We start from the raw sequence: 70,525 nt of genomic DNA, 5'->3' as shown, positions 1-70,525 counted from the left end.
CCGAAACCACTCCAGCACCCGAAACCACAAAAGCACCCGAACCTACACCAACACCCGAAACAACCCACCCCGAATCTACCCATATTCCTACACCACCACCTTCTCCTGGTCATGCTTCAGAGGGAGAAGAACCATTCCTTGGCGGGGAAGATATGACGTTTGACTCGGTCTACTATAGTCTGTTTCAAGTACAGAGTGATGACGATGACGACGCTCCTGTCACAAAAAGACATCTCAAGGAGCTCCATGACAAGATTGACTTGCTCATCGCCTCCTCTTCCACTTCTCAGTCATCCCTTTCTGAAGATGCAGTTCAGAAGATTGTTGACACCTTCTCTAAAGCTCAACAAAATTCCATTGCTTCTGCAACCTCCGCCATAGATGCCTCCACAAAAGCCTGTCAGGCAGCGACCGAAAAAGTCGATAAACCATTTTCTGATGCCTCTTCTCTGTTAAAGTCTTTCCAGGAGAGTGCAAATGCCGCCAAGACTACGTTGGAACCCATTGTTCACTAGCTAGCAACGTCAGTCTCCACTGAGTTGAAGTCCTTCGCTTCTTTTCGTCAAATGCTTTCAGACGACAACTCAGCCTTTCACACTACCATTGATGAGTGTCTCTCGAAGTTACAAGAAGATTTGGCTGCTGAGAACTCTCTTATGGATGTTCTTGCCAAGAAGACCACTGCTCTGAAGGTCAAGAGTGTTCAACTCTCCAACTCTCAACAAGAGATTGACTCTCTTCGGTCCGAAAGGGAGGTGATAAAGTCGTGTGTTTCGGATGTCCACTCTGCCATCTCCAACATCCTCGAAGCACATGATCCTATTCTTAACTATACTGTGAGGCGTGACCTTGCAGAGAAGCTCGCTCCCGCCCTTGCTCTGCTCAGCAAACTCTAAGGGCTCATTGATTTCGTGTCCATTCCGAAACAAGCGGGAGAGAAGGAAACAATGTCTCAACCACCTCCTACTTCCACAGCTACTCATACTACCGAACCTCCTCCAGTAGGCCAAGCCTCCGGTTCTAGTGTGAAAGACAAAGGCAAAAATATTGTTGAGGAAGAAGAAGAAGAAGACAAAGAAACAATCGCCGACTTGTTGAAGCATAAAAGTCGACGCAATGAGGCTGATATCAGTGCTCGTGTGGCAAGAGAGGCTGAAGAAGTCGAACGTAAACAGAAGGAAGCCCACGACCTTCTTGAGAGTAGGAAAACTCTTTTTCCTGCCTGGACTCTCGAGAGGATGATAAAAGAAGCCATTGACACACCGAGTATCCTGTGGCTGGAACCCGTAATCTCTCTTGATTGTTCCAACACTGTCGACTCACAGTTCGACATGCCACTAACCCGAAAGGCGTTCATCTTTCATGCCTTCTCTAATGTTGCAGAGTTTCCTCATCCTCATCCACAGGTTGATCGGGACTTAATCAATTTTTATCTGAAGGCTGCTCAACCTCAGTATCAGACTTGGAGCGCTCAGAAAATTGTCAACGTTCGGGTCTTGAAGCCGTATAGTGAAGGGAACTTCATCAACATTCGGTTCAAGGTACTTCGGGGATCTGCCAAAACCGAACATGCTATTTCCCTTGCAGATCTTCCCAACCTTAATCCCCATGATTGGATTATCGTGCACAACATCCTTCTCACCAACGAAGCTGAATACGGTCCGATCATCGACCATTTCAAGAGGATGCTAGTGTGCTACATCATGGAAGTTGCACTGATGGATCAGGAGATTGCAAGCGTATTTAAGAAGAAACCAACAATATCTCCTGTTGGCGCTACCAGTGATCTCAACCAAATGCAGATGGGTAAAATTGACTCGAGAAGGAATTCGGTCATGTTCACAAGGAACGAAGGACATAAATGTCTTTTTGCCTTGGCTGACAAACACCTCTACACCACTGCTTGTTTAGAGCACGTTTTGGGGATCATCCACAAATGCAAGCAAAACAGCGGATGATGTCAAGTACTTCGATGACATGATTCAATGGTACATTCGGTTCAGACAGACTATTCTCGCTCTTATCACACGTCTGTTTGATACTGTAAAGAAGGCTCCCGCTGCTGGCCCGAAGAAGAAGTAGTCTCGCTCCAATTTGACGCAAAGGGGGAGATTGTTGGGTCGTGTTTTGTATAATATGTTGCGTCCATTGGGCTCGTTAGCTAGTCCATTTTTGTATCTCCGGTATGGGCCTGTCTATCCGTGAGTTTAGTAGGGTTGAATATAAATATAGGTGCTTGCATGCATCTTAGGTTGACGATAGAATAGAACGATCAGAGCATTATTCAGAAGTTTATTATTATCGTTCTTGTAACCCTAAATCGTCTATAGCGGAAGTTGTTAGTCGAGCTCTGCTGAGGATTGTTTGATCTAATCATTCGACATATTTTGAGCCACTGTTGTCTTATTTATTATTTTGTGTTCATCGCAATACCTGTTACAAAGATCTAATCGATCTTCACGTTTGTTATTATAACTTAACAGTGTGTGTGTTTGTGTTGTGTTCGGCCGAGAAAAGAAAAGAGAGGAGAGAAGAGAGAGTAGATGAAGTGATGTGTGCATGGGGACATGAGTTTTGCATGGAGATCCAAGGGATAATAAAGAGGTGGCAATGGAAGTCAACCCTCTTCCATTTTGGTGTAGTTAGGCTGAGAAAGGAGAGGGGAAAAGGAAGAAAATTGGGCTTTTTGCCCTTAGGCCCATCTTGTGCTTTACTTTGATGATTTTTGGCCCAATTAAATCAATGCATGATTTTTATGACCCATTAGGACTAATTTAAATTGGTTGTGACCCAACGAGGTCCATTAAAATTATCCTAGTTTAGTTTAGGCTTATAAGACCCAAAATATTAAGTTTCATGTATATGGGTCCAATTAGGGCCCACTTGAGAGTTCTAGGTTCAAGATAGTTAAATTGGAAACTTATTGGCCTATTAGGCCCAATAAGGAAATCCTAGTCCAAAATGGACTTAAAACGGGATTTCAAGGGTTTCCAACTCTTTGTGGACTATTTGAAGTGCCTGAATGAAGTATTTGATGAAGTTTTTGTTGCTATTGGATAAGCATCATACATGCTTTCACATTTTTGGTTTATAGTTAACATAATTGTTGTAGTTACAAGGCATCAAAATTTTCTAGTTGTGACATCATCCCCCCGTTAGAGGGAATTTCGTCCCGAAATTCTTTTGAAAGCTAGATTTGAGAATGCGAGAATAGGTGAGGGTACTTCTGTTTCATTTGATCTTCGCATTCCCATGTGAATTCCGGTCCGCGTCTTGTGTTCCATCGAACTTTCACAATCGGAATGCGGCTCTGCTTAGTACGCTTCACCTCTCTGTCCATGATTTCAACTGGTTCATCGATGAACAGAAGATTCTCATTGATTTGAATTTCTTCTAATGGGATGACGAGAGTCTTGTCGGATAAGAACTTTTTCAAATTGGAAACGTGGAACACAGGGTGTACACTACGGGCTCAGTGGGTAGTTGCAGTTTATAAGCCACTGGACCGATTCGGGCAAGAATCTCGAAGGGTCCAATGTATCGAGGGTTCGGTTTGCCCCGCTTCCCAAAACGAATCACTCCTTTCCAAGGAAAGACTTTTAGTAACACCTTATCTCCGACTCCGAATTCAAAGGGCTTTCGTCGTTTATCGGCGTAGCTCTTTTGTCTGTCTCGTGATGATTGCAGTCGGGCCCTGATCTGAATTATCTTCTCGGTCATCTCGCGCATGAGTTCTGGTCCCGTTAAGGCATTGTTTGGCGTTTTCCCTCTTGCTAGCTGGGTGTCTCTTACCTCCTCTCAACACAGTGGTGATCTACATTTACGCCCGTATAATGCTTCGAAAGGAGAAACTTTGATACTCGAGTGATAACTGTTGTTGTATGAGAACTCGATCAAAGGAAAGTGGGTATCCCACGATTTTCCAAAGTCTATTACACATGCGCAAAGCATATCTTCTAGCGTTTGGATGGTTCGCTCACTTTGACCATCCGTTTGTGGGTAGTAGACAATGCTCATGTCAAGTTGTGTTCCCATAGCTTTCTGAAGCGATTGCCAAAAGCGTGAAGTAAATCTACTATCTTTGTCTTATATGATAGATACGGGTACTCCGTGGAGTCTCACGATTTCCTTGATATAGATTCTTGTCAGGCGCTCCATCTTGTATGATTCCTTTATTGGTAGGAAATGGGCGGATTTCGTTAATCTATCAACTATTACCCATATCGTGTCCAAACCATCCGTCGACTTGGGTAGTTTGGTTAAAAAATCCATGGTAATCATTTCCCATTTCCACTCTGGAATTACTGGTTGTTGTAGTAATCCTGAGGGCTTCTGATATTCCACCTTTACTTTAGCGTAAGTAAGGCATTTGCTAATAAAGGTGGCAATCTCTGCCTTCATGTTAGGCACCAACAGTGTTGCTTAATATCCAAGTACATTTTGTCTGAACCTGGATGGATGAAGTATCGCGTCTTGTGGGCTTCATTCATGACTACCTCTCTGAATCCCCCAAGTTTAGGGACCCAAACACGGTTCATGAAATAATATGCTCTGTCCTCTTTCACTTCGAGATTCTTTTCCATTCCACGTAACGCTTCGCTTGTTCTGTTTTCCGCCTTCATGGCATCTGACTGGGCTGTTCTGATTTACGAGGTCAAATGGGATTGGATGGTTATCGAGAGAGTTTTCACACGACGATTTGAGTATTCCTTTCGACTCAAGGCATCAGCTACCACATTAGCCTTGCCTGGGTGGTACTTGATTTCGCACTCGTAGTCGTTTAGCAGCTCGACCCATCTTCGTTGCCTCATGTTTAGTTCTTTTTGATTCAAGATGTGTTGGAGACTCTTGTGGTCGGTGAAGATGGTGCACTTAGTACCGTAAAGGTAGTGCCTCCAAATCTTCAGGGCGAAGACCACTGCTCCCAGTTCCAGATCATGAGTGGTGTAATTCACCTTGTGCGTCTTTAGTTGTCGGGACGCGTAAGCTATCACCTTTCCATGCTGCATGAGTACACAACCTAAACCTTGATTTGACGCATCGTAGTAGACTATAAAGTCTTTCGTTCCTTCGGGTAGCGATAGCACCAGCGCACTGCAGAGTGCTTACTTTAGATATCGAAATGCGGCTTCCTGCTTGTCCGTCCATACGAAGGGTATGCCCTTTTGTGTAAGCATGGTAAGCGGTTTGGCCATCTTAGAGAAGTTCTGGATGAATCTCCTGTAATAGCCTGCGAGACCCATAAATTGGTGAATTTCCGTGGGTGTTGTTGGAATTGCCCATCCTTCGATGGCTTGTATTTTAGAAGGATCCACATGAATTCCTTCCTGGCTAACATCATGTCCCAAAAAGTTCATGCTTCGGAGCCATAACTCACACTTAGAGAGTTTCGCGTATATCTTTTCGGCTCGCAGGGTTTCCAGGATTTGTCGAAGATGTTGGTCGTGTTCTTCTTCGTTTCAGGAATAGACGAGGATATCTTCGATGAAAACGATAACAAAGTTATCAAGAAATGGTCGGCAGATTCGATTCATTAAGTCTATGAATGTGGCAGGAGCATTCGTTAGACCGAAGGGCATTACAACAAATTCATAATGTCCGTAACGAGTTCGGAAGGCGGTTTTTAGAATATCCTCCTCACGGACCTTGAGTTAGTGGTATCCAGATCGTATATCTATCTTTGAGAAGTGACCAGCTCCTTGGAGCTGGTCAAATAGATCGTCGGTTCGTGGAAGTGGATATCGATTTTTGACAGTGAGCTTGTTAAGTTTTCTGTAGTCGATACACATCCTGAAGGTACCGTTTTTCTTCTTGACAAAGAGAACTGGAGCTCCCCATGGTGAGAAGCTGGGTCGGATAAATCCTTTATCCAAAAGCTCGCCGAGTTGACTGGACAACTCTTGCATCTCCCCAGGAGCCAATCTGTAGGGTGATTTGGCGATGGGAGTAGCTCCTGACACTAGATCTATCTGGAACTCGACCTGTCTTTCTAGGGGTATCCCCGGAAGATCATCAGGGAAGACATCTGGGAACTCACAAGCTACTGGAATGTCTTGAATGTTGACCTCGTTCTTGGATTTGTCTACTATATGAGCCGGGAACGTCAAGTCCTTCTTTTGTAGGTACTTTTGCGCCTTAATGCACGAGATAAGGCGAAGGTTTGTGCTGGGTTTTTTCTCGTATATAATTAAGGTTTCGCGATTTAGAAGGTGAAGGCGAACGGCCTTCTCGTGACACATAATTTCAGCATGGTGGGGGCTTAACCAATCCATGCCGATAACCACATCAAAACTCCTAATGGAAACATGCATTAAGTTTATTTGAAAGACGTGATGATTTAAGGCTAGGGTACATCTGATATAGATTTCCCCAGTGGATTCTATCTTCCCATTAACCATTTCCACCGTGAAGGTTTCATTAAGCTTCTGGGGTTGTTGTCTTAACAAGTGTTTGAATTTATTGCTCACAAAACTTCGTTCTGCTCCGGTATCAAATAGGATGCATGTATAAGTGTGGTTTAGGAGAAACGTATCGGTAACAACAGTGGGATCCTGAACCGCTTCTCCCTGACCCATAGCTAACACCCTTCCTACTCCTTCGTTCCCAGGGTTGTTGGTGTTAGGGCAGTTTCGACGGATATGCCCAGTCTTTCCACATCCATAGTAGGTGGGGCTTGATCCTGTGTTGTTGCCGCTATTGATGGTGTTGTTGTTGTTGCGATTGTTGTTGTTGTTTCATTGTGGTTGGTTCTGGGGAGGATAGGTCCTGCAGTACCTTGCCGTGTGACCCTTCTGATTGCAACTAGTGCATTGCATTTCCTTGTATTCTCCATTATGATGGTAATTGCACTTGTTGCACTTTGGGAGATTCCCAGAATATTGCTTGGGAGTGCTTGGATTAGCTGAGGCTGGAGCATGTGGTGTGAAGAGTATTTGGGTGGTTGCAGCGTTGACTGTCATTGTTTGTTGCTTCTTGGACGATTCCGAGCCTTAACGTCCCTTCCTCTTGTTGTTCTTTCCTTTCTTGTTGTCACTCTCTTTCTTTCCTTCAATTTCTGTTGGCTTCTCGCCCTTCTTGTTGTTGTGGTCGCTCAGTTTCTTGGCCAATCTCTTGGCACTGTCGAAGGTTTCAGGTTTTGCAGCGATCACATTTCCTTGAATTGGGGAGGTCAATCCCCAGATGAATCGTTCGATTTTCTTTCCTTCAGACGTAATCATGCCAGGGCACAGTAATGACAACTCGCTAAACCTTGATATGTATGCATCTATATCAGAGTTTCGGATAGTGAGATCTCACAGCTCTTGCTCCATCTTCTGGATTTCGCCACGAGGGCAGTACTCAGCCATCAACATTTCTTTCAGCTCCTTCCATGGCATAGCGTTGGCTACACGGAGAGTCATGGCCTCTATGTGTCCATTCCACTGGGTGAGAGCATGGTCGACGAACGTGCATGCGGCAAACTTAACTTTCACCTCCTCGGGGCATTCACATATTTCGAACACCGATTCCACCTTCTCAATCCATCTTTTCAGGGTTATCACTCCACCCGTGCCATTAAAGGTTCGTGACTTGGCATTGGTGAAATCTTTGTAGGAGCATGTTTTGGTAGGTCCTTGATTGATCCCGTTGTTCGAACTTCCAGCCCCTTGTCCGTTGACTCCTCCATTGTTCCCTTGGTGGATCCGTGTCATTGCTGCGGTGACCGCAACAGACACAGCTGCTTAGAATGCAGCTGAGTCGACTTCTAGTGGGGTTGGCCCAGGGTTACCGCGAGTTGGTCGTTGAGGCATTTTTCTGTCATGGAACGGAAAGATGTTGAGTGCCTATGGTTTTGTGAGATTGTGATCCTATAAACTAGGTGTGTGGCACGAACTTAAGAAATTTCACAAATTAGCATACAATCATGGATATATAACACATAGCAGATTACAACTTCATAGTAGAACACATAAAATTTTCCATTAATATTATCCGTACTTTGATACATGAAAAATTTGCTCGAAAGAGCATACATAAGTGGTGTAATTTTGGCAGCATAACGACTTTATGAGTAGTGTAATCACTTAAACATAGAGTCGATGGTACATAACATAGATAATAGTAACATAATATTAAAGACGGATACTGTTGGGTTTTAGCCATAAGATCTTTCCTATGTGCGCATGCAAAACCCTAATGCTTGGATCTAGGCTTTCTAATAAACATGCATTGAATCCAAGTCTTCTAATGACTAATTAGGTTAAATAACAACATTGAAACAGATCTAGAATCATACCTTTGAGTTCCTTGTTGATCTTGAGGTCTTGGAGCTTCTAGAGTCACAAGTGTCACTCCTCTAATGGCTTACAAACACCAATAGCAATAAGAATGATTTAGGAGAGAGGAGAGGGGAGGAATTCGACCAGAGGTTCCTTGCTTTTGGAGAAGTGTCGAATTCCCTATGCCTGAGGGTCTATTTATACTTGTAGACTCCTTAAGGGTTACAACCTAAACCCTAATTGGATAATCTTCTCTTAAGGCTATCCAAATCCATTCCATAGATAAGTATATGGACGATTTTAGCTTTCCCAAAGCTCTTAGAATCCGTCCATACCATATCCAAATGGATTTACAGTCTAAAGCTTAACTATCAAACAATTGACAGTTTATACCCCTTTATTTAATTAATCTCTTTAAGTCACCAAATTAATTCTAATTAATTCTATGACTTATATTAATCAAATAACAATATATTATTCATTATATTATTCACATAATATATTAATAATATTTACTCTCTCTTAATAAATCATCCTATCAAGTTGCTATGGTGAAGGCAACCCAAAAGGACCATGCACAACCGGATCAAATACTTGCCTAATATAGTTGCAGCCTTAGACACTATTCCAACAGTCTCCCACTTGGATAAGTCTAGCAACTATACAAGTACAATTCGGTTTGCAATCATAGCTCTCAAAGACGCTGTCAACTCTGATCTAATCAATCTTGTCCTTTAGATAAGGGAACGTACAGTCCTCTGTTAGATATCATGCTGACAATCCTATGGAATGGTTAGTCAAGCACTTAGGTTTCTCGATCTCTGATTTATTCGACATAGAACTTAATCGAACACATCAATTCAGTTCTGACCGGGCCCGGCACATAAGTCAAATCAAATCATCGAGCGGCCGAGATATCGCTTTTACCTTCTTAGATAAAAGTTACAGATAAACTTCGACTTATATGCATTTACTTATTCATTAACCAACTATACACAACAATACGTTTTATAACACCAAGTTACTGATGCGTTTTCGCATTATCAATGTACAATCAATTAACAAATAATAAACCATATATCTAGGTTTTAAGACTATATGATATTATCGTCTTGCGATCACCTTTTATATCGTATTCCATAAGGTCATTCCAGCAAGCGCGGGTTTATTCCAATGCTCAAAACTAGTTCATAAGCACTCATGAACGTTGCAGCAATCCTTTGCTATGTCTAACACCATTTAGACACTCTACAAACCAATTCATGACAATCTTCTTTCATATCTACTCCCAACATATGAACGATTGTGGATCATTTGAATAATTCGATTATTCCTAATAAACTCAATTATTCTGGAAGTCAAAACATGCAAAGTGAAACAATAGCTAAACAATCAACATAAGATAGTATCATTACTCATAAATAAAACTCCTTTATTTAATCATCAAATGTCAATTTACATTTATCTATTACATGTTTCTAATACTATCTAATCTATGCTAATATCATCCTTCAGCCCAATACTCCTAGCATGTTGTAAGTGCTTAACCCTACTCAGTCCCTTCGTAAGCGGATCTGCTGGGTTATCTTCTGATGATATCCTCTTTACTACGAGTTGTCCTTCTTCTACACGATGTCTGATGAAGTGATATTTTCTGTCGATATGTCTTGATCTACCATGATCCCTCGGTTCCTTGGTTAAGGCAACCGCACCTTCGTTATCACAGAAAATCTCCATTGGCTCCTTTATGGCAGGTACGACTCCAAGATCACCGATGAAGTTCTTTAGCCATATTGCCTCCTTCGACGCTTCGCTCGCTGCAATGTACTCTGATTCGCACGTTGAATCAGCTACGGTCTCTTGCTTGGAACTCTTCCAGGTCACTGCTCCTCCATTTAGGGTAAAGACCCAGCCCGACTGCGAACGGTAGTTGTCCATGTCGGTCTGAAAACTGGCGTCACTATACCCTCGCACCTTCAAGTCATCACTCCCTCCGAGGACTAAGAACCATTCCTTTGTCCTCCGAAGGTACTTAAGGATATTCTTCACCGCAATCCAATGTGCTTTGCCAGGATTCCCTTGATATCTGCTAACCATGCTCAAAGCGAAGGCTACATCAGGGCGAGTACAAGTCATAGCGTACATGATTGAGCCAACTGCGGAATCGTATGGTACTCGGCTCATTTCTGCTATCTCAGCTTCGGTACTCGGACTTTGAGTCTTACTCAATTTGGCATTACTTTGTATTGGTAATTCTCCCTTCTTTGAGTTTTCCATACTAAAACGTTTCAGTACCTTCTCCAAGTAAGTGTTCTGACTAAGTCCAATTAGTCTCTTACTTCTTTCTCTTACTATCCTTATTCCCAAAATGTAAGAAGCTTCTCCGAGGTCCTTCATAGCGAAGCACTTCCCGAGCCAGGACTTAACTTCCTGCAGAGTCGGGATGTCGTTTCCTATGAGCAATATGTCATCAACATATAGGACGAGAAAGCTTACTATACTCCCACTGGCTTTGACATATACACAAGACTCGTCTTCGCTTCGTACAAATCCAAACTCTTTGACTTTCTCATCGAAGCAAAGATTCCATCTGCGAGACGCTTGCTTAAGTCCATAAATGGACTTCTCAAGCTTACACACTCTATTCGGATGCTTCGGATCCACAAACCCCTCGGGCTGAGCCATGTAAACATCCTCAGCCAACTTCCCATTAAGAAAAGCGGTCTTGACATCCATTTGCCAAATCTCATAATCATGAAATGCGGCAATAGCTAGCATCACTCTAATAGATTTAATCTTCGCAACTGGTGAGAAGGTCTCATCATAGTCAACTCCAGGAGTTTGAGTAAAGCCCTTCGCAACCAATCGTGCTTTATATGTGTGTACGTTTCCATCCACGTCGGTCTTCTTCTTGAAGATCCATTTGCACCCAACGGTCTTACGTCCGGGCACATAATCAACCAAATTCCAAACTTGGTTATCGTACATGGATTGGATCTCGCTATCCATTGCCTCTTTCCATTTCGCAGACTCCGGGCCTGCCATGGCTTCCTTATAGCTATTAGGTTCATCAAGGTTTACTAGTGTACCATCACTAATATACGTGTCCCCTTCGGTAGTTATATGAAAACCATAAAACTGGGGTAGAACTCTAACTCTATCGGAACGTCTAAGAGGTAAGGATTCGTCAATCGGTTCAACCGGAGTTTCCTCCTCGGGTTGAGTGCCAGCGGTAGAGGTTCCTTCATCTATCGACTCTTGAATTTCTTCAAGCTCGATTTGCCTCCCACTGTCTCCTTGGCTTATGAGTTCTCGCTCTCGGAAAACTCCTCTCCTTGCAACGAAGACAACATTGTCCTTCGGTCTATAGAAGAGATATCCAAAGGATGTCTGCGGGTAGCCGATGAAAATACATCGCTCACTTCGAGGTTCAAGCTTGTCGTGAGCATCTCGTCTTACGAAAGCCTCGCAACCCCAAACCTTGATATGTGCCAACGAGGGAGCCTTCCCTGTCCACATCTCGTGAGGTGTTTTGGCAACCTTCTTAGTAGGGACTCGGTTAAGGATATGGGCGGCAGTCTCTAAGGCATACCCCCAAAAAGAGATTGGTAGCGAAGCACGACTCATCATAGAGCGAACCATATCCAATAAGGTTCGATTACGCCTTTCTGCCACACCATTCAACTGCGGTGTCCTAGGAGGCGTCAATTGTGAAACTATTCCACACTCCTTGAGATAATCGTGGAATTCAAGACTTAGGTACTCTCCTCCTCGATCGGATCGAAGTATCTTGATTTTCCTGCCCAATTGATTCTCCACTTCACTCTTGAACTCTTTGAACTTTTCAAAGGTGTCTGACTTTTGCTTGATTAAGTAGATATACCCATATCTACTATAGTCATCGGTAAAAGTCACATAGAAGCGGTTCCCATCCTTCGTGGTTGATCTAAACGGTCCACACACATCGGTATGTATTAAGTCCAATAGACCCTCGCCCCTATCACATGTACTCGTGAAGGGCGACTTAGTCATCTTTCCAAGCAAACAAGACTCGCATGTGTCATCTTCCCTAAGGTCGAATGACTCCAACACTCCATCCTTTTGGAGTTGGGCTATGTGTTTCTTGTTGACATGTCCAAGACGACAATGCCACAAGGATGCTTTATCCATACTAGTGGAAGAATCAATATTCAAAACATCATTTCCTAAGTTATCAACAATCATAACGGTTTCATATATTCCATTACATGGTATAGCTTCAAAGTAAAAGACACCATTTAGATAAGCCAAAATAGAACCATTCTCATTATTAAAAGAAAATCTAAATCCTTGTCTATATAAACCATGAAATGAAATGATGTTTCTTGCCATTTCTGGCGAATAGCAACAATTGTTCAAATCTAAAACTAAACTATTCCTAAGCACTAAGGAATACACTCCAATCTTGGTCACAGGCGACGATCTTCTGTTCCCCATGATTAGATTGATCCTTCCTTGCTCCACATCCCTACTTCTTCTTAGTCCCTGCACATTAGAACAAATGTGATAACCACAACCGGTATCAAGGACCCAAGAAATAGCATGATTAGAATCGTTAGATTTGATTGTATATATACCTGCGAAAGATGGCTTGATCTTTCCTTCTTTGATTGCTTGCAGGTAATCCGGGCAGCTTCTCTTCCAATGTCCTATCTTGTGGCAGTGGTGGCACTCTGCCTCCTTAGGGTTAGAGCAGGGCTTGGCGGGATCAACTTTGGTCCCACTAGAAGAGGCACCATCTCGGGCTTTCACCTTGCGATGGTTCTTCGATGAAGCTTTCCTCTTCTTTCCCTTCCCTTGTCCAATAGCCAAGACAGGAGCAGCGGGCGGATTGGGAGTGGGTGCAACAGACTTGTCCTTGAAGTTGCTCTCAGCAACCCTCAAGAGACCTTGGAGCTTGCTTAGGGTGACCTCTTCTTTGTTCATGTGGTAGGTCATCCTAAATTGGTTGTACATCGGAGGCAAGGAGTGAAGCACCATGTCGATCGCCAAATCCTCACCGAAGTCAACATTTAACTTGCGGAGGCGGTCAACATACCTTTGCATCTTTTGCAAGTGCACGGTAAGAGATTCTCCATGACCCATCTTCGCGGAAATCATGTTAGTGAAAATCTCGTACCTCTCTTGTCTCGCGTTTTGGTGATACCTCTCCAATAAGTCTTGATGCATCTCGTACGGGTACATGTCCTCGTAGGACTTTTGGAATTCGGAGTTCATGGTGGCGATCATGATGCAATGTACCTTCGTTGCATCTCGCTCATGAGTTTCAAAGGCGGTGATTTCGGCGGGAGTAGCAATTTCGGGGTTGATTTTCTCGAGCTTCTCATCGAGGACATACTCCTTATCCTCATAGCGAGCAATGGTGCGAATGTATCTTATCCATTCGCTAAAGTTCGTTCCATCGAAGGTGACCTTTTGGCAAAGGCTCATCAACGTGAAAGAACTAGCAGCGGCGTTGTTTGCGTTTGACATCTATAATTAGAAAAGGACAAAGATAGATTAGAATAAGAATCCCTAATTATCACCCAATAAGAAAATTAGGGCTAGGATCCAACAATAACATTTACATACTAGAAAAGGGATGCCGTAATCTAATATGCAAATAAATTGAAGGTAAGTGAATGACGATTCACTAATTCTCCATCATAAAACTTATACTATTAGTCCTAAGTGTTTTTGAGAATTCCTAGGTTCGGATGAGATTCATTGAAACTATTCAATGGCATGTTTAAATCTCGATATGCCCCTCTCGTTTGTGACTGGGATGCCGAGGATCACAAAGCGGGTGTGAATTACCATGCAAATTCACATGGTGCCTTCATTGTAACAATCACCTATTCGATGTGCCGGTAAACCACACACGCTCCATCGAACTATGATAAACAATGAATCACCCTTTGCCACCTTCGCTTAGAACCAATTAGTGTGCCGGTAAACCACACACGCTCCACTAACATCTTAGCAAGGTGCAAAGTGTAATTTCATGGGATTGCATCAATTCACTTTTCCTAAAGTAACTAGGATTGGGAAATTTTAAAAATATATGTAGTTACTTTATATTTCTTATTATACTTTTAATGAGAGAATGAGGTTGCCCTATCCTACCCGTTCGGCTAACGACCCTCCACCAATCAAGCAAGCGGTGGGTGTGAGTGTACACCCATTAAGCGCCATTTTATAGGACGCAACCTTATACCCACCTTATAGATCGGCTTCGTGAATGAGGCCTACTAACGGTAAGACTAGCATTTAGTCATACATATATATATTATTCTAGTAATATCATATTCGTATAGTGTTGTATTTTAAAACTTTTAAAATCTAGGGTTTGAAATTTAAGTTGTCTAAATTAAAACTTTTAATCACAAAAGCAAATTTCAAAACATGAGGGTAGGTTTTAAACATTTAAAACATGGAGGATCAAACAACAAATAATTCCAATTAACAATTAATGTCCTAATTATCTATATTTGATTTATTCAAGATTTCTTTGAAAGACAATTACCAAAATAGTTAAATAATTAATTAATTATCATATAAGGAAATTAAATATTTAATTAGTTGATAATTACCTTTTTCTAGATCAAGATAATAGTCATATTTATCATAAAATCGGATTTAGGTTGATCTATTATGATAAAGGTAAGTTTCCATAAGATAAACACAAAGAAATCCCGAATCTGGCCATTCCTGACGCTTTGACTCGTCGAGTGCACAAGGGGACTCGCCGAGTCAGGCCTACTCGCCGAGTCCACCTTGGAACTCGCCGAGTCAGTGACACAGAAACCAAAAAATCGAATTTTGCAGGTTTGTTTCAGTTAATCAAGCAACAATTTAAAGAAAACCAAGCTAGGCTTTGATACCACTGTTGGGTTTTAGCCATAAGATCTTTCCTATGTGCGCATGCAAAACCCTAATGCTTGGATCTAGGCTTTCTAATAAACATGCATTGAATCCAAGTCTTCTAATGACTAATTAGGTTAAATAACAACATTGAAACAGATCTAGAATCATACCTTTGAGTTCCTTGTTGATCTTGAGGTCTTGGAGCTTCTAGAGTCACAAGTGTCACTCCTCTAATGGCTTACAAACACCAATAGCAATAAGAATGATTTAGGAGAGAGGAGAGGGGAGGAATTCGACCAGAGGTTCCTTGCTTTTGGAGAAGTGTCGAATTCCCTATGCCTGAGGGTCTATTTATACTTGTAGACTCCTTAAGGGTTACAACCTAAACCCTAATTGGATAATCTTCTCTTAAGGCTATCCAAATCCATTCCATAGATAAGTATATGGACGATTTTAGCTTTCCCAAAGCTCTTAGAATCCGTCCATACCATATCCAAATGGATTTACAGTCTAAAGCTTAACTATCAAACAATTGACAGTTTATACCCCTTTATTTAATTAATCTCTTTAAGTCACCAAATTAATTCTAATTAATTCTATGACTTATATTAATCAAATAACAATATATTATTCATTATATTATTCACATAATATATTAATAATATTTACTCTCTCTTAATAAATCATCCTATCAAGTTGCTATGGTGAAGGCAACCCAAAAGGACCATGCACAACCGGATCAAATACTTGCCTAATATAGTTGCAGCCTTAGACACTATTCCAACAGATACGACTAGTCCTAGTCATGGTGGGATGCGCCAGGGGGTGGTGCCGAGGAAGTGGACGCTCCCTGAAGACGAGCCACCTGTCCGATGGGTTTTAAGCAAAACATCAATCCTATGGTGTAGATGCAAACCCTAATAGCTTTTGGATTTAGTTTGTCTAATGAACATGCAATTGAATATCCAAAACTATAAACCCTAGATCTATCATATAAGAACTGAAATAAGGGTTTAGTAATTACCTTTGATTGTTATATTGTAATAACAATCAATTCCTTGCTTTGATTGGCTTCAGAAAGCTTAGTGCCTCAAGTGCTGCACCTCTGATTGAGTCACAAACACCACTAAGCAACTTGGATGAAAAGGGAAGAGAGGAGGCTGCCCAAAAACATCTGGAAACCCTAAAGGAAGTGTTGTCCACGTTTTTGGGGCATAGGGGCCCTTTATATACATGTAGGCTATTAGGGTTTTCAACTAGTAAACCCTAACCTGGCTGCTTAAGCCCAAAGCATCCCATGGACTCCTTTAACATATCCCTTGGACGATTTATAATGGGCTTCCCATAGAATTCATCCAACCTATATATTATTAGGTGATCCATAGCCCAATTATAATTATCTTATAATTACAACTTCAGTCCCCTAAGTTTAATTAATCTCTTTTAGCCACACAATTAATTCTTAATTAATTCTTGACTAATATTAATTAAACAATATGATTTCTCTTTTAATATATTATTCTCATAATATATTAATAAATCATATTTAAACCTTTCTCTCCTTAATTCATCCTACATATTGCTATGGTGAAGGCAACCCAAAAGGACCATGCTCATAATTGGGTCAAGTACATACCAAAATAGTTATGGACTTAGATACTAATCCAACAGTCTCCCACTTGGATAAGTCTAATAACTATTTTCCATATGACTTCAGAACCTGATCAGCAATCGTAGCTTTCAAAAGCCGTTGTCAACTCTGATCTTATCAGATACGTGTGTCCTTTAGATAAGTGATCATATATTCCTCCATTCTCAAGATGTCGTATAGACACAAGACATGAATTTTAATAATTCTCTCTATACAATTTCCCGACTTCCGATTTATGACGACTGAAAATAGACTACAATTGAACACATCAACTTAGTCCCGGCTTGGCCAAGCGCTTAGGTGTCATCACTAAATCATCGAGGGGCCCATAGATATCGCTTTTATCCCACATTGGGTAAAAGGAATGGATAAACTTTGACTCATATGCTTGCTTGCATTCACTAATCGAATCACACACAGCAATAAGTTTTATAACACCAAGTTACTGGTGCGTTTACTTATTATCAATATGCAATCGACCAACAAATAACAACTCGCACGTCTCGGTTTCAAGAATATAAAATATTATCGTCTCACTAATCACTCGTGGTAAATCCATGAAGTGATCCAAGTGAGCGTGGGTTTAATCCAATACTCTAATCTTATCAAAGCACTCATGAACCCTGCAACAAACTTGTGCTATGTCTAAACTCTTCAGACAATCTACAGACTCTTCATGACAGTCTTCCTTCATACTTACTTCCAACGTATGACCGACTATGGAGGTTCAAATAACCCAGTTATTATGGAAGTCAAAACATGCAAACTGAAACATAACAATAATACTTAATCCTATATGGCCCCAAACTTGTGAGAGTAAATAAAACACTTATATTTATCCACCATATTGATTACTCATTATTTATCATTTAATGTTTCAGATAATCAACTCATTATTTGAATTACAACAACAATTGTCCCATGCTCCAAGCATGCACACTTTGTTTCCTATGGTCCATGCTTTGTGAAATAGATCAATTGAACAACTTTTCCAATGATGCTCATTTCACAATTCCCAATCCTTACCATTAGTGTAAGAACACAAGGTTCTCTGCTACTACTAGAATATGCTAGATTCTAACATTCTATGCAACGATCCTTTCGTAAAGTCATAACACAAAAGTTACCAGGACTTGGCTAATGAAATTACAAAGTACTCTCTAAGAAATTGTTACAAGACAATTCCATAGACATGAAGTCTCACATTCAAAGTACATTCCTTTGAACATCCTTCTTGCAAAGAAGTTTCCAATCTAGACAAAAACTCTCAATATCCAACTCCCAATATGTAGCTTGAACATCCTTATATCTTCGATCGAGGTTGTTGATGGTTGTAGCTTGAACTTCCACAGTGCCTTCATAAGCAACCGTCAATGTCTTCGTCATCTATTGATTTGATTAGCAATTTTAAACGGAATGATACACATGATAGGGAAGAGAGTTTCCCATGGATGTCGTAGCTTTCACATCAAGACTAATAAGTCTCATATCATCATCGTCATAACTAGTATTTGGCTTTTGCTTCAAGGGACCAACATGAGAGTTGTTAACCATAGGTTGATACATAGGAACGTGAAGACCCTTCTCAATAATGTTAAGCATCTCATAATCCATGGTTTCAAGAGCAAACATAGTCTTAGTTTTCCACATGGTAAAATTTTGCTCATCGAAGGGAGATATCTTGTTGAGAGCAGACGATTTGGGATCGTAGGATGTCGACAATGCAACTTAAGTTTATCAAAAACTTACTCTGATACAAATTGAAGGTTTGTATCAATCGAATACACTTCAAGTATAATTAACAAAGAACAAACTAACTAAAAAAATATCGAACATAAAAGTAAAGAACACGAGTAATCACAAAGATGTCTTTCATCAAGAAAGGGGTGTTCTCACCAAGAGAACGAAGGTCACAAAGACGGTCACCAAGACTTGCATTAGGGTTTCAACCTAATGTTGATTATATACAAAACTATTATAGTGAATCCCTTCAATCAAGGGTTTATATCTAATCTATAATAAGAACCAAGATATCAAATTTGCTACCTATTCGATACATATTCGTATAACTGCCTAACATACATATATTACATAAGACCATAATCTTCATGATGTGGTCGATGTATAAAGTGTTCGACTGATGAGATCATAAGGTGTGACCTTCCAGTGAAAGCAACTAAATATCAAATCTCATACACCATCCATAGATTTATGTTGTACCAATCAATTGCAACTTAAATTAAACGAGAAGGAAACTAGAAACATACATTTGTAGCCTTCTGAATTTTTGTAGATCTTTACTAAATAATGAATGATAGGAGCCCATCGTAGAGCTCATCTTTCGTAGTTGCACTCAAGGAATAGAGCAACAACATCCGACAACACCCCATGCACAAACACACTGAACAACGCAAATCGGAAGCTAGAATCGAACCTTGCGCACCATGTAGAACCTCGTGCGCGTCGAGCATAATCCTTTATGCACTGTGTAGGCGGGTGTGGTTTAAGGTTTAAAGAAGTGAGAGGTTATGTCGAATACTAGGGTTTGTCTAAAGAGATTTGATATGTTTATGCATTGCCAGATCCGGTCTCGGACCTTCTATTTACAGGGAAGAATTTAAAACTAAAAGGGTAAATATCGAGTCACAATATAATTATCCATATATTTGATAATTATCTAACTTGCCATACCATTTATTTAGAACACTTTAGCACTCCAGATTTCGTTCAATTAAGACGTCTTTAATAAAGACTTAATTAATCAACAAATCAAATTCCTATGATTTTTGTGTGTTATCAGTTGTTTGTTTCTGTCGTTACGTGTAACTCATAAGGACCATATTATTAATAATAATATTACAAACTGTTGTGATTATGAACACCATATTTCAATAATAACTAATTTGGAATTGACAAAAAAAATAGGACATTATTTGTCCAATTTCTTGTTGTGAAACAACATACAAACTTTTATACGATTAAGAATTATTAAACATGACAACTTTATCTAAGGGGTCGTTTGATAGTTGCTGACTAAGAAAGTGCTGATTGAGAAAGGTCTGTCTGAGTAATAAGTTATGACTGAGTAAGAAACTATGCTGTTTGATTATACATCTGAGTGAATGTGCTGACTGATACAAAATGACAATTTTACCCTGATGCTCTTTATAGTAGTAGTAGTAATAATAATAATAATAATAATAATAATAATAATAATAATAATAATAATAATAAAAGTAATAATAATAATAATAATAATAATAATAATAATAATAATAATAATAATAATAATAATAATGTATACAAAAAACTTCCAGCATAAAAGACATTAAATATACTATTTTAGAGATTAAAACACAAAAAACCCTTTAGCTTACTGGTAAACATCATTCTATGTATAGAGGAGACCCGAGTTCAATTCTTGTAACCTCCAATTACACTTGTTTTTATCCAAGGCCAAAGGTATTATTGTAAAGTCTTGCTTTCTTTCTCAGTCAGCCTCCTGCCAACTCCTTTCTCTTACCGAGTCAGATGGCCAGAATTGGATAATCAAACACATTTTGCTGATCGAGTCAGCCAAAAACGTCTGACTTGAGTCAAGTCAGACATATCAAACGGGGCCTAAATGTTATCCTTTTACATAATCCAGGCAACTTAAATAGAAAACGCCATTTAATATAGTTATATTGTCATAACTAATTATTTTATTTCTACGTGATTTTGATTTAAACTTTTGGTAAAAACAACTCAAATAGAAAACGCCATTTATTGGTACTTACTTTCTTTAAATCCATAAAAAAGTTAAAAATGAAAATAGCGTAACCCCCACTCACCTTTCACTTTCTCTTTTACACTTTATTTGTTTGTTTTCAAGAATTGTTGACTTCTGTCCCCACTGCTGCACAACAATCACTTTGTGCAAGTACACCATTCAAGCCCCATCACAGGATCACCTTTGTAGGGTAGGAGGTAGGGGTAACCTTTGGAAAAAAATAAATTATCTCTTGATATTTAGTATTTACGTTTACGATATTTCTAAAATGACTTTTCTTATACTTTTTTTTGGTTATTTATGATATACTTCTTCCGTTTCAAATTGAAGGTTTATTTTTTATTTTTAAAGTATTTTTTTTTCAATTTTAACCTTAAATTTTTTTATTTGTATTATGTATTACTTGATAAAAACTTATAACAATGAGAAAACATCTAAAATACAATACACTCATATACAAGTATTATCTATCAAACATAAAAATATTTAAGGTCAAAGTTATAGAAAAAATACTTCAAAAGTGGACAATCAATTTGGAACAAAGATAATATAATTTTTATAGATGACCTTCGACCCAAAGATGTATTGAACATGTGTTCTTCAACCAAAAAATTAATGAAATTTAAAGGTTCAAGTCAGGGTAGTAGACAAATGTTTAGAAACTATCACTGTATCACTATCACAATCACAAATGTTAAAATATAACAAGTTTAGTTTATATAAAATCTTACGACAAACAACAAATATTAGAAACATATAAAAAAACTCAAAGTGCTTTTACACCCCATGAAAATAAATGACCCAATTTTTATCACTGAGCCAACCTTTAAGATTTCCATTACTTTAAGCGTTCCATTTATATCATAGGTCTTCTTAAGTTTTATCAAACATTTGATGCGTCGTATTTTTTTTAAATGTAATATATAAATATAAATGTATGTTTGATTGTATATTTATTTTTATATAAAATTCGTTTCCTTATGAACTTTAACTACGTAAAAAAGAGTTTAAAATCCATAACTTAAAAAATATAATTAAAAAGAGGGGCTCATTTATTAATCTAAAATTTTGACGATCAATATGATTTTCATTGTATGGTTAAAATGCAAAAAACAATATATTATATTTATTTATGTATTTTAGCATCCTATTATCATCTTAACGACCTTATTAGGTGGAACAAGAATAGAACTAACCACACGACTGCTGCAATCTTCATTGAAAGCCACCACAATTATGCCGTTGAAGCAAGAAGTTGTACATCAGTGGTAGTGACAAGAGTGTAAGTACACCAGGATCAGAACAGAGAAAATTAATTTTTGATTTTACTTCTTAGATGTGTGCTTCAGTTCTTCCCCAGTCTCTCAAATCTAAAATCAAACCCATGCTCCATCTATTTTATCTCTCTTATGATATACAAAGTTGAGTTTAATCAAACCCATGCTTCATCTATTTTATCTCTCTTCGAATTGGGAATAATAAGATAGTGAGAACGAACGATCAGGTTGGAGGAACTGATACTCTAATAGAGTCTCAAAATGGACTTCAATTGATTTTAGGGTAACCATCAGAAGGATATCTATGGTGATGCATAGGCGATTATGATTCGATGACAGAGGCGGTGGAGGGGTCGGCTCCAAAATCTTGAATTGTAGCCGACTGACTCAGGGTACAGTTCATAAGCTCATCCAAAATTAATGTTATATATAATTATACTTATATTATTTATTAAGCCATATAATTTTGAATAATACATTCAATTATAATATTGAATTTGAATAATATTATACTTTTCAAATTCTATTATATTGTACGAACGAAATTTACATTGTAATATAAAGTGTTCTTTTTTTTTTTTTTTTTTTTTTTTTTTTTTTTTATAAAAAAAATACACTATCACTATTAACTACGTCAAACCATTTTTATTGTTCATATAACTTTTTTTTGAAACAGTAGGCATATCATTAGCACAAAAAAATTATTATTTTACTTGTAACATTTTATAAAATATTAATATATTTATTTGGAGACAAAGTACATTAAAATATTAAAATATGTTTACCAAATAACTTATAGCACAACCTTATCAAGTGAAGTCTTTCCTCTTTAAATGTTGATGGTTCAAATGCTCTCATAGATATTGATGAAATTAATTGTTAGCTTAGGAGTAATTATATTATCGATTTAAAAAAAAGAAATATAATATTTAACATAGTCATAAAGTGATAAATGTGCAACATATTAATGTTAAATATATTTAATACACCTAAAAGAATATGGTATTATAAGATGATTGCTAATGAATAGAAAGATAAATTTTGTATATTAATTTATTAGATATTTTTTAATAATATATAAGGTTTATCCTAACGTGTTAATTTATTTTTATAATATATTTATCGGTTTCAATATAAGAATTATCTTTATATTAATTATAATTCATAACTATAAAATCAGTATAATGATATAAAATCATATTTAATACTTTTAATAGTTATATAATAATGATATTTCTCCCTTTTTAGCTTTACTAAACACTAATATATTATTAATTATTAATATTAATATAGTATTTGCATTAGCAAAAGAATGTTCTTTTAGTTGTTAATTATTATCTTTTGATCTTTACGCGCATTTTTAAATATATATGTAATTTTGGGCCGTTTAGGAGAAAAAGAAAATGTAGTTTTTGATTACTTTAATTCCAAAAAGCTATTTTTTCTACTATTATCATTTCACTTTTGTCTTTACCCTCCCCCACTCTCTATCCCCCACTTCCCCTTTCCCAAAACTTCTTCTCTTTCTCATTTCTTCTTGATTTTCAAATCTAGGGTTTCTCATTTTCTCTCTTTCGATACACATATAACTAACAGGCTCCTTTCCCTATCTCCACAGATTCATCTGGTGTAAAATTTTCTCTGATTATACACTATTCGAATATAACCACCCACGGTTTGTGTGTTAAATCCGCTGGTGTAAGGCTGCAAGCTTCACACTAAAACCTTTAATTTTGCAGCATAAAGTTTCAATTTACCCTAATTCGCTTTTTTTTTTTATATGGGTTAAATCGACCCTTGACAAACCCATGAAAAACCCTTGATTAAATTTTGTAGTTTTTTGTTTATTTTTTAAGGGTTTTTCATTAAATTCCCTGTTAGTGTTTTTTCTTGCTCAATTTTGATTCATTTGAATTAAACTGAAGGATTTTGGAAAGAAAGTGGTGTCTTTTGTCAAAATTTTGTTTATTTTTGTGGTGGGGCGGGAGAAAGTTTACTGGGTAAATGCATGGATGGAAGGGAAGGAATGCCATCGTTTTATCTCAACAGAGGGATTGGTGGATCGGGTTCTCATGCCGGGTCGGGTAATTCACAGGGTGGTGGTTTACACGCCCCACCACCTGGTTTCAAAACCCAATCAAACCCTAACATGTCTCCCCATGGCCATAGCAGCATGAGGGTAGGTTCCATGGGTCCAACATACCAAGCGGAACACAATCCATCACCCAATTTTCCTCATGGCATTAACATGGGCGGCGGAGGCGGTGGCGGTGGCGGTGTTGGTGGCAGCGCCGGCGGTAACAGTGGTGGGACAGTCGCGATTACCACCCCTAGAAGTGGGACTGACTCCGTTGGGAAGAAAAAGAGAGGGAGGCCTAGAAAATATGGTCCAGATGGATCACATATGGCTTTAGCGCTCACACCGGCATCCATGGCTGCTTCTCCTGGTTCTCTCACACCGACCCCAAAAAAGAACAGGGGGAGGCCTCCTGGGAGTGGTAGAAAGCAAAGACTTGCAGATGTCGGTATGTCTACTTACCAAATTAACTTGCCTGAATGATGTGATAGTTTTTATTCTATTCTCATGCTTGTGGATTCATTTCGAATTATTAAGCAAACAAAGGGAATCTCATTAGTGAATGCCCCATGCACACTCGAATCAAAATGATATATGATTATATGAAACTTAGTTCTTACCCTTGTCCTTAAGCACATTTAATCTACATGTCACTAGAATGCTAGCTTATGTGGTTAAACTTTAGAGAAAGTTGTATCAAACCTCTGGTTCATGATTCTTGAATGTAGTCTAATTATATAATAGAAGTTTTAGATTTCATATGCGGAAGCGAACACGTACGAATAGCAAGTAAATTAGGGTATCTCGGGTAGGAAAGTTTTCTATCTCATGTAAGCAAATGTTTTGTTTGTTTTGTTTCACGTGTCCTGCTTACATGTTTTGGGCATTGATCCTACTTAGTTGATGCGATAGAGAGATCAATACTAGATCTAGAACATCAAAATTGGTGTAAATGGAAACATTTACTTATCTTGAATTATATCGGATTTTGTTTTCGTTATATATATATAAACAAAGCTTGTGCCTTTTTGGTTATTCATTCTCGAGCTTTTATTTCTATTCCTGTTTGTTTGAAGAATCTCTGCACTCTATTGGTATCTTTTTGTGCCAAGTGTTCATTTTATAATCCAAAATGCATTTCGCTTTGATGTTCTTGGCTTTTTTTCCCCATTACATTCATTTTAATCCTCTCAGGTGAGTGGATGAGTACTTCGGCAGGAATAGCTTTTACACCCCACATCATCCATGTTGCAGCTGGAGAGGTAGGTACTCAATGGCCCCCATTCATTGACATTGTACACATCATTGTACTTTGAAGTATGACAAATGGATTGAAGTATTAGTCTAATACTGTTTGACCTTTTTTTTTAAAAATGTTTTTGAAAAAGGAAAGGAAACTAATTAATTGCATGGTTGTACTGTACATTGCAGGATGTTGCAGCAAAGTTACTATCTTTCGCACAACAAAGGCCAAGGGCCCTATGCATTTTGTCAGGCAATGGTGCTGTTTCTGCAGTCACACTACGCCAGTTTACATCTTCTGCTGCCACCGTGACTTATGAGGTTGTATTTTATGAAAAGTTCAACACTTTCCTTTTTGGGTCTATAATAATAATAATAATAATAATAATGTGGAATGAAATCGTGGTTTCTTGATTTCTATTTGAAAAGTTAGATTTATGAAATAAAGTGAATCTTACTTGGTTGAAAATGACCTGTTTTGTAGGGCCGTTTTGAGATACTATGTTTATCAGGATCTTATCTGCTTCCTGATGCGGGTGCACTTAGCGACCGAACCGGTGGTCTTAGCATATCGGTTTGCAGTCCTGATGGTCATGTCATTGGTGGTGCAATAGGCGGCAAGCTGATCGCATCCACCCTGGTCCAGGTATCTATCTTTCTCAATTCTCACACACCTTCAACTTTCAAAGCTTCAATCTTTTTAATCTTTGGTTTTCCAGGTGGTTGTATGCAGCTTTGTTTATGGTAATAATAACAATTCAAAGACAAAGACTAAAGATGAGACATACACACCTTCTTCAAGAGAGGAAAAGAGTCCTGGTGCTGGTGCTCAGCTGAATGAGGCTAGCTCTGCTCCTACTAGCCAACAACATGCGGTTGCTTGGCCACCAGATCCCAGAAACTCGCAGCATACTGAGATTGACCTAACCCGTGGATGATGACTGTATAGGCGCGTGTTGTTGTAAATGCAATCAATGCCACCTCCGGTGAAAAAGAAAGAAAGAAAGCAACTGAGATTTGATGAGATCTTAAGCTCTTATTATTATTATTATTATTATTTATTATTAGCCTCCTCAATGTCTTCGTTTATGTGTAGATTATAGATGGGATTGTGGGCTAACGTATTTGTAACCAACAAAGTCTGAGAGTTTTTTTGTTTTGTTTTTATTTTATTTTCAAGTAGGCCTAGCTTTAGGAAGGAACTTTATTATTTTGGAGTCGGTAGTAATCTTCTACATCTTGAATTGTTAGCCTATTTGTGACCAGTCGGTAGTCATTGACAAACATTGGTCAATTTGATGGAAAATTTTTAATTTCTAGCTTTTAGATTCTCTCTGTACATCTATCTGCATTCATGCTGATTTACTACAGATTGATTGTTTTTATACGTTTTCTGACTTATGTGAGTGTTTATTTCATTTCTCTTCGGAATGATGTTATTCTGGGGTCAAATATAATAAGTATTCCGTTTATTTTTAATATTCATTAGTATTATGATAAAAAAACATTATGTCAAATATTTAATAACATAAAATTAACATTATCGCCATCAAACACCAAAATCCCATATATAGTGAAAGCTTTTAACAGATGTAAACGGTAAAACATATATCTACAATCTCAATATAAATATATGAAAAATGAGCTGTATAATAAATTAAAATTGAACAATAACATTAAATGAAATAAAATATGTTACGATCAAATTGAAACAAGTTAACAGTGAAACAAACTTACATACGAGTATAACCTAATTTAAAGAAACTACAATTAAAAATGAAAAACAACCAATAATTTAGAAGGTCTTTTTATTTTATTCCGAATCCGAATCAATTATCCGATAAAGCCACCAGGAGGTTTTTTCTTCACGAATCATTGGATTGAGTAATTTCTTCTTTAGTTGTGAGTTTAACTATAATTTTTTTGAGGTATACTCCACAAAATGCTTCTTATCTGGATCACCACTTTTATATAAATAAATAAAAATAAAATTTGAGAGAGAGAGCTCCTTAGCTCTACTCATGACATCCACAATGCAAATAAAATAATAAAATAATATATGAGTTAATAAGGTGATGGCTAGGATTAAATGAATGTAGATGATGACATATTATTCTAACACTTTATCAAGGTTCAATAGAGAGAATAAGATGACCATTAGGATCGAATGTGTTTAATGAATTGCGGGTGGCAAAAGTAAAGTTGAATATGTATTTAATGGGCGATGTAATGATGATTTGATAATTCTTTGAACTCTACTCAATAGAGTTCGTATTCAATAGATTGTGCCACCACCACCACAAGGGTCTTACTCTTGTTCATAAGTCACAAGGTTAGCTCACATACATACTGTATAAACTGCTTTATAGATGATCCTTAGTACAATAACTTTAATAAAAAAAACTTTTGCAAATAAAAAAAAAGCTTTTGCAGAATATAAATTACTTTATACGGAAAAGAATTCACAAAGTTTGTAAAATCACTCTATATTATAAGGGTATTGTAAGATATTTTTTTATAATCTATGATACCTATGGAAAAAACATGCATGATATACCTTACTCTTTTGGTCATTTGTAGTGATTACCTACCTCATTAGTCATTACAGTGTTTTGAATAAGCCGATTAAATACCATAATAAACTTATGAAAATAGATTTTATCATATTCTGTAACCACATTCCACATTCCACATTCCACAAGTAAGCATACTAAGTTATTATTAATATTAATATTATTTACATTCCCCAGAAGCAGAGCTAACAATCTTTAGTGCAAAAGCACATTCCACGAAGACCACGACACCATCCACCGGAAAACCCTTCGTTTTTGCAAACGAGACCACAGTTATTGTTGCTGACGCACCGCCCTTTAAATCCATGGCTCTGCGACTCGCAGGTCCTCCCCTCTGCCATCATCATCATCGTTCCACTCCCACCTCTTTCTTCTTCATCTGTACATTCAGCACTTTGATTATACTACATATATAGTACAACAGGAAAAAAGAAACAGATCGAAAGTTATGTCCATGTAATTAACTAAGCAAGCAAGGAGATAGAGAAACTAACATGTAACCAAGAGGAGTAAGAGGACCAGGAAGACGCCATTGATGCTGATTTTCACCATCGTTATATATGCTCTGTAGAACTGAACTGTGTGTGTCTGTAATGTATGTGGTTTGGGTGGGGAAGATGCTTTATATATATAGGCATCAATCCAATAATGGAGCTAGATCGAATCATGCATGGGAAGAAGTAGGCTTCACGTGCTGAACTTGCAAATAACTGACGTTCTTGACAAGTGTCTATAGAGTCTCTACACGTATCTTTCACTTTTATATATCCGCCAAAACTTTGAAAAAAGTCCTCTCAAAAGATAAATCTTCACGAGAAAATGATATTAATTAAAGGTGAGAGAGAGCATCTCCATCATCATTTCATACCTGTTTTTCATGTCTAATGCATTGTTAATCATATTTTACTTGTATCGCATTCTTTATGACTTTTATGATAATGCTCAATTTTATTTGACATTCCTAAAGAATGATCTTATATATAACTCATTATATGTGTTTGGAGTATTTTCATTCTACACATGAAGACTTTTTTGAAAAGTAAACCAATGACCATTGTACTATACCGTATATTTGCAAAGTGAAATATTGTACAACACCGTATATTTGCAAAGTGAAATATTCACATGCTTCATATATTACAAATTTGCTTCAAGGAAATGCCTATTTGTTCCAGTAACATATATAAATTTTGTGCAACGGAATGCTCATTCCTCATGCCCATTCTCACACAGATAGATAGTACACAATACACACCATTTGTAAACTCCAAGCCCGTATATCATATAGACATATAGTAATCAAAGATTCATATGATTTAACAACACATTAACATTGAAAAAAAGAAAAAAAAAACATTATTTAACAACTTAATTACAAACAAATATTTATAACAATGATGATTGCTAACTTATTGCTATATCGACCGAAGAACCACCACCTCTCATGAAACAACATTTAAGCCAACACATTAATTAAGCAGCTTCTTTATATCCTTCTGCAACAACCACAACACAACCAAATTAAAGAACACTTTTTAACATACCATTGAAGCTTTTAAATCAATGACAAAGATTAGAATATAAGAAGACATAGTTTTTTCAGTTACCTCTATGCTGAGAGGACTAGTGGTGGGTGCATAGCGACTAACAACCTCTCCTTCTCTGTTGACTAGAAACTTTGTGAAGTTCCATTTAATACTGTCACCAAGAAACCCCCCTTTGCTTGATTTCAAAAACTTGTACAAAGGATCAGCATCTTTCCCATTCACATTAACCTACATTAAGTCCTCTTAATTAAGTTGTTCTTTCTGCATTAAGTCAAAAAAGAAATAACACCAACCAACCTTGCTAAAGACAGGGTATTCTGCTTTAAATCGAGTGCAAGCAAACTCCTGGATTTCTTCATTGCTTCCAGGTTCTTGTCCTCCAAACTGGTTGCATGGAAATGCAAGGACTTCAAAACCTGTAAAATAACAAACACAGGGTCAGAATCCAAAAATCCATTCCTCCACCAAAGGCTCATAAAATCCCAATTATAAAATATGAAACCTTAAAAGTGCCAAACAAAAAAAATCCAAAACCAACCTTGATCCTTGTACTTCTGGTACAAAGTTGTCAACTCAGGATAATTCGAATTTGTAAAGCCACTGCACCAAAAAATAATGAAATTAATGAGAAATGTTGTACTCTTTATGGTACTGATGATAAAATAAACTAAAAGTTGAATCTTTTGGCATTAGAGTGAGATTTGATTGGATTATGTAAATATAAGAGGCTAATTTAGATATATACCATTGTGAGGCAACATTAACAATCAGCGAGACTTTTCCCTTGTACTTGCTAAGCTCCACTTCTTGTCCTTTAACGTCCTGAAATTAAGGGCATAAATAATTAAACACCAGTAATCATGTCAACATTCATGGAAATAATCTTATGTTACTTAAAACAATAAAAAAAAATACTCTATATATCTGTATAAACTTAAAAGTTCACTTCATAGAAGTTCTATATATCTGTATATGGAATCTTAATCTTGCAAGTTTTAGAAAAATGACATCTACTTTTGTTCATGATGCCTTATGATCATCTTGAAACTTGAATCACAAAACTACAGCTGCGATCACAAATCTTTGCTTATAGCTTACAACTGAATCAAAAGACGATTGCCTTTAAAAAAAAAAAAATAAAATAAATAAAAATTAACAAACAAATACACCGATAAAAACATGAACACGTAGCCTAAAAGTAGTAAAGATCGTGAATTTTAGCAAAAACTGCCAGGAAAAATGGTTTTTTGTTAATTTTTGTAAACCCCACAAAATAAATAATCAGAAAATCAAGGCGAGTTGCAAAAAAATCTCAACCCCATGATCCAAATGGATTTAGTTTCTATAATCGCATCACATCTCTGTATGATTTAACAAAAAACTGATCGTTCGAAGAAGCTCATATAACAAAACCTTACTATAAAATATAAATCACAAACAGAGCCACATGACGAATGAAACCAACTCCAAATTAAAACCCTTAAATGAAAAAAATTTAGAAATCATCTAACCTTTACAGAAAAAAATTTAGAAATCATCTAACCTTTACAGTGAAGTCATAAACTGATTTCTTGGCTTGAGTGGCCATCGTATAATTGATACAGACAGAACTTGTAATCTTTCTGAACTGATTGTGCAAGAAAACGAAGAAAACTTGTGTGATTTGAGACAACAGAAAAGGCTTCAATTTATACGAAAGAAAGATGAGATTTTGGGGAATTAATAGTCAAAATCAAGAATTAAAGAATTCGAGTTTCTCGTGTGGATGCGTATGAATACAGAGCTCGCAACGTGTCTTTGTGGTGTTCTAGAGAAACGGGTCGGTATGTGGACAAGATACAATTAACGGTCAAGATGTGATCTAAGATCGATCAACGGTTAATAATGGTGTTTGATTGAGTGCAAGATGACCATGGAAGAAATATCACACTTTAGACCCTTGTAATTTAAAATAGAACAACTTACGCGAATGGTCCTTTAGGTTTTGGATTTTTCCTTAATGTAGTCCCTACAGTACTTTTTTCCCTCAAATAGTACCTACGGACCATAAGTTGCACGCGTTTGGTCCCCGAGTTGGATGTCTGTCCATTCCAACGTTAAGCTGCCCCCATGTGACTTGCACATAAGGGTATTTATGTCATTTTACCCTAAATGATCGTTTCTGAACATATAAATTAACGCCTATATTACTTCTTCTTGTTCTTCCTCCTAATTCAATCGATCACTACTACTATTAGAGAAAGAAAGTTGTGGAAAATGTCGATATGTGCTTGTGAAAATCGTGATCTAGTCATCGTCACTTCCTGGTCAGATCACAACCCTGGAAGGCGATTTTGGTCTTGTTTTCGTAATGAGAGAAGGTGTGGTTGGATTGGGTGGTTTGATGAGCCCATGTGCCCTAGATCGGTGGAAGTGATACCTGGGTTAATCAGGTCTATGAACAAGCTCTAAGAATCTCTTCAACAAGCTACAATGCAAGCTAGGATGTATAAGTTAATCATTCTCTTCAGTTGGTGTCTTTTTGCAATTCGTTACTTGAAGCATGGTTGAAGTTGCGTTTAAATGTGGTGTTTGAATGCAGGAAGTAGTGTCGTGGTCATAGGGTTAATGTACTGGTGGTCTTATTTTAAGTCTGAAGACATGAAATTGTAGCATGGTTAATGTAGTGTTTGTGTCTGTTTTGAGTTTGAATGCAGGAAATTATGTTCTGGTTAATGTTGTGTTAATGTTATTAGTCTTTGTGCAATCAAATGGTTTAATGGTTTAATTTCAGAACAAAGTTATTGTGTCATGGCTTTGTGTAATCAAATATTATTTGACAAGAACACCAATTCAACATGCATGACCATACACTTTGAATATCACAAATACTACTTGACAAGAGCAACATTATAACAAAAATGCTATTGTATATCACAACAGCAGTTGACATTGTTTCATAGTTTACCTATGTGTACAATGATTCAAGGTCAACATGCATGACCATACAAAATAAGGAGCCCAAAGTAAGTATTGTTTGGTACATAAACATAGGTGTTAACATAACCATAAAAGTAAAGTGCAAATTACATCAAAAGACCTAATGGTTCTCAACAACACCCACATCCTCACTTCCATCCTCCTGTTTCTTCAGTTCTTTTGTCATTAGGGCTACCTTAACCTTTACAAGTTCTTGAATTATGCCCTTTGTTGTTGCAATTTCCACATGTGACAGTGGTCCACTTCTTGGACAGTTTATGCCCCTATGTAGCAGGTTCATCATATGCCCGCTTCCTTTTCTTCTTGGGCCTACCCACCTACAAATGTACATAAGATTAAATTGTTGTTCTTCAGAAACAGCAGTTATATTGATATATGAAAACATACCTGAACAACATGTTTGGGTGGAAGCAACTTGATTGGGCATTGTGATTTGGGCCGCATAAATATACCATTTATAGGTTCAATTTTGTGTTTGTACACTTCTGCCCATGTAACTACCCAGTAGCATGGGTGAACCCAATGCTCCAACTCAGGAACATTCTTTGCTCCTGTGACAACCCGGAGTTTATTCTGTCATATTTACCCCCTCCTTCCGTTAATAAGCCTAGTTTTAATAAACTGTCCGTTAACCTTTTGGAAGAGGTTAATTAATGTGGGACTTTTATAATGACTTGGTAAGGGTTGAAATAAATTAGAAACATCCCAAATTTTTTCCTTGAAAAATTTAAGTTTCAACCAAGTCAAAATACGACCACTAAATCGGGTGCGACCAAAAGCCCCGTTTAACGGCAGTATCGGGTAGATTTCCACTGAGCCCCAACTCAAACCCCTATATAAGGGTGAATGGAGTCCATTTGAGACTTTTTCACTCTCTCTCCTCTCTCTCTAACCTTTCTCCTCAATCCAAGATCTAGGTCCAAAAATCACACTTTTCAAGCTCCAAATCACTAAGGTAACTTCCCTAACTCATAGATTAGCATCTTGGACCTTCAAATTCGTGGTTAAACAATCATTTAGGACCATTTTTATGTGTTTACGGCTCTGGAACATGCTTGGGCCGTAAACACACATATAAGGGGTTTTTGAGCCGTTAAACCCTTCCAATCGACCTTTGGAGCTTAGATATGGCTATATGACTTAATGTACCGGACTTAGAACACCTTGAAACGAGTTTTTGGAGAGTAAACATGAGTTTACTGCCCAAGAGCATGCTTGGACCGTAAACTCACCATCATGGGGAGTAAACTCATAGTTGAGTGTTTAAAAGCCACTTAAACACACCAAAAGACTTGGATTAAATTCTAGAATCAACCACCAACAAATTAGGGACCTTAAACTCGATTAAAACAACTCCATAAGGAGTTCACGACCGTAAACCCCTCATGAATGGGTACCTGGGCCGTAAACTCCTATAAAGGGGTTAAATGGTACCCTAAACTCACCCCTTGACTTGTAAAAATGAGTAGAACCATTTATGATTAAGCTATGGCCTTCAAAACATTTAATGAATGTGTGGGTGAGAGTTTACAACCGTAAACTCATAGTTTACTACCGTAAACTCATCAAATGGTCCATATGTTTGAATTGGTCCCTTTCTAATGCCCTAGAACAAAACCTAGCATCATCCCTCAATTGGTAAAAGGCCATTTAGCACTCAAGAACCTCATCCATGAGTTTACGGCCGTAAACTCATGGGTATGAGGTGTTTAGGGCCGAAATCTCTCCTAAGAGTTTACTCTTGAAGAGTAAGCTCCTTATCCAAGTCATACACACCCTTAAATGTTACTCGGGACACCCCTAGCACTCAATCAAAGTGTTTTTCGCACTTTAGGATGCGTATACTTGTTTAATTAGTATTATATGTACTAATTGTATGTAAACATATATTATCATATGTTAATAGGTCACTAAGTGTGTTCAAGTCTTTACTTGACACCGAGCACCCACCCGTCACCTTCGTTCAACCCACTTACAACAGGTGAGTTCATACCCCTGAATGAACCTTTTATGTTTTTACATGTTTTAAATGGGGGGGGGATACAAGTTAAACATGCCAGTTATCATATCAATCACATGTGATTGATAACCCGCATGCACAAGGATTTACTACACTGTTAACTGTTTTACCGAGTTTGATATTGTAAATGGTTTTCTAAAATGTCTTTACTTGTTCAAATCTTTACTTATATTGTTTTATCGAAGTTATGACCACAACGTGTTTTTGAAAGGTTTTCAAAGGGTTTCTAAAGGTTTTTCAAACTAATTTTTACAAAAGAATAACAAGTCATGATTTTATTACGTATAAAGGTTTATCCAAAGTTTTCATCAAAGTTTTCTTCCATGTTTTTATACTCCTACTTGGTTAAGATACTACTGCTTCACTTCTGCTTAGTTAATGCCTCCACTTGGTAATACGCTTATACTTGATAACACCTCTACTTCGTGATACGCTTATACCTATTAACGCCTCCACTTCATGATACACTTATACTTGATAACACCTCCACTTCGTGATACACTTATACCTATTAACGCCTCCACTTCGTGATACACTTATACTTGATAACGCCTCTATTTCGTGATACACTTACACTTGATAACACTTCCACTTAGTTACAAGTATGCCTGTACTTGTATAGTTATATAAATAAAGTTTAAAGGACTTAGGAATGCTAGTCCGCCCTATTTCCTTTTCTTCGTTGAGATGTGGTCTGGTGGGATCGGATATCCATCCGAAGGTCGTTTGATCTTTAGTTATATATCATGTATACATGTATAGACGTATGGGTTTTACATTGGTCAGTTCAGTTATGAGTCTCTACTGCTAGTCCAGCACTTTCATCAGAATTCACTGTTTGGGATACATCTTTAGGACACGGCCTTCTCCGTTGTCTAGTTAGTAACCAGAGTCTCTTGTAGGGAGAGCGGACATTGTGTGTATAGATCTATACGGGATTGACACCCCCGCACCCTGACTGCTAGCTACAGTCCATGGCCTACCAAGCCAAGGGGTGACAAATGTCATATTTACACAGGCGCTTGCAGGGCGTCAGGTACTCTAGTGTCGGTTAGTATGGTTACGAGTATCTCCATGTTACCTTATAATTCATGGTCTTAAGGTAACGGTATTTAACACTGTATGCTGGAAACACACTCTTAGAATTACACTGTTCTAGACCTTACTAGCTGTATCTTTCATTTGATACTGTCTAGGGTCTGTATTCACTGTTTTAGACCGTGCTAGCTGTATCTTTCATTTGATACTGTCTAGGGTCTGTATTCACTGTTTTAGACCTTACTAGCTGTATCTTTCCTTTGATACTGACTAGGGTCTGTAGTCACTGTTTTAGACCGTGCTAGTTGTATCTTTCATTTGATACTGGCTAGGGTCTGTATTCACTGTTTTTAGACCTTGTCAGCTGTATCTTTCATTGATACCGTCTGGGGTCCGTGTCTTCTTTGTTAGACTGAGCCAAGCGTGTCGTTCAGTCGATACTCTCCTGGAGTCTATGATTCCTTTTGCCTTAGTCAGCAGTCTTCACTGTTGAGGCATATGATTTATCCCTGATATTCTCCCACTTTCTTTAAAATCAATACCATATTTTGATAATGATAGTGTTAAGGGAAAAACTACTTTCACAACATAACTCCGTCCAGTCTTGGTAGAAGACTGCTTTTAATAAAGAAAATATAGGATTTTCTGGAAAGGACTCTAATACGCCATTGAATCTAAACTACTACTTATATAAAGTTATTTGAATAAAATGACACTAAATACTTATGAACTCACCAGCATTTGTAAAAATGCTGATACTCGCTTTTCAAATAACTTGTATTCTCAGGTCAACAATAGACATGTACATCCCAGGAGCTTTTGATGAAGACAATTTAGTACCAAGCTGCACTTATATTATTACTTGTATTACTTTGATGTTCTATGTAATGTAAACCATGTAAAACTATTACTATTAATGCAATGATTGTTGTACTTTGATTACTATACTGCACATGTTGTGATACTTAACATGACGTCATCCACCCCAGAATGTTTCCGCCGTTCCGGTTTTGGCGTGCGACAGATTGGTATCAGAGCATTATTATAGTGAGCTAAGTATATCAATTCATAAAAGATATACAACCTATAAATACTTAGGGATAAAACACTCTGACCAAGAATTATACTTTAAAATATAACCATATTTTACCAAAGTATAAGAACATCTAGAATCTCAACACTCGAACACAAGTATCACAAGAAGAACAAGAATAAAAGTCTTCGGATGTTGAGCATTACCGTCAAACCTGGGCATTTATGTAATCGTAAGCTGGAATAAATGTAACCTGATCAACTACATTTATTCGAGATGCGATGAACGTGTGCTTGGGAGTGATAGTGGTGTTGCAACAGGTCTGAAACTTACCAACTAGGAATGCTAGAGCCAAACATAAAGTTTAAAATACTATGGGAGTATTTTAGTATACTAAAAGACTCACACTAATCCCAGGATCATATTCAGAAGATAAGAAACAAACAAGAAAATTTAAAATACCATATGGGTATTTTAGGATCCATAGACAACCTTGTGTGAAGAACTAAAAAGATCCTTATTGATATACCTACAATTACAGAGAGTATGCTCCCAAGGTTATATATAATAAGGATCCCATAGGCTAAGAATGTGTGGTTTCGCTCTACTTCATTTTCCTCGTTGGGATGTGGATATAGAGTAGTATCAAATATTCGAAGGCCTATTGGATCTAAGTTATATATGATTTGTATACCCTATGTAATCGTATCAGAACTCGATATGGATCACCCAGTGAAATGTTAATAATCTCTTGGGATTCCTTAGACATTTCCATTCTCGCACGAACCCTGTAGAAAACCCTATCCACTTCAGTATTCGGCAGAAGAGTTGATTCGGACACAGAAGAGGTTCATTGAGAAGATTTCCAGTTCGGAAATAAATGAACTAGGTCGAGACTATTGAAATCACCAAGTGCCTATATCTTTTAGGGACATCGATGAGAGATTCACCTAAACTCCCGAGATTTCCAGTCATCCATCATGAAGTGATGACACCCAGAGTCGGATTCAGAAGTAAGGCGGAGTAGAAATTCAATATGTCTTCACGAGAAAAGAACCCTAGGTAACTACCCGAAGGAAACCAACGCCGGTCCCGGTCAGGGATACGAGGTAGACAGAGGGAACCAATACATGGAACCCGAGAAGTGTCTTTTCCTCGTGTACGTCACGCTAATACACCCATAAAATAATACAATTTAGCGAGTTAGTGGTTACACTACTCACGCTATGTGTTAGGTATATCGTCATTTCCCGTTGCCAATTACACGATTAGAGCGGATCCCCACACCTCTATTGAGAATGTTTAGCCATAAGCCTTCATGAGCCTATCTTCCCGCGGTGTTCGTTCCGAACTGTTCTCAAATCTTTCCAGGCCGGAGAGTGAAACCTTTCCCAGTATAAAGGTAACGTAGTAGGAACGACTCCCATCTTATGGCCTTTTTCCGATACTCATACTCCTACCTTGAATACCAGGACTACATCATAGGGATGTAGATCGACACTCAGACAACCAACATCCGAGGCACGGGAAAAACTTATGCCTAATACAGTCAGGACAAATATGTCCAGGGTTAGCCATCGTCTCTCATTATCTTGTGTTCCTTTCTGTGTAGGAAAACCATGCCTCCGAGGAAGCGTAACCCATCCGTCGGCAAGAAACCGACTCTCCTATTCGACGAAGCTACGTTCCAAGCTGCGGTCTCCATATCGTATTAGAATTTATCATGAACTACATAACACTCTTACCACATTACTAGGTTAACATAATCACATTACATGATTGGCATAATTACATGTGATTGTCTATTGACCTATTTTGACTAGTGTTACACAGAGTAAGACTCTGGAGGGTTTTCAAGGCATCCTTATATGTTTGTACGTCTAATTTATATGGTAGTGGGCTAAGACCATGTGAGGGTTCCCATGGCACCCGGAGTAAGACCCTGGAGGGTTTCCAGGGCATCCCTATATGTTATATGCATGACTTATATGGTTTATGTAGCTTTTATAGCTAATACGCATTATGTGATTATGTGGATTGTGTGAGGTATGCTCTGGGGAACTCGCTAAGCATTAACTTACAGTTTGTTGATTTGTTTCAGGTACTTCTGAGCCTAAGGGCAATGACAAGGCTTGATGACGTGACATGCACTCTCTCAGACGTTTTTTTTGGGACACTCTGATATTTGAAATAAAATTGTTGATTTTATGAATGTGAAAACAAATGTTCTTGAGATTTTTTGTGGTTTATTGGAAATGTTTGATTTCTTATGAAAATTTGGGTCATTACATAAATTCTAATTTGTATATATACTAGTAAATGAGTCCATGCTTTGCCTCAAGTTTTTGCATGTTTTTGTTATGTATTAGGAGTGATAATTGATTAAACCAGTGACATTTTACAAAGTTCAAACCCCCATGGAGTCAAAGTAACATTTAAAAAACATAGAGGGTGACAAATGTATTTTTCAAAATAGAGGAGTAAAAATGATATATATATATATATATATATACACACACACACACACACACACACACACACACACTACGGGGACGGGGATAAGCACGAAAGTCTAAAACAAGAAGGTGTAACAGTGACACCTTACAAAGTTGAAGGTGGATGGGGGTAAAAATGATACTTTAAAAAGTAAAGATGTGAAAAATATCATTTTACAAAATAAAAGGGTTGCAAATGACAAATTATATAAATTTGAAGGAGTAAAATTATAGTTTACACATTCACATACTTATATAGTGCATAGGTTGATATTTTATAAAATTGAAGGTGAAACTTGTGAAAGTAATATTTTAAAAAGTAAAAGAATGAAAAATATTATTTTACAAAATAAAGGAGTTGCAAGTGACGAATTATATAAAGTTGAGGAATTAAAGTTACACTTTACGCATTGATATACTTATATTTATATATTGTGCATTAACAATAGTTTCACAACGAAAACTTACACTTTATATTTATAACTAGTTTATAACCCGTGAGAATTATAATTACAAAATTAACTAAACTCTCATAGTAAAATTTCAAAATTATTAATCAAATATTTTAAATAAATTTTTAGTTTTATAAAATTATAATCATTGATTTAAATAAATACACGATCTAAGAATTTGTATTAATTTTATTTTAATGTAATTAGAAATTTAAAATTTAAAGTATGACATAATATTAAATTGGATTAGAATGACACATGAGAAGGAATATATATATATATATATATATATATATATATATATATAATATATACGATTAGAAAGAAATTTAACCAAAAAATCTACTATAATAAATGAAGATAATTTTGTCACATGTCAATCTCTAATGAGTTTTGACACTTGTCATTTTGTGATAATTTTTAAATAAATAATATCCACATATTAATTTATGATTTTTTCTAATTTTAAAATTAAACAACTACATAATATTTATAGTTATATATATGTAAAGTACCAAATGTAATAAATATTATACTAAATTGCAATTAATATGTTTTTTCATTCTTTATTTCAAAATTTTATTTTAAAAAATATTTATTATTTACATTTTAATATTGAGAAATTAAATATTCTCCTACTTTTTGTTCGTACATATCCTCCCACCCATTGAAATGGTGACATATGTAACATTTAATGCTTATTTAATGAGAGTTAATGATATTTTAGGATACTAATATGACACATGTTATCATTTAAATGGATAAGAGGATTGATAGGATTAAAAGGTAGAAAGATATTTAATTTTTCTTTAATATTTTTTTTAATCAACCGTTTTAAACCTAGTCCTGTTTTACACCTAGGGGGTGTTTGACTTAGCTTTTCACAGCATAAAAGTACTTTTTGGAAAAGAAAAAAAGCAAAAGATGTTTGACAAAACTAGTTTTAAAAGCTAAGTTTTTATACAAGGAAAATGAACTTTTTGTAACTTTTCAAAAAAACTTTTGGGGTGTGAAAAGCTAAGCCAAACACCGCTGTTCCTTGAATATATAAAGATCAACTTGATGGGTGTTGTTATTCACACCTAAAACCACTCTAATAATGTCAAAACCACCTTGGTAACTAAAGTATACAACATGACATGACTGAATTTTTTAATTTTTCTTTTTTGTTATTAACTTATTAATTAATTAAATTTCTATTTTTATATTCATCTTTGATACCCATAAAGATTTATTAAAATATACATTTTAGCCCTTTTGTTTGTAGCTTGTATTCAATTCTATACCTTTTTATTTTCAACGATTTAATTATATATATATATATATATATATATATATATATATATATATATATATATATATATATATATATATAATTTTTGTGTATTAAACTATAAATTTATTGTAATAAGAGAAAAAAAATTAAGGATTTTAACATATTTAATAACAATATCATATAAATCTTTACTAATTAATGAGGGTTCTTAGGTTTTTAATCTTTTTTGGTTTTCAATTGAACATATATATATATATATATATATATATATATATATATATATATATATATATATATTGGGTTACAAAGAAAAGTTGGAGTTTGGCCTGGTGGTAAAAATGTTGGTTTATAAAACTAAGGGTCTCAAGTTCGAACCTGTTTTCTTACTTGAAGGGCCCCAATTTTAATGTTTGCTTAGAGCCTCTAAATTGGTTGAGCTTACAACATGGTAACCTAACTAATGTAACGACCTGCTAACCTAATCAAACCCCTTAACTAACATGATTAATGTTTTGACTGGAATGACAAGAATTGAGAAAATGCACCGGATCGGAGATGTTGGTGATGGTGGAGAAGTATTTACAAACATTGTTATGATATTAGTCATATTTAATTTTTTAAAATTCAAAAAATTGGCAATCTAGGGTCTCCGATTAATCTATGCATAGCCGATTGATCTCTTAATCATAATCCACCGACTAGCTAATGTCGAACGTTTTTTACAACCTTGATATCATGGTTGTCAAAATCGCGATCCTAATCGTAGGATTGTACGATCCTACGATCCTAGGTATCAAAAATGATATAGATCGTAAACGAATCGTATTTGGGGTTGGATCGTAAGATCGTAGGTAGGATCGAGAACCGATCTGATCCTACCTTCTCTTGATTTTTTTTTTTTTGCAAATGAAAATTATATTTACCACTCTATGTCTTTTACCCTTACCAATTTACCGTTTATCATTTTGTGTTGTGACTTATGACCAATTTTTTCTGGTGAAATATTCTAATTCTAGTGTTTATAAAAATTAAATGAGTAATATTCTAATATTCAAAAACAATAATTTTAACATATTTTACATTAAAATATTCTAAAACATATAATGTTAGAATAAATTGCGTATTGTATTTTTACGAACAATAAAATATTAGAATATTTCATTAAAAAAAATTTGATCCAACAGTCTCACAAAATTATGTTGGTTATAATAATAATAATAATAATAATAATAATAATAATAATAATAATAATAATAAATGTTAAAAGTAGTTTTCTTTAAATGAAAAGGTGGAAAATCAAGTATAAACTATAAATAAAAGGGCCAAAATTGTAATATTTCAATCAGCATGTCTATGTAGATAAGAAAACAAAAAATACAAAAATTTAATTATTAAACCCTATTCTAATAAAAGAATAGTTTTAATATCCTTTTGACATGTGTCATCATATTAGGCCTCCTAATTAATACACGTTTTATTCTTTTTTTGTCATATGTCACCCTATTAAACCTCTTAATTAATGTATGTCACTTGTCAACCTATTAATTCACTATTTCAAATTTTAAAATTTTCACTTTAATTACAATAAATTAATAACAATACAATAAAAATTAAAATAAAATTAATACAAATCAAGGTTTTGAAAACCGGACCGGAGATCGAACCGGTCGTCTTACTGGTTCGATGGTTCAAGTGGTCCAACCGGTCGGACCGTTCTCAAAAACCGGAAAAACCGGATGATGTTATAATTATATTTAATTATATAAAAAATACAAAAAATGAAAAAAAATAAATATTTTTTAAAATTTCCGGTTTTGACCGGTTCGACCGGTTTTTACCGGTTCAAACAAATACCGGTTTTTTGACCTATATGAACCGGATCCGCGACCGGTTCCCGGTTGAACCGGTCGAACCGGCCGGTCCGGTCCGGTTTTCAAAACATGGATACAAATTATAAGATGATATAATTTCACATACTTATTTAAATCCCTATTCTAATAAAAGAATAGTTTTAATATCTTTTTGACATGTGTCATCATATTAGGCCTCCTAATTAATACACATTTTATTCTTTTTTTGTCATATGTCACCCTATTAAACATTTTAATTAATGCATGCCACTTGTCAACCTATTAATTCTCTATTTCAAATTTTAAAATTTTCACTTTAATTATAATAAATTAATAACAATGTAATAAAAATTAAAATAAAATTAATACAAATTATAAGGTGATATAATTTCACATATTTATTTAAATTAACGATTATAATTGATTAATAATTTTGTGTTCTAACTATTAAAGTTTAATTAATTTTGTGGCCGTGGTTTCACGGGTTATAAAATTTTGTGTTCTAACTATTAAATTTAATTATTAATAAATTAATAAAATAAACTGAAAATAAACGATCAGTCCTATCATAAAATCAAGGGAAATGTTCAGAAACGTCCCAATATTTATGGAAAAGTTACACTTTAGTCCCAAGATTTTTTTTTTGAACGAAAAAGTCCCAAAAACCGGCAAAAATTTGCAGTTTGACCCTTTTTGACCGGTTGAAATCGGTACCAAATTAATTTGGGACTATTTCATAAACTAATCCAAAATATTGTGATTTTTCTGTAAACAAAAAATATTAGGACTTTTCTGTAAACAAAAATATTAGGACTTTTCTACAAACAGAACCCTTATTATTATTATTATTATTATTATTATTATTATTATAAGAATACTATTTTTTGAACTTGTTATTATTAATATTGTTACTAATACATATAAATGCATTAAATGAAAAACTAATATTAATGACATTGTTTAAGAGTTGAGGTGGAGGAGATGGTGATGCTTTTAGCATTGAAATCGTGAATGTCTGCTTGTATATTTTTACTTTGTATATGGTCATTTCATATTTGTTATTATTGTTTTCAATTCAGAATATTAATACTTAACAATTTGAAAGAAGTTGCATATTAATAGTTTAATCTCACTTTGTATATAAAATTGTTTAAGGTAAAAGAATTACTTTCCAAATCCAACAAATCCACTACAAACATCTGCGTAGGTAACCCATATCAAAATTCAAAAGTATTAATTACAATATTTTGTTTAATAAAAAGTAATAGGAATAATTCAAAAGTATTAATCAAAATTCAATAGTATTAATCCAAAAAACATGTCCTATTACTTTTTATTAAACAAGATATTGTAATTAATATTTTTGAATTTTGATATGGGCTACCTATGTAGATGTTTGTAGTGGATCTGTTGAATTTGAAAAATAATCCTTCCACCTTAAACATTTTTATATACAAAGTGAGAAATCCTTCTAGCTTAAACTATTTATAAATAATTTTACAAATATGTAACTTCTTTTAAATTGTTACGTATTATTATTCTGAACTGAAAACAATAACAACAAATGTGAAATGACCATAACAAAGTAAAAATATACAAGCAAACATTTATGATTTCAATGCTAAAAGCATCAACATCTCCTCCACATTCACCCTTACATAATGTCATTAATATTATTATTTTTTTCCCTTAAATGCATTTATATGTATTGGTAACAATATTAATAATAACAAGTTCAAAAAATAGTATCTTATTTATATTTTTTTAATAATAATAATAATAATAATGGTTCTGTTTGTAGAAAAGTCCTAATATTTTTGTTTACAGAAAAGTCTTAATATTTTTTGTTTACAGAAAAGTCACAATATTTTGGATTAGTTTACGAAATAGTCCAAAATTAATTTGGTATCGGTTTCAACCGGTCAAAAAGGGTCAAACTGTAAATTTTTGCTAGTTTTCAGGACTTTTTCGTTCAAAAAAAAAATCTTAGGACTAAAGTATAACTTTTCGTAAATATTAAGCTTTTATGAAGATTTCCCTACAATCAATTTTAATCATTTCCCTATGCTATCGATTACTCTTAGGTGTGCGGATAAAATCCCCCCAACTGGTCCATGACCCGGACTTTGTGTTAAGCTGCTGACCAGTCTACCAGAGTAACAGAGTAGAAGACAGCACTCTGCTGGCGGCGGGACTCCGATAAACTGGATTTTATGCATATTACAGGTAGGTATGTTTCTTCAAAAACCAATCGGGATGTTTCTGTTTTTTTATTTGTTGATGACTTCTAAATTGATTAATTCGTAGTTTTAATTTCAAGAACCTCAATTTTCTGCGTTTGGGTTTTATTGTTCGAAAGGGATACCTTCCGTATGTCGTGTTTTATATCTCTTTCTTACTCCCATCAGAAGTCCCTTACGATTTTACAAAGTCTAACCAACTACCATCTAAATTCAGTTTTGGCTTATATTTTATTTTGTTGATCACCGTCGTTTCTAGGTTAAATGTTGCTATGAGTCCTTGGAAATGATATTTAAAGAGTCAAATCTGGAATTGTTTATGGGGTTAGCAATGTTTTGGTTGGGAAATAAGCTTTGAACAATATGCAATTGAATTTGTATCTTTATTTTATTAATTATAATACCCAGCTGTGAAGTAATCATATTCGTGTATTAATGCTGGATATGGAGATGTGATCCAAATTTGGAAGAAGATGGTTAGAATTGGGATATTTAGCAATCAACCAACCATGTTTGTTTTCCACATAATAATCTTTTTCATTGCAGTAACTTGAAAAGTTTGATTTGATCCAATTGCAAAACAAACAACCGGTTCTTGGTTTTCTAAAAAAAATGGAAGATAAGAGTCTGAAAGAGGACAAGAAATATGCTGCTGATATCGACTCCATAACCAAAGCACATGCACGCATCAAGCCATATATTCACAAAACTCCTGTCCTATCTTCTGAAACCCTTAATTCCATTGCTGGAAAAAGTTTATTTTTCAAGTGTGAATGCTTTCAGAAGGGGTAATAAATGTCTTCTGTTTATCTTGTTATGGAAATTACCATGGAACCTAGCATGCTTATTTGAAGGTGTTTTAATTCTCTTTGATGATTATCAGTGGAGCATTTAAATTCAGAGGTGCATCAAACACTGTCTTTTCTCTTGAAGACGAACAAGCTGCGAAAGGAGTTGCAACTCACAGCAGGTATATTGACTTTTTGAATGAATGAAATTCAAAATTGAGTTTTTAGTAGTTGAAACTAATCATGATTCCTGGAAATTAGTGGTAATCATGCTGCAGCACTGGCTTTGGCTGCAAAAATGAGAGGAATTCCTGCATATATTGTTATACCAAAAAATGCTCCGAAATGCAAAGTTGAAAATGTGAGACGTTATGGAGGGCAGATTATATGGTGTGAGCCAACTATGCAATCTAGAGAGGAAACTGCAAACAAAGTCTTAAATGAGACAGGTGCTGTTCTTGTTCATCCATATAACGACCCTCGTACCATAAGGTGTTGACTATTGCATTCAAATAAATTTCATTTTTCTTATATTTAAATTAATATCTTTTAATTAAATGATGAATGATGATAACGACCATTCTTTTTCAGTGGCCAGGGTACATTGTCACTCGAGTTTCTTGATCAGGTCCCACAACTCGACACCCTAATAGTCCCAATAAGCGGTCTGTATAATGTATATTCATTCTTTGGATCTTTTGGTGTTGAATTTGTTTACTAGAAATGTTTTGTTTAGGTGGTGGTTTGATATCTGGGATCACAATTGGAGCCAAGTCCATTAATCCGGGTATACGGGTCATAGCTGCTGAGCCTAAAGGAGCCGATGATGCTGCACAATCAAAAGCATCTGGTCAAATCATCACCTTGGCTCAGACCAACACCATTGCTGATGGGCTTCGAGCTTCACTTGGATCTCTCACTTGGTAATACATACAAAGAAATCAGTTTTGTACATGTAGTTAACATCAAAATTCAAAATTAAACTAAGGTTTGGTTTGGTTTTTGTTTACACAGGCCCATTGTACGGGATCTTGTTGATGACATTATAACTGTTGAAGATAAAGAGATTGTGGATGCCATGAAATTATGTTATGAGATACTTAAGGTTGCAATCGAGCCCAGTGGTGCTATAGGCCTTGCTGCTGTTCTCTCAGATAGTTTCAAGCAAAATCCTGCTTTCAAGGATTCTCGTAACATTGGGATTGTGCTTTCGGGAGGTAATGTGGATCTTGGCGTTCTTTGGGAATCATTGCATTTGCATGGTTGATAAATTATATTCAACTGAAAACCATAAACCCTAAAACTTCAGACAGATAAACCACAAGTGTTGTTGATTTGTGTTATTAAGATGGGTTGATATTCTAGCAAAAATAAGGAGGCCCATGAAACCAGATAAAAAAATCAGGGGGGAGTGATGAATGTTGAAAGTGTTGTACAATTTGTTTCAAGACAAGTTTGTTGGTCGAATTCTTGTTTGGATGTGTGTCGAAATAGAATAATCATTGTCCCTTGTTAAAGGGACATGAGCTTGTCTTTTTCTTTTCCGACATTGATTTGAAGAATGGTTCTTGAGTTGCTGCAAAGATGATGATGATAATAATGCTCATACCCATCTTTCAAGATTTGGAATGCATCCTGGCAGCATTTTGTCTTGCAAACAAGAAATAAATCATGGACTGACATTAAAAAGATCAAAAATTAAGCAAAATATCACAAATCCAATCCCTCAAAAATAAATCATGGACAAGGATTTGTTATCGATTTGGCACATGGGCAAAGATGTAAATGTCCTAGTCATCCTGATCATTTTGTGCTACTCCAGCCCTGAAACACAATACAATACAATACAACATGAATATGCGGAAATTGCAAATCAAAAGTGATGAAAGAGAAGCAATAGAATATGGGGAAACACAATTATAGCATATGATCGCTTTGGAGTTGTTGTAATGTTTGCAGTCCTTATTTCAACTCACTGGATGGAAGCTCAAATCATAGTTAACAGCAGGTTAACCACACCTGATACAAAATCAAACCACCACCACCTCTTACTAAATATGACAAGTTTTTGCGTAACAGATAGAAAGGAGATTAAACCGATACAAAAACGTAGTTACATAAAACGCCTATCCAACACCTTTTTTTTAGGATTTTACTTTTTCTTTGAACTAGAGATTAAGCCGTCTTTTACCAAAAATATGAACATTACTTGATCTTTAGAGCATATATAATGGACGAATAAGATGGAATGCGCGGTTGACATATAGTGGATTAAACCCAAACATAAGGATGTTAAGTTAATTTGACATATAATGAATTTGAAATTCAATATCCATTGAACTTTTTAAAATGGAAACAGGAAGGCCCACATTGTAGATATTAAATTGGAAAGTTGTATGAAGAATAAAATGTTATTGTGACAACGGTTGAATGCACTATGTAACATTCATAAAAAAAAGCAAAGCAAAGCAAACCAACCCAATCCATTCATAATTGTTTAAACAAATTATACCAAATTCATCTATATCAAAACTTTTAAAACCAATATCAAACTATACTATCCCAAAATCAACCCACCCTTGAGAAAACTTGCCAAAGCACCAGTTGAGGTCACAAAAATTGCCTTTTCTTGATACACTGTTGAAGAATTCTATTCATGGCTGGAACCTGGGGGTGAGTGAGACCAATCGACCATGGTTACCCAACCATGATCCAATCAACTACAGTATAATACAACTAATTATTTGATAATGAAACAACATTTACTCGACTCTTTTGGTGCACATTAAAATCGCATGCTTCATCTCCTCTGTACCTAGCCATGTCTGAACCACCACCTGCCCAAAATATATATATGTACACAGATATTTCATTTACAACAAATCTGAGATAAAAAAAAATATATGTTGCAATTGGTAATAAAAGTATATTTATGAGTTTATTATATTCAAGTAGCAAGTTTGGCATTCAAAAGTCAAAATGTACCTCTTGTACTTTGTCTCCAGCTCGAGCAAGCAATTTGTACTGATCCTTGAACATGGATGCCATATAAACCTGCCAAGAATTCATAAAAGATCCAACTTTATTCAATACCCGATACCTAAAACCAATCAAGAAAAAAAAAAGATTACCTGAAATGTTGAGGTCAAACCAGGGCTCAAGAAAAAACGTCCTTTTGTTACCAACTCAATACCCTGGTATTGCTGGAGTTCTTTGATAAGAAATTCAAGATCATCCCAGTATTCGATCTACATACAGAACACAAGAGTAAGCTTGAATAGGATTAAGTGAAAGAAATAGCAATTGATTTGTTTATTGTAGCATCCAAAAATAAATGAAAGTATGTTGCTAATTCATGCATTTCTGGTAAGAAAGAGTAAATTAGTTTTGGCAAGTGAAACGGGTTTAAAAATTAAAAACCTCTTCTTCAGGTTGAGGTTGGTCTGCTTCTAATTTACAATCCAAGGTAGCATCAGCATGATGATCAAGAATAGCCTCCAAAGACTTGGTCAACGGATCTGGCTGCCACAAGATAAGCATCGCAACAAGTTTTATTTTTTATTTTTTTTATTTTTATTTTTTTTTGAAGAAATACCATCATAAAAAATAGAAATTATTCAAGATAGTTTACCGTTATTTCCTTCAAAGATAAGTATATACGTTCAAGCAAAAGATCTAACTGATGAACTTTTGCTTTTAAAACCTGTAAACCAAAACATATCCTTACTTTGTGTTATTTGATACCACCAAAAATTTCCATTTTTGGAAAGATTTCAATTTTACATTAAGTGGGTTTCAAGTACCTGCCCGATTTTGAAAGATGGGTTTAAAGTGGCATCCCATGACACTTCTGTTTGGTGTATCATCGCAGCTACTCCTTCAACCTATAATAAATATAATATTAAAATCAAAATTCATAACATAGGTCTTTAAAAGAAGCATCATTGTGATGAGTTCCTTTAAAAAGAAAAAAAAAATCGTTACTTGCCTCAACAAATATACCAAAATAAGAAATCTTTTTGATGCAACATGTCACTATATCTCCAACATTAAGCTTAGCCTGCACAACCAAAATATAAGAGCTTGAAAATTAATTTTTTCTTCTTACCAATGCATTCTATTTTGAAACTCTTACCAATTATATCCTTCTGCTTTCAAATTTTTTTTCTTATTATGACATTATACTTTGAAAAATCTACCCAATTATAGCAGTGATAACTATTTTGTATTTGAATGACACTGCTATATTCCAAGTACAATGTTGTAATGGGAAGAATTGAAAGTAAGATGTTAGAGTAAACAGATCAATGGAAGTATGTTATTTATTCTTCAATTTAACCAAATTAGAAAAAGATTTGTCTAAAAATTTGACCATGAGGTTTCTCTTTCTTTGGATTGACTCTTCCTTCTCTTTTGGCTTCACAGAAAATATTAGCTTCCTTGATTCTCTATCGGCCAAGATCACATTCACTTTGATTTTCTGCAAAAATATTGTGATGATCATTACTATCTTCAAAGGAAATGCTGAAAAATCTAAAAGAAAATATTCATACCTGACCAACAAAGGTTGACAAGTATTCAAGCTTTTCTTGGTCATAAATTGTTAGAAGATCTTCAAGTTTCATATCTTGTGATATTTCGCCCTCAATCTTTTCAGAATCTATGGTTTGATCAGGAGTTTCTGTCTTGCTTGTATCATCATAGCTTCCAATAATGCCCAAACTCTTCCTGTATGTTGAAGGATCCAAGCCTTTTCTCCTCAACCAAGACTCAAAAGCTAAAAACTTCCACTTAGTGGCAAGATTTCGATATGGCAAAAACCCTATCAAAGACCCAAAAGAAACCTGTAAACATGGGCAAAATCATGACACAAAGAAAAGGTAAAAATCCAACATCACAACTCACAAACAACACTTTGGTAAAGAGGAAGGTAGTTCTTGGTATAATGAATCCACAGATAAAAAAGAAAGAAAAACACAATAACCACTTACAATGAAACCTCTGGTACTACAGTTTATCAGTTCCACTACTCCTCTTCCTGTAGTCTTTATCATATCCTCAGCCCTTTTCCAGTCCATATCTTCACACTCCTATGATTGCGACACTTGGGATTCAGGTTTCATTAAAATCCACAACATTTAGTAAATTAATAGTCATAATAATATACCTTCGAGAATGGTATTGAAGGTAAGTTTTCACTTGTTCCAGCATTTGGTATCTGATTCTTAATCCTAGTAATCTTTCCACCAATGTTGGACATCTCTTTCACAGATTGATCTAATCTATAACAAAGCAAAAGTAAGAAAATACATTGAAGAAGAATAGATGTGTGAAAATTGATATGGGTGATTGTTGAAGTACCTTTTAGGTGGTCTTTGCAAGGTAGCATCTGAAGATACTTTTGAGACTGAATCGTCTGCTACATTTCCACTAATTTCGTGTGAGGGGTCAAGATCGATTGCTACTGCCACATGCCTTGTATGAAAAGTTATTCCATGATTTCTTGAACTATTGTCTGTGTCATCAATATCAGATCTTGATTGATTGAAATCTCCAAAAGCTTGATCCAGGTTGCTCTCACACTTTTGTTGGATTGAAACATCTTTTTCGGTCTGGTATGTACTCTCATTTATAATATCATTTGTAGAATTGACCTCGTCATTTTTCATTAGAGGTTCAGGATTCCTCACCAATATCATATCACTAAACCGTTCCTTGTCATCTTCTTTACCCATTTTCAGAGATAAATTTGGTTTGAAAGATAAATTGGAAGGCATGTTTGTCTCAAGACCATCCTCTTCGAAAGTAGTTGCCTTCCATAAAATAACATTTGGATGCCTACAAGTATTTGGATGCTTGGCAACTGGTCGCTTTCCTTCCTGGTGATCTGGGTTCGATTTTCTGTCTTTTATCTAAGCAAGCCACATAAATGCAGAGAATTATAACAAAATCATATCAAATCAAGTTAAAAGTGAAAAGGGTCAATAATATCAACACATTCAAGAATCGTTCGTACCAATTCGACACACCAAAATCAAATCAACCTTCAAATTCGACTTATACATACAAGCTTCAGTTAATAGTTTTAGAAGGCTTTTTTTTTTGCAACATGTTGTGATAATCATAGAAATTACATTTCTAGAAGACAAGAATTAGTGGTAGCAGTTCAAACACCACCCACATTTAGAAAATCATACACGCACAAACATTAGATGGTTACGAAGAGGGCAAGAGAGAGATAGAGAGAATCGGACCTTGGCAAGGGCTAGCTCAGGGTTTTCACCGATTAATTTACCAAGCTTAAGCTCAATTTGGCCCCAATTGCCAAGTTTATTGTCATCTTGAGCAGCAAAAATTACTAATTTCTTTTGCTGTCTAAGAGGGAAGGGAAGATTTCTAGAGTTGTTTGGGTTTATATAAGAAGGAATAGTAAACTTGGAAGCACTGCTGATCGTAGCAGTGGTCAGAAAGAGGGTGACCATTTTCAAAAAAATAGAACCACATCCAGAGCAGATGAACACCTGTAGTGTACTGCGTCTCTTGTCTCTGTGTGTGAGAGATAGAAAGATATTTTTAGTTCTAAAGTATTTTAAGAAATATACATTATAGTTCTAATTTTTTTTAATTATATCGATAAAAAAAAGTAAAAGCTCATTAAGACAAAAAAAATATATATACATATTCTTATCTGTAAAACAATTTCTTCAAGATTTTTGAAAATAAAATAATTTTTATTCTTTTACAAAAATACAAGAGATTATAAATATATATTCAGATATATTGTAAAATAATACTCTTTGCATCTAGATCATCCAAGATAGACATCTAGATTTTATAAAATTTGTTCTTGTTTGTATGCCTTTATAACTCGAAAATGAATAAAATATCTTAAAAAAATATTAATTAACACTAACTTTATTAAATGAAATGACAATTATATTATTTTGTTGTATTTAATTTCATTTAACTAATAATGAGGGTATTTTGGTAAAAGTTATATTTATTTTTAGAAATTGACTATTATATTGGGATAAATAAAAAATGAAACATGGACTATTAATATATATATATATATATATATATATATATATATATATATATATATATATATATATATATATATATATATATATATATATATATATAATGTAAAATCATAAAGGTAGGTAAAATGTTAAAAAAAATCATCACTCTATTCGAATAAAATATCAAAAAATTAAATAAAAACAAACACAAATAATAAGATTTCATTGTCTATTGGTCATGTAGTATGAGTATTTTTGGTTCTGGAATTCTATAGTTTCATTAATATAATCATTTTATTATAAAGGAAATAAAAGTATTATAGAAACTTAAAAAAACTATAACTAAAAGAAAGTTTGGACCAAAATTACAAATAGTTTACTCTAATTCTAATTAATTGGTGAACTTAATTTAAGGATGTAACATTCGAGAATTTGATATGTTTCCTTTAACCCCCTTTAATGCAAAATTCATCTCATTATAGTTCCTAGCTAGTACGTGGGGCGTACTATATGAGTACGCTTAGCATACTACCCCGTTTCTAGATTGCGCATGTACCCATGTATGTTGGGTGTACGTGGGAGTACGCATGGCCTACGCAAGGCAAAGACAAACCCTAATTTTTAGGGTTTGTGCCATATTTAAGCAACTTATACCACTCTTGGACATTCTATTGATCAACCTCCATCACTCTCTACCCTAAAAACGAAACCCTAAGTACCGTTTGTGAGTTTTGAGCTTGAAAGTGAGTTTTGGTGGTGAAGTAGAAGAACCCTTGGAGAGATGTTGAAAAGACTATGTCTTGCCTACTTAGGCTAGGAGGCATACGAGACTCGTACCTCTTTATCACCAAACTCCATCCCACCAACTTACACAATCCATACACTTGAGGGTGGTGTGTCCAAGCACCCCTACACTCTCGGAGAAAGAAAACATAATAGAGGGAATGGACGGTGCCCAACCACCGTTTTTGTCTTGTTCTGGCCCTGAACCACATCCGGACATAGTGTGCCCAAGCTACTCAACTACCAGTGATCACCGAGGTGGCCACATCACTCCCCCAAATATGATCGGTCCTTGTATGCCCTACAAGGCTACAACCTTAGTATACCGATTAGACTGATAAATGATCATTTAATTAAATCTCTAAATAATTAAACAATAAATACATATGACAACAATGTCGGTAAGTATCGAAATAGAACTCTTTGATATAAATATGATAATCCTTTTATTCCTAAACACTATTATATATTCTCTATTTTCAAAAAAACAAAACAAAAAAAAAAGGTGTTGCCATCAAATTAATTAAAAATCAAAACTGAGATTAAAAGTTAATTAACTAATTAATGTAAACAACAAAATCCTTTCCCTTGGTTTTCTTGGATGCAAATTGCGATTTTAGTTTATTCAGATGTTTCTGGTTCTGCCTCTCCTCCCGCAGAGTCGACTGTTTTTCCAGCAGCTTCGGAGTTCTTCTTCATGGAGGCTGTGTTGGAGAGGTGAGCATAATTACCTTTCTCTTTAAATAGCTGAGAAAAGTGGGCCCTGCAAAATAAATTCCCATCTAAAGCTGCGTAATTTGACGGTGTCAGTTTGCACCCTCCTTGTACACATTTGAAGCACTGCTTATGATAAAATTCTCCCTCCACGGTTACCTATATATATATAAAACAAATTAATAATTATCTCAATCCATCGTAAAACTATAGTATAATTTATTACTTATTACTTATGGGATCAAATACAAATCACAGACCTTTTCTAGTGGATAAACAGTTTTATGACAAACTGCACATTTATCTTGGGTCCCACTGAACATCGTTGACATTTTGCTTGGGCTCCTTCCCTGTTTGTTTAATTATAAACACAATTACCCTTTAATATATATATATATATATATATATATATATATATATATATATATATATATATATATATATATATATATATATATATATATATATATATATATATATATATATATATATATAAAGAAAGACATGGTAAATTAACTGATTGTACGTACCATTTCACTTGCTTTGTTTGCTGCTATGATCATAAAATTTAGGTCAGATCCAGAAACTTGATATCAATAAATCATATGATGTAATAATAATAATAATAATAATTGATAATATATTGTAGGTAGTAAAAAAGCATGCATTTGAGTTGAAGAAGGAAGGAAGCTTACATGGTACTCTGGATATGCCTCCCATCTCCTTAAACTTTTGATCAAAATGGGGCTTGCAATACAGTTTTCCCTCCAATTGAAAGTAGCTACTCATCTAGTATATACATACATCAAATTTTTTTAAAAAAATAATAGATGTTGTTGAAATACAGTTTTCCATGGTAACAATTATTTTGGTGTATAAATATATTATATATAATTAAAAGAGGGAAATGAAAATATACCACAAGTTTCCCATTGCACTGGGTGCATCTAAAGCAGGACCGATGGAAAGGGACTCCATCAGCAGAAATCATTTCAACGAAATGAACAGTCTTATCACATGCCTTACATTTCTGTATTGTCCCACTAAATGCCATTTTCCAATTCTTCTTCTTTCTTTGCTTGATTAATTTTGGTTATAATCTCAGGACAAAAAGCTCTCAAGTTTCAAACACAAAATGAAAATGAAAATGAAAATGTAAGGCGGGGAAGCTTTCATCTTTCCTCATGACATGCTTTAGATGGTGTTTTCTGCCCATTCAAAACTGTTTTCAAACTATAAAAACTGAATGCCGTTTTTGAGTGGACAATATTTGTTTTCACATCAAAGGTGGAGCTATATACATGCTTTCTTGAATTGGCCAGGAATCAACAATTTGGAGAATAATCAGGAAACAATAATACACTTTAACCCCTTGCATTTTCCTCATGTAGTCAAATGCAACATAAATTTCCACACATCCACACATCCTCCCTTGTTTTTCCACCAACAAAACATTCTATACTGAATACTGATTATATATATATATATATATATATATATATATATATATATATATATATATATATATATATATATATATATATATATATATATATATATATATATATATATATATATATATATATATCATGTCTTTCTTTACTAACATCCTGCTTTTTCATTTACATGTCCCTTTTTTAATAAGCTTTCACATGTTTTATTTTTATCCTTTATTTATTAAAGACAAAATTGTATACTCATGGGCTTCAGCTTACGTTGTCAGGTCTTTCTCAATCGAGTATTTATTGTCACAGAAATGTGATAACTCTTTGAAACTAATTGTGCGCAACACATTTCTTTCAATTTCATCATACACCTATTTCTGACAATCATTACAAAAATGAAATATAATCAAATTCGAGTAATAAATAAAAATGAAAAGATTTTGCGTTAAAAATCAAGACTTCCACATGGTTTGCTCTGTATATTCTTGGCATCATTGTGTTGATCATCTTTTCGGTTCACACCTCGGGTTCTCCCAATCCCCAGCTTTGGCAAACCCCGATTAAGCCCCTCCAGCAAAACACAAGCTTTACACCATTTCTGCAAGTTTATAATAAACACTTAAACTTGGCTAAAAATTACTCACCTAAATGTTTACATCCCCATATATTATTATTATTATTATATCAAACAAACATAAAGTTTAAAAAAAATATATAGATATTATTTTTACCTGGCTAGAAATATATCCACAGCGTTGACAAGTTCCCTGCTCCGGCATTTTTGTAGATGTGGCGATCCTGAAATCTTCGCCTGATTTGATGATGTCAAGTATGGCTCGGGGTCTATTACATAACCAAAATAATAATTTTATTCAATTATAAGTCAAAAATATTGGAACTCTTTTTCCATTAAAAAAACAGAGAATGATTTGTTTACCTGATTCTCTCTAGATCTTTAATGAACTCTCGAGCAAATCCACGATAAGCATTTGGTGAATATATGCCTGCATTCAATCATTTGGCTGACTATCAGTCAAATACCTACAAAAGTAAAAAATTCCTTTCACAAATAAAGGAACAAACTTACACTCGGTTGAAAAGTAGTCCAGTTTCTTGAAGTATGCATACGTAACCAGTATGTTAAGGTTGTCAATAGAGATGAATGATTTAACATAAAAAGAAATGCACTTAAAGAGTTTTAACATAAAAAAGGATATATAACGATTTCCTTCTCATATGTGTATTTAAATGGCTTGCATCTAGGAATTGGTCCATCTTCACCAGTGATTATAGATGTGCATCTGCTTAATCTATAACCAAAACCACAAGTAGATTGATTACGTGACATGGAGATATATAACTTATAAACAATACTACAACTGCAAGAGAATAAAATAAATCAAAATCTTGAAAATTTTACCTAGCAATATCACCTCGCAAAATATTCAACAGAACTGTTTCAGCAATATCATCAGCATTATGCCCAGTAACTAGCTTGTCCACTTTTAACAAGGCAGCACCACGATCAAGAGCCTTAACAAGAAATTCAAATCATTACAGATCAATCTCATTTAGAAAGAAAAAAAAAATAAATTATATCTCATTAATTTGACTATTACCTGGCGACGAAAAACACCACAAAATGTGCAATTGTTCTTAAGACCAATCATCTTCACAATCTCATCCATTGTCCATCCATATAGATCCTTATAGGAAACAACTTTGAGTGGCAGACCATACTGTAAATCATAAACAAAAAAAATATACAGAATATTTTGGTTTATCAGTTAAAACTTACTTTCTAAAGAATAAAATGTTTCAAAATTTTGAGATTATAAAGTATAAACTATACCCAGCTTTGATCAAGATGAAGATAGCATATATTTTTTTTTACCTGGATCTCATTTCTTTTAACAGTTTCAAGTGAGTCATCCCTGTAGCCTGTGATCCCTTCATCAACTGATAAGAGGAAGAGATCCAAGCCATAGTTGTGGCGACGGTTTAATTCTGACATTACATATGCAAGAACTGTGGAGTCTGCATACAATTCCACATATATCTATCATGGGAAGAAAGAATTCTTGACTTCAAATTTTGAAAAGAAAGGAAAAGTTGCAGTTGCATCTATCTTTAGGGCATCCCAAAAGAGAATTGTTGCTTAGGTTAGTAGAATATTCATTTTCTAGAATCAAGTTAGTTTTAACCAAATTATTGTACAAATTTATAACTTTAACTGTATTTTTAAGTTCATATAAGTTAAATTACGTGCCAAAATATATCATGTTTCAGGCAAATAAGATGTTTTGCAGTTTAGTAAATTTTACCTTTTCCACCAGAAGCTCCTATGGCGATGCGCTCTCCTGGCTTAAACAGTTTGTTGTTCACAATCACACTATGAATCTCTTCCTCAAATACCACATAGAAGCATTCTCTGCAAATCTTAACACCCAACAAAATTTTAGCTACACATGACCAGCAAAAAGGGCACACCTTCAGAAAACAACTATAAATTTGGATCAATGGTTCATCTATTGATTCATTTCTTCAACTTTTTTATTGTAATTATTTCAATTTTCCATCTCCCTCTTTCTAATAAACATGTGGAGCTCATCTGCTGTGACTAAACCTATTGTTTTTGGGGTTTAACGAAATTGCGTAATCGGCCGTAAGCAGTATTTGTGCAGTGACAGTTCAATGTGATGAACTCAAATTCCATGAAAGTTTAAAGAAACTCTCATCAATTTCGAAAGGACTGAATCGCGTACATGTTACAAATCAATCTTTGTGCATTCTGGAAAATCTAAATTATTTTATTCAACTTCCACGATTCAATCACATGATTGGACGAGAAAAATCACACGCATGTAAAAGTATCAGCCATAAAAGATGTGAATGTGACTTGCTAAAAGAAGATTGTGTCACAGATACAGATATATGAACGAATAAAGATCAAAAGAGAAAAGGGGCACGGGAGTAGGAAGTAGGGTATTACTTGTTGAAGAGTTTTAGGACGTTTGAGAGCAGGCCTCCGTTGGTTGCAGATGCTGCACAAGCGGCTTTTGGTCTTCTCGCCGCCGTGGGCTCCGTCCATTGATTTTGCGCAAGCAACAAAACACACACACACACACGAGCTCTGTGACGGCGGGACGATTAACTACCTCTCGGAGATGCTCCAATTTGAGCCTTTACTCTTTCCACTTTACTCATTTGATTTTTAGAGTCAAATTAAAGAATCAGTGGTTTTCGTTTATTATTTTTGGATGTACATTTTAATACAAAATGTTTATTATTGACAGATTTTTTAAAAAGGCCATTGACAATTTTATAAAAAATTTTAAGTCAGCCCTTTTAAACTTACAAAAATCACTTTACCTTTCAAAATTTTACATGGACAATTTTATTAGGTTGTAAGGAGTGATTTTGTTGACTCCGACCGAACCAGCAATTTTATCTCGACATGCCAAGAAAAATGACCCAACTCGGCAATGGGTTGCCGAGTATCTCTCCTTGCAAAGCTTTGAGTTTGGTATTTGGCTAATATGGGATGGTAGCAATGGTGGATCTAAAATGAAATCTAACTGGGGTTCATTATTGATAAAAAAAAATACATAGAATTATAAAGTTCTAAAAATAAATGTATTTTTGATAATTTCAATTGGTGTATTTAATATAAAAACTAGTTTATAACCTGTGAGAACTACGGTTATAAAATTAATTAAAATTTCATGTTAAAAAATCAAAATTATTAATCAATTATTTTAAATAAATTATTACTTAAAAGATATTTTTTTTAATTATATATACAATTATGATCGTTGATTTAAATAAATACGTGAAATTATATCACCTTATAATCTGTATAAATTTTATTTTATTTTTTAATCTGATGTTATTAATTTAATAATTAAAGTGAAAAAATTTGAAATTTGAAATTTAAAATTTAATGTAATTATTGTGGAAATTTAAAATTTGATATTTGAAATGGATAATTAACATGTTGACAAGTGATATGATATAAGACATAATATTAATGAGAAGTTTTAATATAATGACATTTGTCAGCATTAAAATAAATCTATTCATTTATTAAAATAAGAAGATAGGTGTCTTAAAAATCACATTTTTTAGACGACTTTATAGTAGTAAATGTGGTAGGACCCACCTTCAAATGAGGTCCATATCCCGTTCTTAAAGTGGTTGCCTCTTATCCTTGCAATTATTAATTTTTAGTTAGATAACAAAAACCTATACATCATATTCCGTATGAATATTATTCTCTCTCTCAATCATTTTTTTTCTTTAAGGTTACTCGGAGTGGGCGTTATTATGCCTAATAACACCAATGAACACTGCTCCTTCCCATGTTATTCAATGTTAAAGACATCCTCGTTGCTTCCCGTTACCACCATAACATCTCTTAAGTCTTAACGTCATTTCTTTCTTTTTTTCCTAGTAACGAGTGTGGGGCGTTGCCCACACCCACCACTATAATCTAATTAAACTTTTGTAATCATTATTTTATAATAGTATTATCATATTAAATTAATTTATTTTTAGAATCAAATTAATACTTTTTTTTCCAAAATTTACCATCACCTTCAATGATATTTGTTTCAATGGTAAATGCTACTAAGTGTAACATGAAATACTAGTTATGATACGTTAATAATCATATTCTTTCAATATAATCATTAACTAATATTTTTATTTATTAAAATATAATACCCTTCGAACCATTAATTATGATAAAAGGGTTTTACAGCTATATTTTGTAAGACTGTGAGACGCATTTTTTTATTTTTTTTTAGTTAATTCAAGTTCTGAAAATAATATTTAAAAAAAGAATTTTTGGATTTTTCAATTTATTTTGCATTTTAAAATTATTTTTTAGAATATGTACAGTGTAATATTCTATTAGAATATTTCACGTATTTAAAAAAAAAAACAGGATTTTTTTTATTTTTTATTTTAGTTAATTCAAGTTCCGAAAATAATATTTAAAAAAAGAATTTTTAGATTTTTCCATTTATTTTGCATTTTAAAATTATTTTTTAAAAAAACAGGATTTTTCTATTAGAATATTTCACGTATTTTTCAAAAAAAATGGGATTTTTTTTTATTTTTTTTAGTTAATTCAAGTTCCGAAAATAATATTTAAAAAAATTTTTTTTAGATTTTTTCATTTATTTTGCATTTTAAAGTTATTTTTTAGAATATGTCAGTGTAATATTCTATTAGAATATTTTACGTATTTTAAAAAAAACGGGATTTTTTTTATTTTTTTTAATTAACTCAAGTTCCGAAAATAATATTTCAAAAAAGAATTTTTGGATTTTTCCATTTATTTTGCATTTTAAAATTATTTTTAGATTTGGTCTCACGGTCTTACAAAATTAAAATGGTCTCAAATGAACCTGAATATATATATATATATATATATATATATATATATATATATATATATATATATATATATATATATATATATATATATATATTATTTTTTGAGTGAGATTTAAAAAAAAAAATATGTTAATCTTTTACATAAAACGTCAAACATTTTTTTCTTAAAAATCCGCTCTTTAAAAAAAAAGATTATAACTTTTTTATTGAAAAACCAACAACTTTATAAATATAATGACTTCTTCGAAATTTATATTATAGCAAAATGCTTAAATAAATATACCAATCTTGAAAGACTATTTAAAATTTAAAAGAATACTATATAAAGTTTATATTAGTACAGAGGAGAGGAATAAAATATTCATTTTTTTGCCAACAAAGTTGAAAACACAAAATAATATTATCCAGATCTTTTAGGGGTTGTTCCTAAGAAGTTAAATGGAACGAGAAATGATACTCATTCCATCTTCTAACTTTGTAAGCATTAAAGATTTAATATTTGATAGGTCTTGGTACCAATTATAGCTAACATTAATTGATAGACACGAAACTAACATAGAAGTAAATATAAAAATAAATAAACTTAGGTCGATGTGACAAATATGGGTTGACCTGAAATTGGCCGGATATTAAACTTGAAAACTTTAAATTTATAATTCTAAAGTTTAGAAGTTTAACTGTTTGGACGGTTCTGTACAATTATTTGGGTCGAGTCGGGTCGGGTTATATTTAACAGGAAACAATGGTAAATTGGTAATAGATTTAATTAATTAAATGGGACCAAAATCAAAACTCATAGCCATGGAAGAACAAGTATTTGGGTAAGTTCTATATATATATATATATATATATATATATATATATATATATATATATATATATATATATATATATATATATATATATATATATATATATATATATATCAATCATATCAAGAAGAGAGTAATAATAACATCCGATTCCATTCCATTCCATTCCATTCCATGTATTTTGTACATCAATTCCATTCCATAAAAAAGAAGACCTATTCCTCTTCCTCCAGCAGTCGTGAAACATCAGTCTTGAACATTTCCATAAACTCCTGCACCACCCAAACTTAAGCAATTAAGCTCCAAAATCCAATCCAATCCAACAAATTCAAAACAAGAAATTTAAGAAAGATACTAACATCAACAAGACCCTCTTGGATAAGCAACTCAGAAAGCTCATCTCCATTGTTATTGTTGTTCACACGAGCAGCAGCTTCAACCACAGATGAAAACACTACATCTGGGGACTCCTGCTGTTGGATCTTCTCAGCCAAATCCCGCAGGTTCAGCTACAAACAAAACACATCAGTTTCAGTTTCAACTTTCAAACAAGGGTAAATACGTCATTTTGTCATTTTTACGAATCTTTTCAAACAAACCTGAGGAGCACTCGAACTATCGTTCATGCTTCTGGGTTGAAGCCCACCGTCCATGGAATTGGAAGGTGGTTGTTGAAGCATGTTTAGACCCGACCCCCCGCCACCAAAAGCTTGGGCAACAATCGGCATCATCTGTTGTATCATACCCGACAGATCAAAACCACCACCGCCACCGCCGCCACCCATACCGGAAAACATGTTGCTCAGATCTTGATTCCCATCAATCTGTTGAGCAATTTGATTGACTGTGTTCATCATTGCAGGGTTCTGAGTTAGTTGACCCAACATGTTCCTCAATACATCCGGCGACCCAATCCCGGTTTGGCTTGAAACTCCAGACAAGAGACCATCAAGTGCAGGATTTGCCACCATCTGACTCATGATTGTAGCAGGATCTAATTGGCCACCACCGCCAGCTGGACTAGAAGTAGGTGGCGCATTAACAGGAGGCACAGGGGCATTACTACTAGTAGTAGTAGTCACTTCTGGTTTTGTCTGCCGACTTCGTCTCTAATATCACATTCAAAAAACAAGTCAAAGAAGGGTAAATAGGTCATTTTTTCAAAAATATGGAACAAGTGCACACCTTGGGTTGTAAGCCTCCTAACCCAAGTCCAAGAGGAACAGTTGGTGCATTGGCTGGAGTCGATGATGAAGCAGAAGCATCATTTTGAACCTCACTTGCAGATTTTGTTGCACTGCTACTGGTAATGGCAATGGTGTTTCCAGCATCTTCTGTATCCTGCTCAATAGTCGATACTAGATTATTAGCATTCTTGTAATTATAAAAAAAAAAATTTTAAAGTTAACATACCGTTCTGGTCTCAGATTCAGACACACTTCCATCTGGTTGGCCTGGATGTACAAAATATCAAACCATTTAGAAACAAACACCAATTAAACATGTTATGCAGCATATGACATACCTTGAGAAGCTGGATTTTCACTTCTTGTGCTATCATCAACAGTAACACCTCTACTTTGTGTTTGCACATTAACTCCTGCAGCAGCAGCAGCAGCTAAAATTGTGGAATTTTAAAGAAAAAAAAAAGTCAGATATACTAGTTTTTGGTATTATGTATAAGGAGATAGCATAGCAGCAATGGAATCATCACCTGATGGAATGTTACTTGTTTCATTAGGTTGTTCTCCTTGGTTTGAATCAGCATTAGTTCCCCTTGGACCGATTCCCGCATGGATATGAACATTTATATGCCTTGGAACGCCAAGAGGACCCAAGGGTGTTGGTGGACCACCAAACATCGAATTAGTTTGCAGAGGAAAGGGCTGCAAGTCAACAAACCAGTCATCTTGTTGGTAATTAAAGTTAAACCATTAATTATTATCACAACTCACAGCAGAGACCTAAAACAAACAAACCAACCAACCTACCTGTGCCATTATTGGATTAGGCCCAGTTGGAGAGATGTAAACAGCAGGTCCAGCATTTACAGAAGATTCAGCCTGCAACATACATTACAGATTACACATACACCTACCTTAAACAACAAACTCCTATAAATCCCAAAGATGAAAAGAGAAAAAGAAAAATGACATACGGGAGACTGTCCGATACGCAAAGTCAACATTGTACGCCCAAGCTCAAGTAGAAGGGCGCCTAAATGTTGCATAGCAAGACCTGATTGCATGGCTTCTGACTGGATTTGGGTTCTTACTGTCAGATCAGTGCAACTCTCCTCTTCCTCCAGCCTTCTTGCAGTATGCTACAAGATAGTTGCAGCATAACATATTAGAATGGGTTTTTTTTTTTTTTAAATTTAAAAAAAAATGGGTACTAAATTAGGGGTAAAAGATAGTACAGAAAGAGAATCAGTAACAGGCCCATTGAGAAGTTGTAGAGCATGTCGCATAACAACAGCCAAAGCTGCAGGTGTAGGCACGCCACGAGGACCAGATGGCAATACTACAGCTGGTGGGGCCTCCGCACCATTTGGAGCTTGATTTTGCTGATACCCTGCCATGCCATCAGATGGAAACAAAATTCATATTTAAAATATATATTTAAAAATAAAAATATATATATATATAGCAATAATTCCTACCATTATGTGACAATGCCTGCTCCATTCGATTCATGAACTCGGAAAGTGTGTGTAACGAATCAGGAATTGGCTGAAAACACACGAAACCATGTAAGAGTAAGACAGCATAAAAAGAGTAGAGACAAGAAGATAATAATTGAATATAGAAGAAATCTTGTAATGTAATGTAATGTAATACTACCGTAACAAGTGTTGGTAAAGCCATTCCTGGAATGGCAAAACCTTGAGAACCAGGTTGACTAGGGTTTCCCTGTTGACCTTGACTGTTAGCATTAACTCCAGCTTCATTTCCTTGAGCAACTTGCACAGGAACATTGAACTGCAAACAGATACACAACCATAAATTAATTATATACAAGGCTTTGACTTAAGAAACAAAGAAAGAAAGATCAAAAATCACCTGCTGCATGTTTGGCATGGACACCTGGCCTTGGCCCTGGCCCTGGCCCCCAATTCCAAATGAATTTAAAACAGCACCAATGACCTAAAAACCGAAAGAATAAAGTACAAAACATAAAAAAGGAATTATACTACAAAGGGTCAGAAAGAAAGCACACACCCGACTAAGATCTGGATTGCCATCTTCATTTCTATCTGCAAAGGTCCCAAGTACTACACTATGTGAAATATGACTCACACGCGGACGTGCACCTCCACCATTTGCATTTTGTCCTGTTACAAACAAAATGCAGATATATTCAAATGCAATACTTAAAAATAACTTTTTAGCACTTCAAAATTGTCATAAAGAAAAGACCATATCACACCTGTATTACTACCATTTGCAGTTGTTGTGGAGGTACCAGATTGAGGTTGTGATTCAGAAGGCTGTCTAGCCACTAGATGCAATGTGTCTCCACTTCCAACGTCTGTAGATCGTTAAGGCTTTCTTTCATATATACATTCTAACACTAACAAGTAAGAAAAGAACAAAGTATCTTACTAGTAATAAACTAGAGAAATTAAGCAAGAAAAAGTAGGATACGATATTCAGAAAGGCGGAGCTCGTCCTTCAACACCTTGCCCCGAAAGATGAGCCGCTGCTGTCCAACTGGAAGGCCAACATCAGTAGCTATTTTCTCTTTGAATGCTGAAACTAGCATCTGGAAGTTTTCACAAAAAACATACAAGTCAGCTACATCTGGGGATAAATCATAAATATAATCGAATGAGAAAGAGAGGAAGCAGCACACACATTTTTATCTACATTAAACTGGTATGACTGTGAATCAAGTGTCTTGATACGGATCTCCACAGTTGATTCAGAACTTTCACCACCAAAATTGCCTGTGCTCCCACCTTCATCAGAATGCTTATCTGCCATGGAATGCTTATATCTGAAACAAGGCCCACAGGATATCAGTCCCAGTTATAAAATATACCAGAATGATCAAACTGAACAACACTAACTACTCATAACTCATAATGATAAGACTATCCAATTTAGGGAGAAAAAAAAAAAAAAAAAAAAAAAAAAAAAAAAAAAAAAACTCATAAGATTGCAATAGATCAAAAGCTCCAAAAACACCAATGCTGACTGACAGTCATGCATGATTAATAACTATGGATCATCCATCTCTTGGATTTCAGAGGAATAAAAGTTTGTAGACTCATATCACATTCACACACAAGTTACGGTACAAAAGTACTAATTCCGTTGGCATCATGTCAATCTTGATACTAAAATTTCCAAGATTCGAATCTATACATCAGGATTCATCTCCAATGTTTCAAAAGTGAAAATGTAACTTCAGATAGAAAAGATTAGGCGGAACCATCGAAAGTTGGGATAAAATCAAACAATCAAGTATTTGGGGCTTTTTCTCAAAATATAAGTAAAATCAGGGTTTGGGATTTTCAGACAACCTGACTAGGGCATTGACTTCGGAATTTCAACGAACATTGCAAGCAAACTAATAGAATTGTGTATCTGTGTTTCTACGAGAAGAAAAAATCGAACTTCGTTTAGTTTGACATGAGCACTACAAGTATAACTCACTTGATTGATGCAGAAAAAAAAAAGTTAAGGAAACATGAAATCGAAAACCAAGAACTGAGTTGAGATTGCAAATCCTTGAAACTGACAAGAAGATTCATTTCAAGCGAAAACTTACAGAGACGATGGTTGAATGCCTAAGAAAGGAAGAGTGGTTGCTTGACTCCCTGAAGATTCGTAGTTGAGCGACGTCGAACGATCTAGAAAACAGACGATGGAAACGAGCAAGTGAAATACTAATTTTCACGACCAGGGTATATGTACTGCGAGGGTGTTTGAATAGCTTAAATAAACTTTTGGTTAGTCCAAACAATTTATCTCATTTATTTCATAACTCCTTTTTTTTTTTTTTCTTTCTTCTTCTTCTAAATGTCATTTATCTTTTTGGAAAGGGAACTTCCCTTCTAACGAGGGTGTCCGGGTCAGCTTTCGCGCACCGACTAATCCCCGCTGCAAACATGAGGTTTTGCCTCATGTTCTGGAGTCACTGCAGGCGAACCTCCATGGCCACAAGGGTTAGTAGTGTCAGGATTTGAACATGGGTCAATAGGTTATCCACCATATCTTCCACATGCCTTACCAAGTCACCACAACCCAAGTGATTTCATTTATTTTAAAAGGTCACCTAGGGTTTTTTTATTTTATTTTAAGGAATGAAGTTTTTTTTTTTTTTTGAAAGAGAAATTTCCTAACAACGAGCTTACTTTCACGCACCGATTAATCACTAATCATTGGCTGCAAACATGAGCTATGTTTCATGTCTTAGAGTCACTACAACCAACCTTTATGGTCACAAGGGCTAAATAGTATCAGAATTTGAACATAGATCAATAGATTATCCAACATATTTTTCACATGTTTTACCAAATCACCATAACCTCAATTTTAAAGGTTTAAAATATCTTTATTTAACAATGTATCATGTAAGCCGGTAATTTGTATGTCATGTAATTAATGACAGTACAATGTCATTAAATGAGATGGTCATGTGTACTCCATTATATTCGAAAGGTTTTACATTAACCATTGTATCCCCGTTTTTGTTTCTTTTCTCTAGTCCTAAATTGAAAAAAAAAATGCTCCCACAAAGTAATCATCTAGATGACAACATTCGTCAAGATTGAAGTTTATTTCCAAAGTATCTTCGTTAACAAACCTTTTTGTTATTTTGATGGTATACAACATATGTGAGAATATTGATAACAAACCTTTTTTTGTTATCAATTGAGCTTTAATTTTGTCAGCCTTATAAGAGTATCTCTCATCGCATTTGAGATAAAACATTCACCATTCTCACATTTCATATAAGAGAGTCAAGTCTATGGCTTTTAACCCACATCTTTGAGGAGTCACACATTGTTGGGATGAAAAATTTGGAGCTCCTCATCTCTACATAAAGTTTCTCAAAAAAGATTAACACTTCTCATCTGAGTTAAAGTAACTCGTTTTAGTTACCTGAATTTTAGTAAAAAGGCAAAATAAAAAATAAAAAATAAAAAAAACTGACAAAAAACCGCAAAGAAAAAACCCAACCGCAAAAAACCGAAAAAAAAAAAAACGAACCACATAAAAACCGAACGGTGCGGTTTCTAAACTTCAAAAAACGAAGTTGCGATTTTCGGTTCGGTTTTGGCCAAAAACCGCACCGAACCGCATCATGCTCACCCCTAGTAACTGCCTAGCATATATGGATGTTGGCCTCCCCATTCGGTCTCTTTAAACCAGTAACGAGGACTATTTCACCCCTACTACTACCACATATCATCCTAGTACATAAACACATAAGTCATATACTGCATAGCATATATGAGTGTTGGCTTACCCCTTCGGTCCTTTCGACCGGTAACAGGGTCTATCCAACCCTTCCTACTACTATCGCATAATAACATAACATACTAGCACATAAAGTATAACAAATAATGTCATACCAGACAATTATCACAAATATGGTCATCTCAACTATAATCAACTACTAATGGGCCGACATTGGTGCCTTCGACCCACTTTTACTCAGGGGCGGAGTCAGCAGGGGGGTTGCCGGATGCTCAGCCCCCTCCAATCTCTTTTAAGATATCAATTATACTATAGATATATTATAGCCATAAGTAATAATTTAACCCACACTTATTACAACCCCTCCCAATCATTTCTAAAAGTTCAATTGTTATATTATTATATAAAAAAAAAAGTGGGCTACGTGATTTCTAAACGAGGTTTCAGTTATTACAACCCCTCCCAATCATTTCTAAATGTTCAATTAACTCATGTAGTCAATAAGTATTTTAATTTTATTTTTAATAAACAAGGTTTCAGTTAAAAACTTATTTATGATTATTCTGCTACGTGATTTCAATTCACTAGTTAATAAGAAAATAGATTTTAATTTTATTACATATTTTATTTTTTATAACTTATAATTAATAATTTAATTATGGTTGATAATTTGATATTTTATAATCGTAGGTTAAGTTATGAACAAAAAGAATCTTTGATTTTTTTTAATAAATAATAATGTGTGACCCAAAATACATCACGTAGTAATGATATTAAGGAAATGTTTATAATACATATTTACAACCTAAAGAAATAATATATATAATATATATAAAAGAGCCATTTAATTTTGAACCTACAAAAATAATATTTCAAATTCTTGATTCCAGATAAACGATATCCAATTTTAAGCTATTGATGTTGTTATCATTTATATGATTTTTCTTTATCAATTTCATTTCAATTTTATAGACTATATTATATTATTCATATATAAAAAAATGTTTTTATATTTTTATAATCATAAGCCCTCGTCATCTTGTAATCCTGGCTCCGCCCCTGCTTTTACTGGAAGGTAACTCACCTCAATGTTGTGAAGTAGTTGAACTGTCCTCGGCTCTAAAATCAACTCCACTCAAACTCCTACACATAAAGATCTCCTTTAATTTCCCTTTCATACTTATAACCCCTTAAGGGTCAACTTTGGTCAAGGTCAAAGTCAAAGTTAACACCCTGGTCAAAGTCAACATCCTGGGTTGACTCAACTTGCCGAGCTCCATGAATCATAAAACCCTGAAAATTGTGATCCAACGTGTCGAGTTCTTACTATTAACAGAATCAGGACTTCTCCAGTCAACTCGTCGAGTCACCCTTGAACTCGTCGAGTCCTTCCTTTTACAGAATCAGGACACTTCAACCCAACTCGTCGAGTTCCTCTATGAACTCGTCGAGTTCTTCAGTTTGTTAAGCTATCTTAATAGATTAAGCTTCTATCTCCATACTTCATATACATACTGAAAATGTCCTTTTAAGGGTAAAGTTTTCAACTTTACCCGTTAATACCATTCCTTAATGGATTTAGCTCAAACCCTAATTCTTTAAGACCTATATCTTGATCCAAAAGCCATTAATACTTCAAGCTAAGGCATACAAACTAAGATCTAGACCCTAGACACTACGTGAACACGTAAAGTCTCTGACTTTCTCTCCATGCATGGCCTTTCGGGGCCAAAAAGGCCAAAATGACATCCTAAAGCTTGCATGGGGCTTCAATGGCCATAAAGTTTGCATCTTTATGCCATGAAAACCCTTCAAGGTCCTAGATCTGGAACTATACTCACTTGGGACGTCCATTTCCCAAGGACCATGCTACTTGGACCAAAACCCAATAAAAGTGAAAATGAAGAGATCTAAGTAATCATTAAGCAAGTTTGAGACTTGCTTACCAGAAAATGCTGCAAATGGAGTGAAGTTTCTGGATCTAAAAGCTTTCTCTTGGGCCCTCAATCTTTTCCTTCTTCCATAAGCTTCAAATACACAAGTTTTATCTCAAAAATGACTCACAAGCTCACACAAGGCATTAGGGTTTTGAAATTTAGGGTTTGGGACTTGGAGGCTGTAAATGGGACCAACCTATGGAAGTTTAGGTGTTTAAATATGGTGCAAAACCCTGAAAATTAGGGTTTCACTCTTTCAGTCCTACTCGTCGAGTTGAGGCTCTCAACTCGTCGTGTAGACTTTACAACTTGCGTCCAATTCCATTCCTACTCGACGAGTTTGAGGCCTCCAACTCGTTGAGTTTCTATACAAAAGTGAATAAATTTTTAATTAAATACATACCAGATACCGAGCGTCACAACAGTCTTTCATACATGTATGCACGCTATATGCATATATGATATATATGTATAGATGTTGATGAATCTGTGTCTATGTGTTATATGTGTGTACAGATGTGG

General features: G+C 35.0%; 8 protein-coding genes across 12 annotated transcripts; 2 read left to right on the top strand and 6 right to left on the bottom strand.

Moving 5' to 3' along the window:
• The first annotated feature begins 23,325 nt into the window (after window positions 1-23,325).
• On the top strand, window positions 23,326-26,488 carry LOC111920826 (AT-hook motif nuclear-localized protein 5). Its single transcript, XM_023916397.2, has 5 exons — window positions 23,326-24,368; window positions 25,115-25,182; window positions 25,352-25,483; window positions 25,647-25,808; window positions 25,882-26,488. The coding sequence occupies exons 1-5, from the start codon at window positions 23,852-23,854 to the stop codon at window positions 26,098-26,100; spliced, it is 1,098 nt and encodes a 365-aa protein (XP_023772165.1). The 5' UTR covers window positions 23,326-23,851; the 3' UTR covers window positions 26,101-26,488.
• Window positions 26,489-27,805: 1,317 nt separating this feature from the next.
• Window positions 27,806-28,646, bottom strand: LOC111920825 (defensin-like protein 1). The gene is made up of 2 exons (XM_023916396.3): window positions 28,230-28,646; window positions 27,806-28,114 (listed from the first exon to the last, which is right to left on the bottom strand). The coding sequence occupies exons 1-2, from the start codon at window positions 28,285-28,287 to the stop codon at window positions 27,921-27,923; spliced, it is 252 nt and encodes an 83-aa protein (XP_023772164.1). The 5' UTR covers window positions 28,288-28,646; the 3' UTR covers window positions 27,806-27,920.
• A 346-nt stretch (window positions 28,647-28,992) lies between these two features.
• Window positions 28,993-31,059, bottom strand: LOC111920824 (probable phospholipid hydroperoxide glutathione peroxidase). Its single transcript, XM_023916395.3, has 6 exons — window positions 30,826-31,059; window positions 30,028-30,104; window positions 29,821-29,882; window positions 29,580-29,698; window positions 29,343-29,510; window positions 28,993-29,231 (listed from the first exon to the last, which is right to left on the bottom strand). The coding sequence occupies exons 1-6, from the start codon at window positions 30,868-30,870 to the stop codon at window positions 29,205-29,207; spliced, it is 498 nt and encodes a 165-aa protein (XP_023772163.1). The 5' UTR covers window positions 30,871-31,059; the 3' UTR covers window positions 28,993-29,204.
• A 13,411-nt stretch (window positions 31,060-44,470) lies between these two features.
• On the top strand, window positions 44,471-46,997 carry LOC111920823 (serine racemase). 3 transcript variants are annotated; one of them, XM_023916392.3, is made up of 7 exons: window positions 44,471-44,651; window positions 45,212-45,453; window positions 45,549-45,635; window positions 45,715-45,945; window positions 46,045-46,118; window positions 46,190-46,376; window positions 46,468-46,997. In XM_023916392.3, the coding sequence occupies exons 2-7, from the start codon at window positions 45,278-45,280 to the stop codon at window positions 46,718-46,720; spliced, it is 1,008 nt and encodes a 335-aa protein (XP_023772160.1). In that variant the 5' UTR covers window positions 44,471-44,651; window positions 45,212-45,277; the 3' UTR covers window positions 46,721-46,997. The 3 variants fall into 3 exon arrangements, with proteins under 3 accessions (XP_023772160.1, XP_023772162.1, XP_023772161.1); XM_023916393.3 differs by having other exon boundaries at window positions 44,498-44,655; XM_023916394.3 differs by lacking the exon at window positions 45,212-45,453 and having other exon boundaries at window positions 44,497-44,655.
• Window positions 46,998-47,914: 917 nt separating this feature from the next.
• LOC111920822 (uncharacterized) lies at window positions 47,915-52,018 on the bottom strand. The gene is made up of 14 exons (XM_023916391.3): window positions 51,708-52,018; window positions 50,815-51,365; window positions 50,621-50,735; window positions 50,445-50,543; window positions 50,007-50,297; window positions 49,826-49,933; window positions 49,442-49,513; window positions 49,257-49,337; window positions 49,085-49,156; window positions 48,874-48,975; window positions 48,585-48,701; window positions 48,439-48,507; window positions 48,220-48,290; window positions 47,915-48,120 (listed from the first exon to the last, which is right to left on the bottom strand). Exons 1-14 carry the CDS (start codon window positions 51,933-51,935, stop codon window positions 48,108-48,110), a joined length of 1,989 nt encoding a protein of 662 aa, XP_023772159.1. The 5' UTR covers window positions 51,936-52,018; the 3' UTR covers window positions 47,915-48,107.
• Window positions 52,019-53,667: 1,649 nt separating this feature from the next.
• On the bottom strand, window positions 53,668-55,411 carry LOC111920895 (LIM domain-containing protein WLIM2b). Its single transcript, XM_052770007.1, has 5 exons — window positions 54,895-55,411; window positions 54,671-54,764; window positions 54,506-54,525; window positions 54,236-54,325; window positions 53,668-54,134 (listed from the first exon to the last, which is right to left on the bottom strand). The coding sequence occupies exons 1-5, from the start codon at window positions 55,027-55,029 to the stop codon at window positions 53,883-53,885; spliced, it is 591 nt and encodes a 196-aa protein (XP_052625967.1). The 5' UTR covers window positions 55,030-55,411; the 3' UTR covers window positions 53,668-53,882.
• Window positions 55,412-55,701: 290 nt separating this feature from the next.
• On the bottom strand, window positions 55,702-58,624 carry LOC111920821 (cytoplasmic tRNA 2-thiolation protein 1). Its single transcript, XM_023916389.3, has 10 exons — window positions 58,413-58,624; window positions 57,745-57,859; window positions 57,315-57,457; window positions 57,040-57,159; window positions 56,841-56,953; window positions 56,638-56,730; window positions 56,508-56,548; window positions 56,358-56,424; window positions 56,152-56,263; window positions 55,702-56,018 (listed from the first exon to the last, which is right to left on the bottom strand). The coding sequence occupies exons 1-10, from the start codon at window positions 58,509-58,511 to the stop codon at window positions 55,866-55,868; spliced, it is 1,056 nt and encodes a 351-aa protein (XP_023772157.1). The 5' UTR covers window positions 58,512-58,624; the 3' UTR covers window positions 55,702-55,865.
• Window positions 58,625-61,769: 3,145 nt separating this feature from the next.
• LOC111920820 (ubiquitin-like domain-containing protein CIP73) lies at window positions 61,770-66,570 on the bottom strand. Of its 3 annotated transcripts, XM_023916386.3 has the most exons (19): window positions 66,412-66,548; window positions 66,164-66,235; window positions 65,493-65,634; window positions 65,283-65,400; window positions 65,065-65,166; window positions 64,857-64,969; window positions 64,698-64,781; window positions 64,479-64,616; window positions 64,298-64,367; window positions 64,055-64,209; window positions 63,794-63,958; window positions 63,627-63,698; window positions 63,350-63,521; window positions 63,161-63,253; window positions 63,049-63,089; window positions 62,821-62,976; window positions 62,235-62,744; window positions 61,995-62,144; window positions 61,770-61,907 (listed from the first exon to the last, which is right to left on the bottom strand). In XM_023916386.3, the coding sequence occupies exons 3-19, from the start codon at window positions 65,619-65,621 to the stop codon at window positions 61,851-61,853; spliced, it is 2,325 nt and encodes a 774-aa protein (XP_023772154.2). In that variant the 5' UTR covers window positions 65,622-65,634; window positions 66,164-66,235; window positions 66,412-66,548; the 3' UTR covers window positions 61,770-61,850. The 3 variants fall into 3 exon arrangements, with proteins under 3 accessions (XP_023772154.2, XP_023772153.2, XP_023772155.2); XM_023916385.3 differs by lacking the exon at window positions 66,164-66,235 and having other exon boundaries at window positions 66,412-66,570; XM_023916387.3 differs by lacking the exon at window positions 66,164-66,235 and having other exon boundaries at window positions 63,161-63,235; window positions 66,412-66,570.
• Window positions 66,571-70,525: the final 3,955 nt, after the last annotated feature.

Source organism: Lactuca sativa, chromosome 3, assembly GCF_002870075.4.
Source record: "Lactuca sativa cultivar Salinas chromosome 3, Lsat_Salinas_v11, whole genome shotgun sequence".
Classification (NCBI taxonomy): Eukaryota; Viridiplantae; Streptophyta; class Magnoliopsida; order Asterales; family Asteraceae; genus Lactuca; species Lactuca sativa.
This window is presented reverse-complemented; position numbering and strand designations above follow the sequence as displayed.

Bases quoted from the DNA above. Each gene is read 5' to 3' on its own strand.
- LOC111920822 (XM_023916391.3), bottom strand. From the start codon at position 51,935: ATGGTCACCCTCTTTCTGACCACTGCTACGATCAGCAGTGCTTCCAAG. The intron at 50,736-50,814 runs GTACTTCAACAA...GCTTTGTTATAG, and splicing joins TTGCAAAGACCACCTAAAAG to ATTAGATCAATCTGTGAAAG. The intron at 48,508-48,584 runs GTAATCTTTTTT...AATTCTTGGCAG, and splicing joins GTTTGACCTCAACATTTCAG to GTTTATATGGCATCCATGTT.
- LOC111920820 (XM_023916385.3), bottom strand. From the start codon at position 65,621: ATGGCAGATAAGCATTCTGATGAAGGTGGGAGCACAGGCAATTTTGGT. The intron at 63,522-63,626 runs GTAGGTTGGTTG...GTTGACTTGCAG, and splicing joins CTAATCCAATAATGGCACAG to CCCTTTCCTCTGCAAACTAA. The intron at 63,254-63,349 runs GTGATGATTCCA...CCACAATTTTAG, and splicing joins AACAAGTAACATTCCATCAG to CTGCTGCTGCTGCTGCAGGA.
- LOC111920826 (XM_023916397.2), top strand. From the start codon at position 23,852: ATGGATGGAAGGGAAGGAATGCCATCGTTTTATCTCAACAGAGGGATT. The intron at 25,183-25,351 runs GTAGGTACTCAA...TGTACATTGCAG, and splicing joins TCCATGTTGCAGCTGGAGAG to GATGTTGCAGCAAAGTTACT. The intron at 25,484-25,646 runs GTTGTATTTTAT...CCTGTTTTGTAG, and splicing joins CTGCCACCGTGACTTATGAG to GGCCGTTTTGAGATACTATG.
- LOC111920823 (XM_023916392.3), top strand. From the start codon at position 45,278: ATGGAAGATAAGAGTCTGAAAGAGGACAAGAAATATGCTGCTGATATC. The intron at 45,454-45,548 runs GTAATAAATGTC...GATGATTATCAG, and splicing joins TGTGAATGCTTTCAGAAGGG to TGGAGCATTTAAATTCAGAG. The intron at 45,946-46,044 runs GTGTTGACTATT...ATTCTTTTTCAG, and splicing joins AACGACCCTCGTACCATAAG to TGGCCAGGGTACATTGTCAC.
- LOC111920895 (XM_052770007.1), bottom strand. From the start codon at position 55,029: ATGGCATTTAGTGGGACAATACAGAAATGTAAGGCATGTGATAAGACT. The intron at 54,326-54,505 runs GTACGTACAATC...TTAAACAAACAG, and splicing joins CAAACAAAGCAAGTGAAATG to GGAAGGAGCCCAAGCAAAAT. The intron at 54,135-54,235 runs GTCTGTGATTTG...ATATATATATAG, and splicing joins CTGTTTATCCACTAGAAAAG to GTAACCGTGGAGGGAGAATT.
- LOC111920821 (XM_023916389.3), bottom strand. From the start codon at position 58,511: ATGGACGGAGCCCACGGCGGCGAGAAGACCAAAAGCCGCTTGTGCAGC. The intron at 57,160-57,314 runs GTAAAAAAAAAT...TATGATTTACAG, and splicing joins TTAAAAGAAATGAGATCCAG to TATGGTCTGCCACTCAAAGT. The intron at 56,731-56,840 runs GTAAAATTTTCA...TTTTGGTTATAG, and splicing joins TTGCGAGGTGATATTGCTAG to ATTAAGCAGATGCACATCTA.
- LOC111920825 (XM_023916396.3), bottom strand. From the start codon at position 28,287: ATGGTGAAAATCAGCATCAATGGCGTCTTCCTGGTCCTCTTACTCCTC. The intron at 28,115-28,229 runs GTTAGTTTCTCT...CTGAATGTACAG, and splicing joins CTTACTCCTCTTGGTTACAT to ATGAAGAAGAAAGAGGTGGG.
- LOC111920824 (XM_023916395.3), bottom strand. From the start codon at position 30,870: ATGGCCACTCAAGCCAAGAAATCAGTTTATGACTTCACTGTAAAG. The intron at 30,105-30,825 runs GTTAGATGATTT...CCTTAATTTCAG, and splicing joins TTTATGACTTCACTGTAAAG to GACGTTAAAGGACAAGAAGT. The intron at 29,232-29,342 runs GTAACTGAAAAA...TGGTTGTTGCAG, and splicing joins CTAGTCCTCTCAGCATAGAG to AAGGATATAAAGAAGCTGCT.